At 40.2% G+C, this 72089-nt stretch overlaps 1 long non-coding RNA gene across 1 annotated transcript; it reads left to right on the forward strand.

Annotated features, from left to right (window-relative positions):
• Nucleotides 1-32693: 32693 nt before the first annotated feature.
• Nucleotides 32694-57383, forward strand: LOC125322328. The gene is made up of 3 exons (XR_007201955.1): nt 32694-32780; nt 41291-41379; nt 56616-57383. It is a non-coding gene; the product is annotated as an uncharacterized LOC125322328 (long non-coding RNA).
• The last annotated feature ends 14706 nt before the right edge of the window (nt 57384-72089 follow it).

Consider the following 72089-nt stretch of genomic DNA (forward strand, 5'->3'; position numbering starts at 1 on the left):
ATACCGATCAGGGATGGTGCTTCATAATCTAAGCAATTGCTTCAAACAGTTCCACAAAGTTCCAAGATCTACTGTACTGAAGGCAGCAGAAAGATCCATCAGCAGGAGTACTGTAATTTAACTTGAATCAGCAGCTGGTGATAAATCATTTGTGACCTTAAGTAAAGCAATCCTAGGACAGTGCTACTCCCTGGAGCCAGACTGAAAACTCTCATATAATCCATTCCCAGATAAAATTGCTGGTAGTAAAAGGGCAACCACTTGCTTCATCTTTCCTTTCCTCACATCCCAAAAAAGAGTGCTTGTCCAGGTGTCACTAGGTAGAACAGAAATCTGCAATGTAAGAGAGGGGAAGCTTTCCCCACTAACAAAGAGCAGCTGCAAATTTCAGCAGCTCAGGACTTGCAGAAAGCAAAGAGTCATTAACCACGTTAGCTATAAATGAAGCAAAGCACTGAAAGACTGTCCGCAAGCAGCCATATGGGCCAAGAATCAAACCCAGGAGTAATGGAGCATGATTGCTTTCCCAACTGTGTGATCTCAGCAAGAAGCAAATACAAATGTATAACACTTGCAGATACAGGCACTGGGAGCATAATTGCCAGCCCTAGTGCTGAACAGTCGCAGCTGATTAGAAATTCACTCTGTACTTGCTGAATTCCTCACAGGAGGCAGCTGAAGGATTGTGCACGAGGAGTGATTTGTGGGGCAAAATGTGATCAATAGCACAAAATAAGGCTTTAGGTCTGTTTTTTCTCATCAATAACAGGACAAAAAAAAGTAGATCTGGCTGGATCAAATGCAATGTGCTAAGAGTGCAACAGCTTGGTGCTTCAGGAGACTAATTTCTGGACTAAACAGTCATTGAAATAATTCCATGAGCTGCTGTCTTCACCTTAGTCAAGTCCTGTGATCACAAAGGCAGGTAAAGTAAAGCACAGAAGACTGAGAACAAATCAGGAGCTTCACAGACTTACTTAGTTTTTAAATGAAAGGAAATAGCAAGAGTAAAAAAAATAATGGTTTGCACAAGAAGGTAAGTAAATTTTATGGAATTAATAAAATAAATGTTGGATCTCTCATTTAGCCTGGTTGTCTCTGAAGGTTTTGGTGGGTTTTTCAGAACACATATTCAGAAATACGAGATATTTACAAATTACAGGACAAATTATACATTTTGATCACTGTCAAACATGTACAGATGATATCCATACAGGACTAACTAGACTCTGCCTTTAATGCAGGTCGTCTTCTAGGACAATCATTATAATATACTTTTGCTAGTTGGTTATCAAAATAGTTTCAGTAGTTCACTGTCAGACTAGTTGTTGAAGCAAAAAACCACCCACTTCTCATGTTAAATATCGTGGAAACACAGCAAAGAAACAGAGACAAAAAGAAAATACCACCACTCCTAAAGAATCACCAGTCTTATACAGACTGCATCTCAACTGTAACTTTTAATGATCTGGGCCTGGGACTCCATTAGTGTTTAATAAATAATGATGATTATACCTTACCTGCACAATGCACGCGAAGCTCCTATTGATGTTGATGTGAGCTCTTGGCACAGACTGATGGCAGGATACTTCTGTGACAGAGATGAATTTTCCATTAGAACAAAATGAGTAAGACCTGTCTCAGTCAGCAGAACTCACAGCAACAACAGATATTCCTCAGGGGCTCAGTGAAAGATGCCCATCCTGGGTGGTTGAAAGCAAATTGGGTGGGAAGCAGTGAGGCAGGCTTGGACAGCCACAAACCCCAATTTGGGCTGAGGTAAAATTGCCCTGATGTAAAAAAAAAAAAATATACATAACATGCAATTATATCCATATTTAATTTGTATCACATGGAAATCTTTGCTTTCTTTCTTATCACACCCCAGGAGAAATTTGTATTTTCTTTTCTATGAAGGCAAATGATAAAATTAATATTAGGGGAGGAAGAGAGAGGATGCAGATGCATTGAGCAATCTTTTGAAAATCAGCTTTTATTTACAGTAAATCAAGGAAAAATTAAATGCTGTTTTGGTAAACAACAGGAAACCATTACCCACACAGAAATTTGGACCATGAGTCAGACCATTCAGTTGCATTTTTTCTTTGACGATTTTGTAAAAAATTTAGAGATGGGGAAATTTTGTGAAACTAGCTGTGAGACAGGGAGAGAGCTAAGCACAACAGGGGCACAGAGAGAAAGCTCTTACAGTGTGGTCTTGAGAAAAAAAAATTAAGAAGGAAAGCTTTTGGCAAGGGGTTGGCTCAAAAGACCTGAATCTGTAAGTCAAGAAAAAGCCTCTGCTATTTTGGCATTAATTTTGTTGTGGAATAGGCATGGAATTTCTGTAAATAAAGACTAGTGCTCAATTTTGTTATCAGCTGTTCCTTTGGACATCTGCATATTTTGCTTGACCATTTGTGTAAAAAGAAGTAACACTTTCTACCAGTTTCTAAGGTGATCAGTGAAGAAAAAAAGGGAAATGGGAAAATATAAGAGACCAAAAGTAACTGAATTGCCTTTTTGAAGGATGTTTAATAATAATAGACTATTGCTAAGTGAGCAAGTTTATTTCAGGAGGATAACCATAATTTTTAGAACATATGCCTTAGCAGATCAGGTGGAAAGGCTTAATCTGGTAAGAAGAATACCTATGCTTCAATCTTTACATTCTACTAATGATCCCAGTAAAAAAAATCACAGCTTAGAATAGGTGATTAAAAGAGCATAGGAAACCATCATCTACTTCAGCGAAAAATAAAAGCTGAAAATAGTTATAAGCAAGAGGGATGACAAATTTTGTCTATCCGTGAAATAAATAAAATATATCAGAAAGATTTCATTTTTTCTACATTCAGGTGTTATGTGCAGATAATGCACAACATAGGGTTAGGATTATTGGCAGCTCCCAATATATATATTGTTTTATAATAATAATTTTCGGATGTGTAGAGCTATCTATTTAGTAAGTGTGCATTTGTAAAACCTGAAACCTACAGTTCATGTCTCATTAAAATTGTGCAAATTAGGTACCCAAAACGCAGACTGGCATTTCAAAACTCTGGTTCAGATTTCTGTGAGTGCTACTAGAAAATCGTGCTTTTATTTAGTAATATTTTCAGGTTTTATTGCTCTAAAAAGTGATCCCAACAATTTGTTTTACTCTCATAACAGCTTTTACATGGCATAGTGCAAAGAATGTAAATATTTCTTGAGCTACTTAGTGGTGCAAATGGAAATGTGAAAATATTTATTGCTGAAACAAAAGTACAATCTCTAGTGCTTAATTATGATAATCTAGGGAAATTGTTCTTGCATAATTCCATATAAAGTAGTAAGAGAAAAAATAGCTAGCTGTTCTTTTCTATTGCTTGCCCTTAGTAGGTCCAGGTAAGATTCTATAAACTCATATTTTCATGTCAAATTTCTTGCTTAATCTGGATTTTGGAAAAAGTATAGTACTTTAAAATGCAATCACTATTATTTGTGCTGGGAGAACCACTGCTGAAGTTCTGGGAGAAGTTATAGATTTCAATGTAATGTCATTTAAACTAATCTCTGAAACTGCAAGTATTTTTGTTTATGTATTTGTACTTTTAATTTTTTTTTTTTTTTACTTTAGGATCATGAATCTGTTTTCTAGAAGGTAGAAAAATTTTGAACAGAAGTTATTTCTAGTCCTTCTGGCTCTGAAGATATCTTCTTAATATAAATAATTACTGCAACTAAGTTTATAGAATATGCAACCCTTGGGGCTGCGGAACTCATTATGTTTTGTGTAAATACATATAGATTAGGCTTGCCTAATGTGAAATTTTGAAATGTGTGCATTTAATTTCAATTCCTGCTCTGGAAAAACCAACTGGAGAAAATAAATTATTATGGCCTGTGGGAATCTGTTAATCCATTGCTTTTCCTATTTCACATGTTCCCCCTGTTCCCTCCCTAGCCCTGGACACTCCCTCAGTTTCTCCCTATTTGCTCCTGTACCCCAACCCCACCCAGGGACCGCCCCTGGGCCCCTGACAAAACCACCCTGCACCCAGACCACGTTGTCTCTCTACCTCTGAACATCGCGGGGACAAGATGTGATTAAAGCCATCTCAAACCCTCATGAGAGACCCTTCTCTACCTTCTTTACCATCCACTGTGTTGTAACACTGCTGGCTGCCAGAGCCAGGTCGCGGGGCTGTCCAAAATGGACTCCAGGATGGGACTGGTCGCACGGCCCTAGGAAACCCTCGCTGAGCTCTCAGGGAGCAGCAGCCTGCTAGGCAGAGTCTAGCGGTTACAACAATGGCCTATAGAATATGCAAGGTGTTTCATTAGGTTCACATGGCAGGAGGACTGCCAACTCAAAGGCTTCAAAGGACTTTCTGGGAAAAACAACCACACTTTAGGAATAGCAAAAAAATATATAGCTTGGTTTTCTGTGGTGCTCTGTTTGGTTTTGTGTTGCAGTGAACCATGACCGACCCCAGGGCCAGCCGGATCGAAGGGACCAGAGAGTCCACTGGTTTGATTCTTCCACAGCCCAAAACCCCTGAAATTACAGGGAGCACGCCAGAGGCTGTGATCCGTGCCTTACCTTCAGCTGCAGCTCTCCCTTCCCCATATTTCTCATATCTGGCCACTTTTCAGAGAGATCTAGGTTCTTCGGCAGCTAATTGGTCTCTGTTACTCCTCCCCACCTACCCCTTCCCCCATTTGTTGTAATCCCTTCTCCCCTCCTCTGTAACACCCCCTGGTTGATGTATCATTGGTTACTGTGCATTTTCCACACCCCTTTGTCAGGGGTACAAAATGCTCCCGCAAGCCGCATGGCTTGAGCTTCTCTGTGGATTTCTGCTCTCCAAATAAACCTTTTTCCCCCAAGAGAGTCCCTCTGCTTCCATCCTACCTCCTTCGCGTGCCCTCAACACTGGGAGGCAAGGTGAACCCATGCAGGTGCTCTGCCTGCCCCACCAGGCTGCGTTTGGTCTCCATCTGTCCCCGCTTGGGGCAGGCAGAAGTTTGCTCAGTGCCAGGACATTGCGCTAGCCCAGGACGGCACCGTAGTAGTTTTGCCTTGTTGGATATCTTTGCTATGGCTGGAGCATTCCTGTGAGCTCCTGAGAATGACACCTGAGCTCCTGCCAGTCCCTGTTGTGGGCACACAGACTTGTGTCTTTCTCCTCCACCTGGCTGTGTTCTTTTGTGATGTTTGAAGGAATTTACATCCTTCATACCTCTAACAGAAGTTAGAGGTAGCTTAAGCAGGCAAAACAATTCACAAGTGTTGGGGTTTTTAGGAGCTCTCCTGGTTTTTTGGTTGGTTTTTTTTTTCTGTTAAAGGAATTTCCCCCCATACATGTTGCTAGGGGAACAAATGGCCGAGTATTTAAGAAAAACAAAGGACCTGACTGTTTTTTTTGTTACACCTGGGTGTGTGGTCAGTCAGTCTCGGGGTTCGGGGAGAGAGGGAAGCTGCTTGTTCTTTCGGCCGTTTTTCTTTCTGCCGGAGAAGCCCCGGGATCCCAAGCCCGCCTTCCCTGCCCTGCTAGGAGCCGGGCTGTGGCCGCCCTGCCCTGCCACTGTTTCAAGCCTTCGCTACGTTGTAGGCCTGCTTGCCCTGCCTGCCCCGACCCCCGGGGGGGGCGGTTCTCTGTTTGCATACACCTCGTCTGCCATCTGGGATTTGTGCTCGTCCCTGCTGTTCCAGCCTGCCGCTCCAGCCTGCTGTTCACAAGGGTCTGGCCGGACACTGGGATCGGCTGCCCAGGGCTTTGTGAAGCCTTTGTTCCATCCTTCCCGGGATCCCAGGGCACCGGTGCCGCGCGCTCCCCGAGCTCGCCCCGGAGCGCCCCCTGCAGCCGCGGGGGAACCATCGCACCTGCCCTGCTCACCGGGAGCCGCCAGCGCCCCTGCCGGCTGCGAGCGGAACTGCACCCGAGGGGAACGGGCCCGACAGCCGAGAAGGCTGGCACTGGGTTTGTGTTTGCTGTTACTGCCAGAGTTATTGTTGTTTGTTTGACTGGTTATACACATATAGATATATAATAGTAAAGAACTTTTATTCCTATTTCCCCACATCTTTGCCTAAAAGCCCTTGATTTCAAAATTATAATAACTCGGAGGGAAGGGGGTTGCATCTTCCATTCCAAGGGAGGCTTCTGCCTTCCTTAGCAGACACCTGTCTTTCAAACCAAGACAACAAGTTACTGAGGGGAAGTGGAACTAGGACATACAAACCAGGTAAACTTTATTTCCTTAGAAGGGTCTGGAACACAAATCTTGAGGAGCAGCTGGGGCAGCTGGGATTCTTTAGCCTGGAGAAAAGGAAGCTTGGCAGGAACCCTATCACTCTCCAACTACCTGAAAGGCGGCTGTAGCAAGGGGTGGTCTCCTCTCCAAGGTTACAGAACAAGGGCAGAGGGCCTCCAGTTGCACCAGGGGAGATTTAAGTTGGATATTGGGAAATTTTTTTCACCAAGAAGGTTGTTAAGTACCAGAACAGTCTGCCCGGGGAAGTGGAGGAGTTGTCGTCCCCAGAGATATTTAAAGTACATGTAGATGTGACATTTGGGGATGTGGTTTAGTGGTGGATTTGGCAGTGCTGGGTTAATGGTTGAAGTCGATGATCTTAGAAGACTTTTCCAAGCTAAATTATTCTATGATTTTAAAACCAGTTGAATCAAGTACTTTTTCAGTCCCAAACAAAAATTCTGGGTATAAGCTCCCTAAAGATTATTAACATTCCCTCTTCCCAGCCTATTGTCTGTCCTGGTGCTGTCTCACAGTCATTTCAAGCCAGGTTGAAACCAGGATGCTTCAGAGAACCCTTTCTTACCCCAGCTGCTTTCCTTGCCTCCGGTCTACAAACCTTTCTTTTGGGGTGTGATGTTAGAACAGCCCATCACCACACTGCAGATTAAGAATGAGCTGATGATGACTTCTTGCTCTACAAGCTATTTTACTTTATTTTAAAAACATCTTCTTTTATTTCATTAGTTACTCTGGTGATGGAAGTGAGAGTCTGGATAAAGATGAGACAGTTTTCAGTGCTGTGTATCTCACTGAACACTGAATTCACTGGCTGCTGACAATTGATGGTGCCTCTCCCCAAGTCCTTACTCCCTCCTCCAGAGTGAGCAAGTGGATTTTGGTGAATTTGATACAAAATACAGCCTAAGTACAGCCTTTCTGCAGATCCTTGTGTAATGCATTTCTTCCCTGTAATAGGTGTGCAGCTTCAATGTGACACCATTTAGTTATGCCACAGCTCTGTGTGTATGTGATTTGGATACCGTTTTTATTTAAAACTACAGTACTGTACCATCATTATGCTTTTACCTCAAGACAACTATCATGGATTCATTACATGAGATAAAAACAAGAGCTTTTTCAGTGAAGATACATTCAGAGTTGAGTGACCTTTCATGTTTTGTTTGCCCAGAAAGTTTGTGTTATCCCAGAACACTTGTGTTTTCTGTCTGTTTTTCTGTCTGTGCTGGACAAAAGAGAAAGGTAATTCAGCTTTGCTCTTGTTTTTGTTCTTTTTTTAAGCTAAATAAAACAGCTAAGCTCTGTTTCCAGGCCTTTGCTTTTGTTTCACTGACTGTCCTTTCACACCTGCTCTGTCATCCCATCTTTCCTTTCTTCTTGCTTCCCTTCTCTCTGGACGATCTCTGTTCCTCCAGTGGCAGTTTCCTGCAGCCACAGCTCTCCCCCATGGCTCTGTCTGCAGGTCTGGGGGTGTATGTGTCTCTGCTGCAGCACAGGGACAGCGGGAACATTTTGGGCTGTGTCACAGAGCTGCAGGTGGGTTTCCTCTACAAGCAGAGGTCTTGCCTAAAATCATGAGATAAATTACATTTCTCTGAAAGGAAGCACAATCTTTCAGATGTACCATCTGATTTCAGTCACTTTTCATAGCTTGCAATGAAACTATAAATAACATTTACAATTTCTTTTGCTTCATTTGTATTTAAGAAACATATTTATTACATGAACTCTTGTTACTTTCTAGCAGTATTTCTACAGCTATGTTTGCCATAGCAGCTCCCGTTACATTACAGCAATTATAATAAATTATTGAAGCAGAAGCCTAAATATGCATCTAGCCTACTCTTTCAATTTTAATTCCAATTTAAATATTTTATATAGTTTTCCTATAGATTCTTCATTGATGGCTAGTAATCGTACCAACACAGAAAATATAGTTTTGTTTTGAAAGATGCTTTTGGAAATTGTACTAGCATTGTTAATTATTCAAGGCAAAGAAACAAGTTAAGACTCTCTTTCTTCAACATGTAAACAGGATAAAAGAGAAACATCGTTCGTATCTAGGTGGGCATATTAAGCCCAGTCATAAATTTGGTAGAGCAAGGAGGGAAAAGTTAGAGGCATGCCTAAGACACACTATGAACATCTGGTCTTCAATGCAGAGATGGGTTTCTGCAGTTAGAGCTATTTTATTAACTGGCAGAATTTAAAGTTGGAATAGGAAAAGAAAAATAATTGATGCCACCCATACTCCCAGTCCTACCTCCACCTCTCCCGATTTTCTGGTCAAAACATATTTCTGCTTTCCTTTGATACGCTTTGTCCTTTTATGTAAGGAGCTGGACTTGATCATCCTCATGGGTCCCTTCCAACTCAGTAATTTTTAATAACATTAATCATAATTTACTAATCATATGGTGAAGGGCAATGATCGTAATGTATCAGCAGATTATGTAACTCAAAGAGAAGGCATTTTTTGTGTCAATATGGTACTAGTTTTCTTTTTTTTTCTTTTTGATTTTTTTTGTGTTTTTTCATTTTAAGAACCTGTACCTGCTGAGTAATACATTTTGTTAGCAGTTATCCAGCACAGAGGGTCACTTTCCGTTGTAAGCTTCAGATGGGAAATGGCAGGTTTCTGCTTGCCTCTTCTCTCCAAGCTTCTATTGTTTTATTAGCAGCAAACTCCCAGTAAGTTTGAAAAAGAAAAATAATCTTTTTTTAATTGCCTTGTACTGAAGTATAGAATTAAGCTTTATATTAAAATAATTAAAACATGTAATGAAGAACGCAATTTTTATGAAGACATGAATTCAGAAAGTTGTCGTGAATTTTCTAGATGCAGCCTAATGAAGAAAAAGAATAATTTTGCTTAAATTCTGTTATCTGTCACAGGAATAACACATCTTAATAATATGAGTTTTCTTTTTAATTAGCTAATGTTTTGTGTATAAATTAATGTTGGCCAAGTAACAAACATAAGAATTATAGCACCTCTCTTCATAGAAAGCTGGGCACAAGAGTTCAGCATGTATTGAAGAATGCATGGCTATGATAGATCATTATCTGACAACTAAACTGCTATTTTAATAACTGGCTACCTAATTGCATACATGAAACTATTTCTAGTTGAACTCCTTACTGGTATCAGGTCTCTTCATTTTACAACGCTTCCTTTACAAAATGCTATGGAAACTATAGGATTCAATTCCCATTTGGAGAGTGGGAAACAACTTTGCATTTTGGTGAAACTTCAAAACTTTTCTTATTTCACAAGATAAAGCCACAACTTTTTGAAGAAGAGAGAGAGGATACAAGATTAGAGTGTTCCAGTGAGGAACCTGGACTGCAAGAGAACCAGTGTTTTGACATGGGTCTTTTTAAGGGGACTTCAGTTTCTGTGGCTGTTATAAGGACAAGGCTGTTCTCTTTCCCGTCTGTCTGTCTGCCTCTTTCACTCTCTCGTCTTGATCAGGAATTCTGTCCTGGAGCAAATAAACCTTTCTCAATGAAAGTTTCATCTGAACTTCTGTGAAGAGTTGCAATTTCAATATACTGGCGTTTTTGGCAGAGTTGGCTAGCTCTGCCTATGATTACATATATATAAAATCAAGTATCCCCTGCAGTAAGGAGCTGAGTAATCACATAGTTGTTAGCTAAGACTTCATTTTATTATATTTTGATGTATTACTTCTTAATAAATTGGAACTTAAGTGATGTATTGCTTAATAAAACTCAAACCTGAAATTCAACACATTTGTGGGAAACAGGCTATGGGTAATCCTCAAGCTAAAGCTACTTAAATTTGTGCTATACTGGATCTAACTCATTTTCACACAGAGTGTTATTCCCCCTGACTGAGTTGGTGAGTTAACGAAGAAAAAATTCTGTGACAAAGGCAGCCAGCAATACTGTGATGGCAGTGTAACTTCTGTTCCTTTTCCGTCAGCACTCTGTATACAGTGGTCCTTTAATGTTCAGTTTCAAAATTGGATAGCACATTTTCTGGGAGGATTTTCATGCTCATCAATCATAAAGTTGACCTTACCAACTGAAGGTGCCCAGTCATTTGTTTATAGACAAGCTCACAAAGGTATTATAATGCTTAGCTGTGAAAGCTAAACCTCAGCTAGTGTGATATGTAAAATCCAAGATAAAGTGGTTAAGATGACATTAAGGAAAGGCTTTGATGGAACCAAAGAGAAGTGTTTCACCTCATTTGGGTATGTACTTTCGTTGAAATGATGATGACAGAATCAAACTGTATCTTGTTCATTAATACTGTTATTTGTAATAAACCCTTTAATCCTGGAAAATAGCTTTTTAAATTATTTTGATAAGGGATGATATGAAAACTAAGCAAATGCTGCTCTTTCTCTACATATTGTACATATCCTAGTTCAGAGGATGCTTAGGCCAATACCACAGGAGGCTTTTTGAAAAATAGTTGCTCAGAGAGTCAATCTGGCTGCAGTCTTATGCCAAAAAGATATTTAATACACTCTGTTTTTGTTTTACCCCTTCTCTTTGTGTTTTATTTTCCCTATAAAATATCAGTCCTGAGCAAGTAAATGACATGGGGAAATCCTGTATCAGTACCATCTGCTTAAAGATATACTGTACATTACTTTTAGAAGTACATGCAAATGGAGGCAACTTTTTGAAAGAAAGAGCTTTCCCTCTCACTGCACATTTCTTTCACCACTACTGTGATTGCAGTGCAAAGACTGGATTTGCAAGAGAGCTGTACCTTTATATAAATGAAATTTTTCAGTTCATCAAGAAGAGAGATCACTGTGAAAATAAGTGAACACTGGAGTGGGTTTACATTTCATTGTTCATAGATCTTAAAAGTCATCCCCAGTGCAACGACCTTTGTCTAATAATTGTATAGCTATGCAGTTTGCTTAATCTTTTGTGCATCATAATATATTGGAGCATATACTGCAACCACAAGCATAATAAACATCAGCAGCAAAATAAATTTCTCACAGCTTTCCCTAAAGTACCATTCACCTTTTTCCCTCATACCCAAAAAAAGCACCTTCCCATCTCAACCAATCTTTCCAAACACAGAAGCTGTCAACAGAGAACTCTCGCTGCCAACTTTGCTGGAAGTTTCCTGGTGCCCCAGTTGCAATGGGTGATAGACCTCCACAGGCTTCCCAGGGAAATGTGATCATTTCTTGCCCATCCTTGTGTTCTCAGCACCATCCAATTAAGAGTGGACCCCGACCAGCAGTGATATCCAGCAGTGAATATTATTGGGAACCCAACTGAGCACCTGCTGATAAGGTTTCCCTGTTTCCCTCTGCACTCTAAATACTCTCATTGTTTATTCATAGAGTCAAAGATTAAAGCCAGAGAGGGCCGCTGTGATCATCTAACCTCTAATCAGAAGCTTTTCCAGTTTTTCAACCTTCTCCCTCACTTGCCAACATTAGACGTGGATGCAGAATGCAGTTTACAGTGACCCATTTAGAATTCCACCACACCTCAGTCCTGGGCTTGCTCAGGTATCCTGGTTTCTTGTTCAGTAATATCTACAATAAGTTTTGCAGGACTAGTGTCTGCTCTCCAGTCCAACTTTGAGCTCTGTCCCAACACACTGCCTCAGCTTTATCTCAGAGGAAAACTCAGCTGTTTAAAAGATGTAGAGATCCTTGTGCCAGAACTCAGAATCAATGAAATCCATTGACATTTGTGTAAATTGTTCAGACTAACATCTGAAAACTCACAAAAACTGGCATCGTGAGTTTTTCAGACAGCCTTTGCTCTCTCTCTCCTCCTTTCCTTTTTGACTGTCGTTCTTTTTAAGTTTGTTTTTTGGGTTTTAGGGGCGTTTTTTTGCAATAGAACAATGTCACTGTCAGTGTCAAAAGTAAAATGTATTTCAGAGCAGTCTAGGTTTTCATAGTGGTAGGTATCCACAGTAGGTCAAGAGACAAAGCTTGAGGAGAAAACCAGTGCAGAATAATTAAATGGGTTAAAAATGAGCACTCTGCAGACCGAATGCTGGCAAATCATTTTTTAATTTGGCTAATTACTACTGGAACAATGTGCTTTTAGCACACATCTGGCACTTTGACGTGAACTGGTTTGTATCTGGATGATTCTGAAATGGGAGTGTTGGTAGTCCCTTACGTAGATGTATGTCGAACTGCTTTATTTTATGCTTAATTCTGGCAGGTCAAAGCCTATCCTGAATTATTCCATATATCTGTATAGATAGACAGGAGTTACTGATATGAGTACAGCATCTTAAAAAAAAGACACAGAATATCCTTCATACCTGACTTTCATTTGTGGGTCGAGGTATCTGAAGGATAGAAAAATCTTAACAGTTGATAGCAATCAATCAAAGAAGTTCAGGAGTCAAAAGGGGCCTTTACGGACAGGCCACGGGAAATCCATGGTGGAACAGATACCCACCTGTGGTCCTTGGAAGACCCTATGCCAGAGCAGATGGATGTTCCCTGAAAGAAGCGACAGCCCATGGAGAGCCCGCACTGGAGTAGGCTCTTGGCAGGAACTGCAGCCTGTGAAGAGGAGCTCACACAGCAGCAGGTTTCCTGTCAGAATCTGTGGCCCATGGGGAGCCTACAGTGGGGCAATCCATTCCTGACAGATTATACCCAATGGAAACCACACACACTGGAACAGTTCTTGAAGAACTGCAGCCCATGGGAAGGACCCATGTTGGAGATGTTCATGAAGAGCTGCCTCCCATGGGAAGGACCCCACACTGGAGCAGGGGAAGAGTGCAAGGAGGAAGGATCTCAGAGGCGAGTGTGAGGAACTGACCAAAGCTCTTGTTCTCCATCCTTCCTCCGTGGAGGAGGTAGGAGAGCTATGAGTGAAGCTGAGCCTGTTGAGGGAAGGGATAGAGTGGCTTGATGGGTACCAGGAGGCCAGCCAAGGTCAACCCACCACAATCAAAAAGGTGTTTTGAATGTAAAGAGAGCTACATGAGCAAACCAAAATGGCAAAATCATCTTTCTTTATCAAAGCACCCCAAATGAGTAGCTGTGCCGCTCTCTTCCAGGTTGCAGCTCCAGGTGGTGTAGCTTCAGGGGTGTGACTCTGTTTGACACAGCAATGCCACAGAAGTCAGGCCTTAACAGGTGACATTTCTTCTAAACTCATGGCTCTCACTGCCTTTCTGAATCTCCTGGCAGAATTTTGCCTAGTTATTAGCATATATAACTGGGAACCAGGTTACCTAGGGCTTTTATTTCTAGCTAGAGCACTGGCTTGGTGGATAAGGTGACCTTTAGTGAGATATCCCATGTTGTTCTGCCTCTTTGCTGTAAAATAGAAAAAAAAATAAGTAGGGATGTGAGACGTAATTCATTATTATTAGTAAAGTATTTGCTGATCTGTAGAATACAAGTGTTCTACTTTTGAATAATTCTTATCCTTGCCTTACATTAAAAGTGTGTTATTCTTGCCTTTATAATAAAAATGGAGATAAAACAAATAATACAGCAAGTGATAGTGAAAAATAACTTGGTTCTTGCCCAATGCTGCATTGCAATTTGTATGCACCTACTAAAACAATGAGAAACCTTAAGAAGAGAAGGATGCTACTTTTCTCCCTGTCTTGACTTTCAAAAGATTTTTAAAGCTGTAATATAAAGGCATGCTATGTAATATCTTACCAAATCTTATCCCCGAATTAAATACACAAAGGCTAATTGAAGCATATTAGCAATCTAAGAGGCTTCAAATATGAGGCTCTCTTAGAATATTGAAGCAGAATTTTCAGTTCAGCAATTATCTAGTAGTATATGTTTTTTCTTTTCCACTGTATCCCAGTGTATGGATATTTTATTCAGTGATTTGGTAATTTCACCATGACTGTGTATAATTTCAAATATTATTAAAAACAATATCAAAACCAAGGTCCAACCAGGAAGCAGATGAACATTCTAGTGTCGGCCTATTTTTGAGGTCAAGGTGTTTTTAAATCTTTTCTCACACAGAAATACTTTTTGCTTTTTATGGGCAGGTATTTGAGGCATAACACAAAGTTCTTACCCTTCTGCCACCTGGGAGTCAGAGGCTGAATCCATCTGAGTCTAGGGCTGCTTCTTTCCTTCGGTAAGTCCTGAAGAATGACTTGTCAGCAAAAATGTTTTCTTCTGACATCATATATTCTAGTTACAGTGTTATTTCTTTTCTCTCTACAGATTTTGCACTGCTTGGTGTGTAGTGGATCTTTTTGTCATCAGCAGATGGATAACGAATGGAGAAGTTGCTGTGAATAGTACTGGCAGAATTAAGCATATGAGTATCACATAACTCTGATAAGGCACAAGGAGAACTTATAAGTGGTAAAGGGATAAATCGAGAGATTTATTTCCTAACTCTCCCTCCTTTTTCCTGGAACAGTGAATAGAAAGATTAGTGTATTAGCACTTGAACTATTTTGTAGGTCAGATACAGCAAAAAGCTTATTCTTACGTACTCGTGGATAACCCACATGCAGTGTACTGTGGCATTAGTGTGGAGAACTCAAGAAGAAGAATGTAGGACCTTGGACAGATGTTAGGTTCTTCTTTTATATAAGATGGAAATTCACATGCTTTTTAAAAAAAACTTTGTAGTAAAATATGTAGGTACCTGTTCATAAACTAGGCAAAACCTGCTGAGTGACAAGCAGCATCGGTCTTTAATTTTAAACTGGCATTATAACACTAGTAAAATAAGTTTGTAAAAGCCAGTTTAAATACAAGACTTCAGTAAATGTTCTGCCTTTTCTGTGATTTTATAGTCTTGAGTTTCTTGTGGTGCATTTATATTCATACATCTTTCACTTTATTAATGAGTTTTCTTCTATAAATTGACCCTGACTGCTACTGTAAAATATAGCTTAAATGAAGTGTGGCTTTGAGACCAGCAAGATTATTAAAATATTGAAGTACATACATTGAATCATATGAATATCTTTCTTGCTAATATTTCAAGACTAAATACTTTATGTCTGAAAGACAACCTTTAATGAACAAACTTATGGTCCAAAATGTACGAAGCTCCCTCTGGATCTTATCTTTCATTGCCTTACATCTTTTAGTCACTTCTACATCTGCAAAATAGATATAAAATGACATCACTTAACCTAGTAGCCTTTGACACTCATTTTACTTAAATACAGACAAGTGGTTAAAGTACAAAACATGGGAAAGCTGCATCCCTTGCCTTTTCTGTGAAATATAAACATGAGATGGTGGTAGAAATTAATATATTCTGTGTGTAACCAGCAAGCTCAATTCTTGAAAGTTTAAGAAAGCAAAATAAATTCCTTGTAAAATTCTAAAAAAGAATGTCTCTGACTAAGCATTTACATACTCAAAAGAAACACCCACATAAAGTGTTGGAGATACTTGCAAAAATATCCACATGCCTGACTAGGGGGTCACAGTGACTTTGTTAGGATTTTACCTTAGGTCCTTGTGTTTTTCATACTAATTGTCACTCCAATACAAAACTAGTAAAATAATTCTTTTATTGCACACTAGTGAATGGAAAATCAGTGTCTTAGTATTTATATTGACGAGAGAAAATTCTTAATTATATTTAGATATGTACATGTACACCCATAGACAAATTCTGGTTTTTACCATACAAGTCTCAGTAAGCTACTCAGTGACTAAGAACCATATAAGTTGCTTGAGATATTGTGACCAGATGGTTCACGGGACTAGTAATGGATTATAGTGCTTTCTAGCTCCAGATTGCCAGTTCAAATCTGGGTCAGGTTGACATTGTCTGAAAATTATTACTGTTTGGTGGCTTATGTGAAATAAGTTGGAGACCTCAATACACTTCCTAAAGGCTGGGTTAATATAACACAAATGTCACCAGATGATTGTTGGTTTCAGGGCTCAGGCTGAAGCACACTGAAGTCAGCGGAAAAACTTCCATTGATTTCAGTGGGTATTGAATTAGGTCTTAATTATGGAGAATGACTCCTCTGTGCTCTCAGAAGTGGTTATTTACAAGTGGGTGAAGGACGCCCATGAACTGCTCCTGGGAGATGTGTAGTGCTGCCAGCTAGGATAAAGCAAAGAGATGCTTATCTGTCCTTGTACTCATGGAGGATGAGTATATAAGGATGGGCCAAGTCTTGACTGAAACACACTAATCTTTCTGAATTTAGATAAGAGTGGGCTTATTCTGGCAGATAGTGGTAGAGTCAAAACCTCTCTGAAAGTTTACATTATCATTATCTTGTTAGGCGTGGTGCCTGGTCAACAGGTCACATAAATGGCTCCTATATTTTTTGCAGATCACTTGCTCTCACCTAAGGATATTTTTGGTTTTGTTTGAAGAGCAGAACTCCTTTGAACTCCACAGAAGATGACCTGGCTTCAGTCTAAAGTGCCTTTTGTCACCATCCAGGCTCCATTAGTGCAGCAATGAATGAGAAGTGACTTGATCTTTGGGGATAAGTGCCATCATAGGGAAGAAATATTAGCTATTAAAAACTCCTCAGTTTAACTGGCTGGAAATTTAAACCAGACAGGTTAAAGTGGGAAATGAGACACAGTATTATCACAGTAGTTGATTTGCCAGTGGATCAAACCAGTAGGAAAAACGGAGGAATTGCCATTTCTATCACATCAAGTTCAGATACATGTTTAGAAGACATGCTTTAATCAGATATGCCACTGGACTATGTCCAATAACACTGTTTGCACTGTGATAGTAATGTAGTATTATTGCCATGGGTACCACAAAAAGAAATCAAACTCAGCTGCTAGTCTTGTAAACTACATGTATTTACCCCTTCTGCTCTCTTTTGAGCTTGGTTTCCAATCCTACTCCAGAAACACTCAAGTACAACTCTGGTTGAATACTTCCTGTACCCCTTAAATTAAATGAATTCAAATTTCAAAATCAGCTCTTGGCTATCCATCTGAGAACCAAATATCTAACTCATTTGATGTCCTTCTATGATAAGATCACCTGTCTAGTGAATGAAGGAAGCTGTTGGATGTAGTTTTTCTGGGTTTTGCTAAGGCTTTTGATACTGTCCCTCATAGAATCCTTTTGCACAAGTTATCCAGTTGTAAAACAGGCAGGTACATGGTGCTCTGGGTAGAGAACTGGCTGTAGAGCAGGGCTTAAAGAGTTGCAATGTACACCCAGATGGTGACTGGAAACCAACAGTGCCCCTCAGGGTTCAATTCCAGAGCCAGTTCTGTTCCATACTTTTATTATGATCTCAGTTGAATGAACAATTAGCAAATTTGCTGATGGTACCAAACTGTGAGATATTGTTGACTCTCTCAAGGAATGAGAAGCCTTGTAGAGGGATCTAAAGAGACTGGAGCATTGTGGAATCGTTAATGGAATGCCATTTGACAAGAAAAAATGCCAGATTCTCCAGCTGGTATGGAATAATGCCAGGCACAAGTATATTCTGAGGGAGGAGTGCCTGGAGAGCAGCCCTGCAGACAGGGATCTGGGGGTGCTGGGTGACAGCAGGCTCCACATGAGTCAGCAGTGCCCCGGCAGTCAGGAGGGCAAAGCCCATCACAGGATCACCAAACACAGCATTGCCAGTTGGTCAAAACAGGCGATTGTCCCACTGTTCAGTTGGTGCAGCCTCACCTTCAGCACTGGGTGGAGTTCTGGGCTTCACCATTTAAGAAGGATGTGAAGGTCCTTGGATACATCTCCAGAGGACAACAAAGCTGGTGAAAAGGCTGGAAGGAGTGTCCTTTTTTTTCTAGTTTTTTTTCTAGTTTGGAGAGAAGGCAGCTGAGAGGAGATCCCATTCCCTCTACAGCTTCCTGGGGAAAGAGAGTAGAGAGGGATGTGCTGAGCTCTTCTGGTATCCAGTGACAGGACGTGTGGGATTGGTTCAAAGATGCATTGGGGAGGTTCAGACTTGACATTAAGAGGCATTTCTTTACAGCAAGGGTGGGAAAACACTGGAACCAACTTCCTAGAGAGGAGCCTGTCAGTGTTTAAAAGGCGTTTGGACTATGCCCTTAATAACACGTTTTTTACTATTAGCCCTGATCAGCCCTGAAGTGGAATTACAGTTGGACTAATAGGTCCCCTCCAACTGGACCTATCCTATCCTATCCTATCCTATCCTATCCTATCCTATCCTATCCTATCCTATCCTATCCTATCCCATGGTATGCTATCTCTCCTAGTCAATAAAACTGTAATTTCTTCTAAAATCATCCCTTTTGTTTCTTCTTTATCAAAGCTTTTATGCTTTTATATTTAGTCAGATGCTGGTGACTTGGGGATTTTACATTCTAGGTACATATTCTGACTGAAGTTTCAGTTTTGCTGTTGAATTGCTGTGTTTTAGAACACCTCATTTGTTTATCTGTATAATTTTTACCTTTGAGAAAAATAAAAAATCTTACCTGTTGACTGCTGATAACAAATGGTAATAATTGATACTTTCAGGAGGCACCCTTCCAGCAGGAGAACAAACAAACCAGATTTTGGGACTAGGCCATGAACAGAGTGAGTAAAGAGAAGAGACAAAAGTATTTTCATTGTAGATGAGGCAGTATGGGTGTTCAATTTAGTCTTGAGATTAAGAGCAAGATAATCTCCAAACACAATTTGGAGCAAAAATCCTGAAAGAAATAAATCAAGGAAAATTTATGGGTTTGTCCAGCTCTTTACTGTCTTAAATAGGAAAGCAGAAGTGTTTTAAATGTAGAACTTACTGCTATATTATGTTGTATGTTCATGAAGAGATAAAATCACAAACCAGAAAATTCACATCTTCCCTGGGATATCATCAAGCAGGTGAAGAAGGCTGAGAGGCAGTTCCAAATTCAACACCTAACATCTGGATGAAAGACTATGTTCCTATTACCAGAAGACGTAAGACATCCAGTCTGCACTTGAGCTGTGATATCAGCTTGGATACCATTTAAAACATGCATAATTTTAAATTTTGTCTGTATTTATTTAGCAGTGGATAAGTGATGATAGTGTTTAACGAGAATCATACAATCATAGAATGATCTGAGTTGGAAGAGACCTTAGAGAGAGATCATCTAGCTATGGACAGGGACAGCTTTCATTAAACAGGTTGGTCAGAGCCCCATGCAACCTGGCTTTAAGCAATTTCAGAGTCTGGGCATCCACAGCTTTTCTAGACATATGATTATGTCTTTTCTATCAAACATAACTAGATTTTAATGAAGATAATTTATATCACTTTAGCCACATTTTTAGCATGTGTATAAATATAGTGTTGCCCACTAAAAAGTTTAGAGTGTCTGAATTATGCATAAAAGGAGTCTGTAAGAGTTGTTTAGATTTACACACGAGCTTAGGGAAGCCTGTTGTTCAGATTCCTAAAATGTTTCAGTGTCCTGTATTTAACTTCAGATGTAAATGTATTGTTTTTGTGTGCATGTGTGTATATATATATAAAATATGCAATGTGAAATGCCATTTTCTTTGGGAAGCAATTACGTTCTCATTTAGCCATATAATTTAGAATAGATTTACATAAGAAAATAATTTAAATGTAATATTGTTTTATGAAATCTCACAAAAAATCCTTCTCCTTTGCATTAATTATCTTTTCTGTGGTACTCTCCCTCCTCCCTCCTTCAACCATGCCAGTAATTTTTAAGTTTGTTAATTGGCAGGTGTTATGAGTGAGAACACAGAATCTGTGTTGAGTGATCACACATCCTGGGTACTTCCCTTGAAGATACACCTTTTCCCATATGCCTGTGTCATTTCTGTTTACATGACCAACAGATGACAAAGTCTAATTGCTTACTGAGAGATACTAAAAGTCTTGGTGATGTCATGGATTTATACTGTTTTTTTCAGAATTTGCCTGATCTAAAAAGAAGGAGGAGAAGAGATTTCATAATGTCTTCCTGAGGTGAACCAAGGTACCAACAAGGAGTGGTTGCCAATACACACCCACCGAATGGATTATTTTGGGTTGGACAAACACTATAGCTGGGTGATAAATAGAATGTTATGCTACAGTAGAAGTTTTTTGCTTATAATATGAGAAATATAAGATAGCTAATAATTTGCAGACATATATTTGTGGGGGTTAAATAATTTGATGAGGTTTGCTTCTAATTATTGATTCACCTTATCTGGCCATAAGTCTTCTTTTCCCAACAGCCTGTCCATTTATTTTTTCTTATTTTTTCCATTGCTTTTTGTAGGATTTCTCTTAACATGGAATTATGGTTAGAGCCATGATGAATAAGCATATATGTGGGTAATTTAAAGCAGGAGGGTCATGTGAATCAAAGACTAACCTATACTGGACATATATTTTTGCTATGTTTGTATATATTCATGCAGACAGTGAAAACCTGATCAAACTAAAACTTCCATCAAGGTGAAACCTCTTTGAGCATCAAGTGAGCACAAGTAAAATGAGAAGACAACCGTAGACTGTAGCAATCAGTGCTCTGCATCAGTGCTCTGGATTATAATGATGTAAGACCTTGCTCTCCATTCTGTGTGGTAGCTAACTCTCTTCTTTATGCAAAGTGAGCACAGAACAAGAGAAAAGCAGCTCAGAATTCTTTTGTTTTAACTCATGGAAGGACAAATAAAGAGTCAATCATGGATATCTCCATGAAGACAGTACAACTTCTGCAAACATTGTTTTGCCATAATTATTCTCTGTCTGGGCTTTCTGCTTCAGTTTTAGACACCAGCCTATATTAGAAGTGAATTATATTTCTGGTGTTTCATAAAGCTCTGTTTCACAGTTTTGTGTGAAAAATTACCTGTGTGTGGATGTTAGAATTCCCTAACAATTCAGACATATTCAAAATTTCATGTATTCTAAATTTAGCTAAAGAAAAATTACTGTCAAAAAGTCTTATTCAGTGGAATAGCCCCACATGTAATATAGCCTTACCCTGTAAATGCTGATTTCCAGAAAAACAAGACCTATCAGTGAATGAAAAAAGATCTTTCTGGTTTTCATTCCTGTTTAAGGAAGATAAGAATTAAAAGAAAAACAGTCATTTGGAGAGTGAAAACAGAATTTTGTAAACAGACATGTCAGCTTAACATTGCTGCTACCTAAATGGGAAAAGTACGTGATATACCTACACAAAAATTTGCAGGTAAACATTGGCTTTTTCTGGCAGTCCTAGAAAATGGTTGAAAGCCACGTAAGTGCAGATGGGATGATGCTAAGCCAAACTTAATCAGCCCTGTCATTGACTGTATTTTTACTGTTTCTGGTTGTTTGAATATGAGCCGTGCCACATTGTGCCATGCATAGTCAAGTGCTCCCAAGTTCTATCTCAAGAGGATGAATTTTGTCTACAGCCTCAGATTTATGTGCTTAATTTCTCTCTGGAATTGCCTAAGTTTATTTTGAAGATACAGGCTCTGGTTTTGATGATGGAAGTGTTTTGGGGAAACTGACAGTGTCTAAGACCTTGAACTGAATAAACCAGAATTTATTATATGCAATGATCAGAAATTTGCTAACTCCTTCTGAAAGTACAACATTCATTACTCTGGCTTTATGAAACTCCACAGGCAGCTAGTAATTAACACCCTCACCCTCAAGATCAGGTCTGATATGTGGGTTGAAGACAAGGCCAGCTTCTAGAAAGACCCTCGTGTATCTGTTTTTATTGACGTGTAAGGGGAAGAGATATTAACAGATGTGCGGGAAGCAGCTGGATGATGACTATGAGGAAGGCTAATAGAAAGTCTCATGGAGCTCCCCTTTGCCTCTTGTCTTATTGCTGGGTACCACTGAGCAGAGCCTGGCTCCCTTCTCTGACACCTCCCTTCAGATACTGACAGACATGGATCATATCCCCTCAGTCACCTCTTCTTGAGGCTGAACAGGCCCAGCTCCCTCAGCCTGTCCTCATAAGACAGATGCTCCCGTCCCTTAATCATCTTTGTAGCCCTCCATTGGACCTGCTCCAGGAGCTCCATATCTCTTGTCCTCAGGAGGCCAGAACTGGACAGTCCAGATGTGGCCTCACTAGGGATGGGTAGAGTGGCAGGATCACCTTCCTCAACCTTCTGACAATGCTCTTCCTAGAACCCCTATTATTATAACCCCTGTTATTTCAGGCAAATATTTGCTTCTCAGTAACTCAGTTCCACCTCTGTAAAACAAGGATGGAAATATCAATCTGACCCATGTAGATTTGCACAAAGTCTCAGAGATGCTGCAGTCCTAGGACAACAGGAGAGAAAGCATGACCCACCTTGGAAATGTCCATAAAAGACAGGGTGGTTATAGTTTATGAGAGCTCCACAATACCTAACTTCAGCAACCTTATTTAGGCTCCCTGGGTAGATATTGGAACCCCCAGATTCTATACCCAGATAGTGGAGAAAAAAGCTGCCTCCAAAAGGCAGTTAAGAACATAACATTAGTGAAGCTCACACCCTGAATTGTCATAGGAGAAGTTGTTAATTACACATAAATGCTATTGAAATAACTTCCTAAGATGTGTGCACTTTGCATTATATACATCAATATGCTACAAGTTATACCTACCCCAGGGTTTCCTTACAATGTGGCTACTACACTAGTCTTCCCTCTTCCCCAAAGACTGCCTTTTATTTGACACTAATAAGAGATTTGTACAGCTGTGGAAAAAACAGGAACATTTTTAACTACAGAGTTTTCCCCAGCCATTTGGATTGGTCATGAAATTTTACATTGCTTCAGTTGAGAACATCAAAAATATTCAAACTAACCTAAATAAAATAAATATCAGGAAAACACAAGGAACTGGATAAAATGTTTTTAGCATAGCAGCATTTTGGGGCTCTCTGAATTCTATTGTCTGTTTTCTGAAGTATGGCGTCTATATTTCTTGCACTTTTTCAGGGCTTTCAGAAGGCCCTTGGTGATACGTGAGGGATTTCTGTACACAGCTAACATGAACACTGAAGGAAGAATAGAGCCCTTTAGTTCCCTTCTCTCTGTGTAAATCTTCAGATGTTCTGAGCTGCCTTTTGATATTCTTCAGAAATGTAACTGGAGTATGGTTGAGAATTTCAGTGTGATAATCCCATGTTGCTAGTGATATTATAAGTAATATTAAATGTCAAAAATAACAAAAGACAGACTGCCTTTTTTTTTTTCCATTCCAGTCAAAGAAATAGTTATTCAAGTTATTCAAAGCAGTAGCACATCTCACAGGTTGTGGTAGAAATCTAACATCAGTGCTTTTTAAATTTTTTTTTTTTTTTTTTTTTTTTTGCATGCAGTCAGACTTAGCTGATTTGTACTTATTTTATACATATGTCAGGGCCACCAAAGGAAGTAAGTGCTAACCTATCTCATAGCATGTGCCTTGACAGAAAATATTACAGGTCACAGAATCCAAAGCTACAGGCACCCACTGTGTTGCATTTATTACTGGGAAACCTCATATGAAAGCTGCCATTCTCACCAAGTCTGTGCACAGAGACCCAGTAGTAGCTGTCACTCTTGGAGAAGTCAATTTGTATTGAAACTACAGAAAATACAAATAACAAACAAGTTTCTGGACTGCCAAATAATGGCCTAGTTAGGGCACTTGATAAACTATTCTTATCCACATTGAGTTGGAACAAAATTCTGTGATGTGACAAAGGGCTTGTGAGCCATGTGGGACTTTTTTTTTTTTTTTTTTTTTTTGGTGATGAATGCAGTCTTATTTCAATTGTTAGTGGGTGAGAAGGTTGGAACAAGAGTTAAAGCTAGCCAAAAAGGTATCAGCAAGGCAGCTGAGCAATGATGGCTGAAGTTATGGCTGTTTCGAACTTTGCACTTTTGGGAGGCATTCAACTGCCTTCTGAATTAAAAATCTAGCAAAATGTAGGCAGAGGATAGACAAGGAGCTGCATATAAGAGGAAGCTGATGAAATAAAGATCAGATCTTATTTACGTTGTGTATAGAACTGAGTTCTTAGTACAGTGTTTTCTTATTTCCTAGTCTACTTTGATATGTAATAAAACCCATGTCTTTTCAGAATGCTGCTAAAAGCATCCTGGCATGGCTTTCTGGTAGATTTTTTTTTCAGGGCTGTGCAAACCTTCATTTTGGATACAAATGCAGGGGCCTGTCAAGTACTAAGATCTAAAGTAAAACCAAGCATCCCTCTTCCATCAAAAATATTATTGACCAGAAAATGGTTTAAACCAAAAATATTAATTAATTCTTCTGGATTTGGCAAGCCTTCATAGATAATCAAAACAACATAAAACGGAAGAATTCTCTTCAGAAAAATCTGCATTATTTCAGTCTCTGCAAAAGAAAACATCTTAGTTTTGCCAAATAAGAGATTTGAATGTTGTCCTAAGAAACAGATTTTTAGAAAGGGTTTTACAAAATATCACACAAAACAAAATATTTTGGCTGACCCACTTTCTCCTCTGGTCTCTTGAGCAAATTGAGAATGTTTATTTCAAGCAGATCCAAGGTGGGTTCTTTTCTTTTTTCTTTTCTTTTCTTTTTTCTTTTCTCTTTTCTCTTTTTTCTTTTCTTTTTTCTTTTCTTTTCTTTTCTTTTCTTTTCTTTTCTTTTCTTTTCTTTTCTTTTCTTTTCTTTTCTTTTCTTTTCTTTTCTTTTCTTTTCTTTTCTTTTCTTTTCTTTTCTTTTCTTTTCTTTTCTTTTTTCTCCTTCCCAACCTTTAAGTTTTGAGCAGTATTAAATCAACTTCAATATATGTAGCTCTGCACTAAGATACCTCATAAACACTTTCTACTCTCAGTGTTTTATAATGGTTTTCTTGTTTTAGTGCTGGTGCTTTGACCCCTTGCAGTTTGCAGTAACAGGGTTAATTTTTTAGTTCAGGGCAGCAGGGACTTGTGTGACGTGGCTTAAGCTGTAATCACATCTACCAACAAGGCTCCAGGTCTGCAACAGCACATTTGTCTAGGGCTGACTGGATGCAAGATGCAAATATGTAGAGCACAAATATACTGTTACTATGAAGACCCTAACCCAAATCCCAAAGCAGTGGGATTTCTCCACTTGCCACTTTTTGGTATCTAACTGAAATATTTTCTAGATGCTTATTTGCTGTTTTCCACCACTATATCTATTCACCTCGAGTGGCTGCACAGATTCATTTTTCCACTTCAGACAAAGGCCTAGTCTAGTCAACAATTTTGTATATGCTTTTTGAATTAATGAAGTATAGCAAGCACTGTTGGCTTTTCTTGCTGAGCATGTGGATGTCAGGACTATGGAAGCAGGCTGGCTAGCAGGTGCTCTGGGACTAGGAGTGACAGGGATGCCGGTGAAGTATTCATGCTTGGGGCTGCCATCAAGAATGGATCAATGAATCACTCCAGAATCTGAAATCCTAGTCAACCTGACCCAGAGGAACTCTTATCTTGAGTTTCACTATATCTCTTAACGATATTGGGAGAGGTTTGATCTTCTTGGTGGCCTTGTGTGAGGTCTCCCTTACAAGTTATTAGACTAGTTGGCAAGTCCTTCCAGGGAAACTGGGACACAACATCTGTAGCATTTTTTTCCTGCTAATAGAGATTACCCTGCAGGTGGCAAAATTTTGTACTTTAAATGGTTGAGCTGGTTTAGGTCATGGGTTGCTTCTGGGTAGAGACTTTCAACAAATCTGTTTAATTCAGTATAGGCACTATATGTTCCCATGGTAGGGACAAAACTGTCCATCTCTCTCTCTCTCAAACAGTGGTGATCTAAACATAGTCAATTTTAAACACCTGTCTTCTTTATGTAAGAAGTGTGTTTCAAAACTCCACTGTGTGTACGGGTTGGACAGGACATAAAGGATTTTACTGGTATATGAGACTGAATTTCTGAATTGTATTCCTGGTGACTTTGTGCTGATATCATTAGGAATTTGGCTGGGCTATTCCCTGGCATTGTGCATGGGCATAGAAACAGACCTGAAGTACAAAGTTATAATGTTTTATGTTAAATTTACATGTGATTAACATGCCAACCAATAAGAATGCTATTAACTTTATTTGAGTGTACTCAAGAAAGGATACAGATGTAAAATTTTGTAAAATTTGTGTTCCAGAGGTCACTTGATCCGTCCAACTTTTTTTTTCCTGTATTTATGGGATTCAGACTTTTCTGGCTCCCTCCTCTGCTCATCCTGCATCTCAGAGAGGTCATAGTTATAGCAAAATCTGCTGGAGTGAAGAGCAGTTGAGAGAGATTCCTGGCCTGCAGTGCTGTTGAGAGGAAGCTCTGTACTGCCATCAATAGATTTTCATGTGTGGAAAATCTGATTTGGAGCTAGCTTAGGTGTTCTTGCACTGTGTTGGCCATTGCTCAGGCACAACTATGAACTGGACATCAAGGTTTAGCATTCCTACCACCTTGCTTTGCCAGGACTGAATTTGAGTACTTGAAGATATTGGCTTCTTTTGGTATAGTCACAAATGCAAGCAGGATGTCCACTAAGTACACAAAATACTTAGTGATAGTAACCTGAAAGGGATGGGTGGCTTATGCAACAAACCTCCCCCAAATAAATGTTGTATAATGAATCTTGTATAACGAGTCTCCTCTTCTGCTTTTCTCTCCAACTAAGCTATGAATATCTTGAATTTCTAGAAAAAAAAATTAAAAATCCCTGGTCACTCCTGCAGTGCTAAAAAAATCTTTCCTTGTCCCTTAAGCTATCAAGTTCCAGCTGTTCCCAGAGTTCACTGATGTGTCAGGAAGGAATTGCTTTAATACTTTCATGAAGAAATATTTGCTCACACAGACTGTTAAGCTTTGACTGTTGTTCAGGTGACACTGTCTCTTTACCACCACTGGCTGTTTCTCTAGCTCTTAAGCAGTACACTTTGCTGCCCACCGTGAGCCATCCTTACCCAGCCAAAATGGACACGTGTGATTTTCACATTCAGAACCCTGACTGCCAAAGTCAGATCATACCCTCATGACCCATATAAAATCTGTTATCAATTTCCTCTTGCTATGAAATATAAATTATTAACAGACCTTAAGAGTCTGTTACACCAACTATTTAAAGTAATGATTTTTTTTCCCTTAAACAGTAGAAGCAAAGACATTACAGCGATTACTTTTATTCTCCAACAGAACTGGATTAGATTTACCACTGTTGGTTCAGGTTCCACAATAATGTAGATTTATTTACTATTATCTTGGGTTAAAAAAGGGAAAGAGGTGTCCAAAATCCTTCCACACACATCTGTTAGATTAGAACACGAGAGCTCTGGTGCTTGCTTTTTACTCCTTTGCCTGCTTCATTGCACTCAGGCTGGAGAGTCAGAATAGTGCCGGTGGGAGACTACAGCCACTGCTCACAGAGTGAATCATGTCAGGCAAGCACACAACTGACTGTGTAGTTACATCCTAACATAAAAATAAATGTGAGTATAGATGCTACAGAGACATTTACCGAAGCCTTTTTTACAGAGATGCAAATATGTATGTCCTGTTCCTTGTAAGAAAAATGTGTTGGGCTCTTTAACAGTTTAACCAAAATTTTTTTTCTTTTTTTAGGATGGTGGATTGGGCGTCAGTGTCTGCTGCCATGGGAGAAGGAGAGGTGGAGGGACAAGACTGAGCTGGGATGCTGGGGAAGACACTGAAGGATCGGACTTGCTGTCCCTGCTGCTGACAAATGCTTTGGGGTAATAATTGCTGTTTCTGTTCCTCCTTCTCCTCCTTGTAGCAATAACTTGTACCCTGATCCCTCCCCAGGACCATCAGTGAGATCTGGTTGTCCATGGGCCTGGCCTGAGCAGCAGAGAGAAGATCCTTGGACTGCTCTGCTGCCCCAGCAACTCCTCACGCCTCAAGCTGCTAAATGGTGACCTATTCACCTGGCTTGAGGATGGTCCAATGGGTGCTGGCAGGTTCAGAAAGACTGGGGAGATGGCAGCTGGAAGCAGTAGGATGTGCTGTTTCTACCTCTGTGCTCTACCAATGGGGATCCCAGAAGTCAACACAGGTCTCCAAGACTAAGGTGTGCATATCATGAAGGAGCTGAATGGCTGAACTGAAATGGTGTGTTTGCATTTTATTTTGTTAATCAAACACTTTTTCTCAAAAGAAATAGGATTTTCTCTGGAAGCCAGAGCAAAGCTTGATTGAGTAGTGCATTTATATGAAGTTTAACTGGTTAGTCTTAGCAGCCTCATAGGATGTATTTTTAATTTCCTGCCCGAAATGTCTGTGTGATATGTGGCATGTTTTTAAGCAGAAGATATTTTCACAGAAGATGCACTGGTGCTTCTACAATGAGCATACATCTGATTTGCAAAGTACCCTGAGATCCTCTACATTCCTCACGGGAAATATGGTCTCTGGGTTGCATTTCTCTAAGGTTGGTGGATTCATTAAAAATCCTGGGAAGTTCTACATAATGATTTTGGTGTAATGACTGCTGGTTTTCATAAATTTTTAGTATGTCAGTTAATTCTTGCCTCATGACAGGTCAGTTCTTTCACACCAGAGTTCTCCATCACTGGCATAACATCCAAGCATTGACACTGCTATTTAAAAAGTGTCTAAAACATCATACATAATTATTTTCAAAGTCATGTGGTCATTTTTCTGCTATCAAGAGATCCTATGAATTTGGCCTACTATAGGCATGAGACATAATGATCAGAACAAAATTTTCTGGGGTTTTGTATAATAACTTCTTTGTTCTTCTTTTTTTTTTTTTTTGTAAACAGGAAAAAACTCCCACAGCAGCATCAATTTAAAAATTATCCACTTTCAACTTTGAACTGCAATTCATGGATCAGCGGGAACACGTTATGGTGAAGTGTTGATAAACATTGTTCATTATCTGCTGGCTGCATTTAGCACTACAGCTGATTTTTCTTAAATTTGGGGGGAAAACTTAATGTTTTACAACTATATTTCTATGGAAAATGATTTGTCCTTTCAGTATTATGCACTTTCATTGGAACTGCAGTGAACACTTTACAAACCTGTGGGGTACATGGTAATTTTACTGAGTACATTTACATGGAGACACTGAGCCACACCACCCCCAAATTTAAACCTGGATGTGAAAGGGTCTCTGATGGAGCTCTGAACAGAGTCCTGGAGCTCTCATTTCTCTTTGACAACACACTATACTGGACTACAATCAGTTTTGCTGCCTTTAGTACGCATTCCACATCTTCAGGATGGCATGGCATCTCTGATGCGATAGCTTAAATCTTCCAAGCAAATATTTATGTAACAAACATTAGCAATTTAACTGCAATACTAAGAGGAATATTAGTTTGGGTTTCTATTTCCTTACAAAAAGACAAGGACCAAACTCTTACCAGGTTAAATAAAAACCCACTTTCTTTTTTGGGTTTATGCTGTTGTCTGGAAAGAATTCATACAGGGATTTGGCCTGTTTTCTGAATCATGAACTTCTTTGAGGTTTACGTACTGTTCCTGTTCCACCCTCCTCTCGGCTAAGTTGAAACTTGATTTCCATGATGCCTTTCATCTTCCTGAACAAATAGCAGTTGCTTCTGTTGTCCTCTGTAGTTTTCCCACCTGATTTCTCTCTGTCTTGAGCAGCTGAGAAAACTGGATATGCCATTTCTGATTCAGCAGTGGTCTCATTTTAACAGTATTCACCCATTTCCCTTAGTTGTTTTGTAAACAAAAACTTCCTTTGCCCTATCTTCCTTTATGGCATTCTGTATTAAATACTCTAATTCTTTCATTTACAATATGATATATGCTCCATATTTGCAGTACTTTCATAGTTTCTCCAATATCTGGAGGCATCTTCAATACAACCTTTGTAGCTGGCACATCTCTTTGCTGTGCTGCTGTTTAATTTCCCGTTGTCTTCTGGGACACATAGAGGCCTCTTTCTGCAGTCACTCCATTGTCACACCCTTCTCTCTGTGACTTTGCAGCAAGAATTCCCATTTATTCTGCTGGAAGAATGGGTTCCTTACTACAATGGATATTGCAACGGCTGCTCTTTCAGCACAAAATTCCACAAACCCATGAGAAAAGCAAACTGGTTTATGTTTATGCTAAACAACTACTGCAACAAGTACCACATATGTCATGAAATGTGATGTAGAAGTGCATAAGGGCTTTCAGAGGTGGATGTTTACTAGTGCTGGAGGCTGGAGAGCCCAAGCTGCAGGTTTGCTTCTATCAGTGTTTCTTCTTCCTGTACCAAGTGCTCTGCACTGAAGCTGAATGCACTCAAAGAGCCAGCATTAGTGCCTGTGGCCTTATCGGTTCTGCTTGGGGGAAACTAGGACATTACACTAGTTTAGCCTCTCTTAGCTAAGCCTAACCTCCAAAATCACAAATCAAATGTATTAGAAAACTAACAAGGTATTTATTCCATTTGTGATACTCACTTGGCCCTGTGGGTTCTTCTCTCTCCCTAACATACTGCATAGTGCCTGGTTTTGGAAAGTAAACTCCACTGGGAAGAGTATCCTGGTATCCAGAAGAGGGTCAAGATGAGAGAAAAAGGGTCCCAATCCTATCTGTTTCTTTGACACCACTACCAACCATCCAATAATAGTTTTTAGACCACTCCTTTACCATGCAAGAGTCCAAAGCTTTTAAAGATAAATGTTATCCTGAGATGAAGTGCTATAGTCAGTTGTCTTGTGTTTAAGGATCTTATAATTATCAAAAATATTGTAAAATATTATTTTTCTGTTAGTCTTTTGGATTGTTAATAGGATAAAATTTTAACAGGATGGATTCTTCCACCTTTTAGAGGTCTGAAAAGCTCTACAAAAAACATACAGGAATTGCTTCATTCTGTGCAGAGTTGCGGTCATCTCCAGACTAAAATACAGCAAAGATTTACCATTTCTATATAAAATTTTAGAAAGAATATTATGACAAATGTCATTTGCAGTAGAACTGCAAGGGGGACTTTGATCTGCAGGATGTAAATTTCTAGTTGGAAAGTGATGAGGATAGCTGAGCAGTCTCCTACCACTGCAGCATGGGATTGTCTGTGCTTCTGAGCTCATTGCATCTTGTCCAGGAGCAGTGTTCTCCAGCATCATGCTGCTGTTTCTACTCAGCTCTGACTCAGAAAGCAGAATATCATCTTCTGAGTCACAGGTGTCCTCTGTCATCTTGGGTTTCACTGGAAATTTTTAATGCATGCAGAGGGACCACAGTTAGTCCCAATTGCTCTGTGAATGAGCCTAATGCACAATTTATCAGGCAGAAGCAGGACAGGATTGTGTCTGCAAGGCTCCCCTTTCAAAGCAGACCTCTCTACAGCCTGAGCCCCTGTCCCCACACTCTTCAACTTTTCTCTTAAGGACTTGAGCTACTAGCTTTAATTTAGGTGGTGTGGAACATATTGTTGCTCGTCAATTCACTGAAAGCTGTGATCTACTGTCATTATTTCATTTCAGTGCCTCATCAGCTCCTGATGTGCTGGCTGATACATTAATAATGATTTTCACGTGCATTTATCGCTCCCAGGCTTCATGCAAATGTTATGGGGACTACAGCTGGTTTGAAAACCAGGTAGAAAGGCTGAGGCTGGGCTTCACAAGCAGAGACAGCTGCAAAGGATTTAATCTCAGCCACAGGCTGAAAGCATGACTGCTAGGTTAGATATATAAAAGGCCAGTGCTTTTGAGATGAAGGTTGCGGCCAAATGACAGAGGTGTATATGTGCAGAGAGGGATCCTAGGGAACTTAGGGACTTGTATACACTGGCTGCTTAAACCCAAGGCCACTATTGATTGTTAATGTAAATTCACTCATCTTACAGCTTTGAACAGGAAGTGTTGTTTTATAAAATACTAAATTTTAATCATTTGACCTAAAATCTCTCTCACTGTCAATGAATGCTAGACTCAATGGATAATTCCACTAATTTATTTCCAATAAATTTCAAATTTAAATTATATACTGTGGAGAGACTTGATTGAAAATCTTGCTGTTTTGTCCCTCATTTGAAAACTTGTTTGCAATTAGTCAAGCTGTCAGATACTGAGGGAACATATTTGTTTATTTATTTATTTTTACTGAGGAGTCAGGGGGAAGGAAAGCTATTTCTGTAAGCATGTGGAAAAGCCTGTGGTAATCCTTTTGTGCAGAATATTTCTGATCATAGTTCAGCATGAGATAGCTCTTACTTTTTGCTTTAGTATGTTGTTTTCCAGTGGTACTAGTGTTAACCACAGACTATTTAGTAGGTGCAAATACTAAAAAAAGAAATCAGGTGCCTGAAAGTAGATGCCATCTTTAAATCCTTCCTCCCATTCTTCCCTCCCCAGACCTGTGAGCATGGACTTTACTTCTTCATTTCCTCAGGACTCAGCTGGCTCTGGTGCTGAGCAGGGGCTGTGTGTTGTGTCAGGGCCAGAGCAGAAAAGCAAGGTGTGATGCTGTGGTTCTTGTCTAATAAGCCTCTTGGCCACAGAATTTACCCTGATAGTTAGAAGATGAGATTAACTCTCTTATTTTCCAGGAAAGCACTCCAGGTACCTGGAAGGAAGCACTGTTCCTGCTCGTTAGGGCTGCACCAGCAGCAGGGATTGGAGCAGGAAGATTCTAAGGGTAAGCAAGACTTACCTCATAAGCAAGAAAGTCACTTGTCTTGCACATGGGGTCATGTTGTATTTCATTGCTTGTTGATATCAAACTTCCAATGTAATTCACTTCATGCAAAACTACAGAAGTCATTCTGGGAAGGGCACAGCAATCTCCCCCACCAGTGGCTTAACTATAGAGGTACTGAATTTTTTTCTCTGCCCCAGTTCCTTCCTTGTTGTTACCAGAATTGGTTTTTCTCCTTTTCTAACCCCCTGTTCCTTTTAATGTTATATCTGCCCCTGGTCTTGCTGAGGGATCACTTTATAGAACGCTTTTGTATAGCAGTTTGGAGAAAAATTAAGCTATAAATTTTCAAAAGCACAAAAATCAGAGGGATGTCCTAGGCTATGGTCAAATAATCACTGCCCACAGTGTTTGAATTGTTATTGCCCTGTGTTATCTGCTGCTGCCCCTAAAAATCAGAAAAGCTGAGTTTAGTTTCAGGTGGTTCCCAATTCATCTGAAGCCAGCAGGGTTAAACTGGACCAGGAATGCAAACTGTTCAAGCAGAAGCCTCTTAGGGTCAGGACTGCCTTCTAGAACACCAGATCCTGTATGAAGTTATGAAAGGGTTATCAATTAATACATGAATCTTCCATTCCGGAAAAGAGATGAAAATGTGTAAATAAACCAACAGTCTAGAAAGTAGCAAATAGCAGAAAAATCATGATCTTTCGCTGTCCTTATAACATTAATGAGAAAATGCTGATAGCAGTTGCAATGGTTTTAAATTTGTGGGCAGACACTAATATCTAAGAAGAGGGCTATGTAAGTATAGTCTTAGTCTTAGTGCCAGAAATTGCTTTTTCTTACTGCATATCAACAGAAAAGGAGCTATAGATATATTCCCTGGCAAAATCATCCCATTGTAGTCAAGATACCTTTTCGAATTGCAGAATGGCCTCCTTAAAGTAAATGGGCCATTAGTGATTGAATTCAATCATCCGGATGACAGCTCTAGCTGGCATCGAGGCTGAGTGCAGAGTGACAGATTTTACTCTGTGTCATGGGCAGTCATCAAGAGCTCTCCAGAGACAAAAGAAGGAGGTGCTTGCTGGGTCAGCCTGAGAGATGGCTGCATCATGCCTGAGTACGTGCTAGCTGGGGTGTTAGCGGGTGTGATGCTGCAGCATGTTGGCTTTCCTGACATCACAGCAGCCATGTGGGACCTGTGTACACATGGGCAGTGGGGAGGAGAGAAGCCATCTCCCATGTTACTGCACTTTTGCTGTTAACTCAGCCCTCTGAGAGTCAGTCACCTCTGTATGGGCAGTGACTGCAGCACAGTACTGGGGTCATGATGACCTGAGCTTCTCCCTCACGTCCTTGGTGCTTTGTCAATGTGTACCTAGAGCATCACTCACAGCAGACCCACGTGTCTGCTCTTGTGACCACTTTCTGGGAGACAGCTGCCTGTTTATTTCTATTGCTTTGTTTGCCTCCACGGTCTGGATTTATTGACCCAGGTGAAAAACATCCCAAACCACATCTTTTCATATTATGCTCATTTTGACTTTAAGCCAGGCACTTAGCCAGTGCAGGCAGGCAGGTCTGGAAGGACAGGAGGTACTGAGAGCAGCAATCAAGGGGACCCATGGGGAAACAAAGCAGCTCCAGGCAGTGCCCACCTACCTCCAGGTTGTTTCATCAGCCCTAGATTAGCAGCAGAGAAGTTATTTTGTCTACCTGGAGACATGGATTGATGTGCCTCAAGGGATGTGCTGCAGGAGAGAAGTTCGAGATTACTTACCTCTGACTGTTTCTGTGATAAAGTGCTGCAGAATCAGGGTGGTGGCTGACTAAAAAACATGGCAATTCAAGAGATCTTCTGGACAGTTGCAAAAATTCACATGGTTATCTGTGTCTGAAGAGGGGCAACTTACTTTACAAGGAAAGCATTGAATTAAAAGCTGCTAGGAACCAAATCCACTTGCTACCTACATAGTAGACAGACAGAAATGCAGAGATACTTGTTCTGCCTAAAGGGTAAACACAAGGCTCTCATCTCTGGAAGGTGCAAATCTTAAAAGTAGTTAGTTGGTGGAGGAGATGCTGGGAAACCCACATGTAAATACTGCTATTGGCATCCTAAATACACATTTTATACCTGTGATATTAACATTGACATAAGTGAGCTACAAACAAAATCAGAGCCTGCCTTACTGTGATACTGACAGTTTCATATTATCTGTTTTCTTCAATTTGAACACACAGGTCAGCTGGACTTCCCAGTCCATTCCTATGTACTTTCTAATTTGACAAGAAAATTATTCAGTTGAATAAAAATATATGATTTTATGTAAAATATATTATTTTATCTCTCTTGCTTGACAGTGCTTATTTAGATAGCTATAGACTTTTGGATCCAGCAGATTTGGAAAAAGAAGAGCTGACCATGAAAAGCTACCATTTCACCACAAAAATCTTCAGGTTTTCTTTGTAGGCAACAAGCGACCCTGTGTGGACGATAACTGTTCTACAGATGTAGCTCTGCATTGTCCTCTTACGCAGCCTCCCTTCCTAGGTGTGATTGTAGGTTAACATGCTTCTGTAAAGTCTGGCTTGGGCTGCCAGGTCTTTGATTAGAAAGAACTTGAAGGATTGAACTGGATCAATAGAGTCAGTTTTAATTAGGATGTAACAGTGAGTGTCAAAAGCTGCCAGACTCTGACTCAAACAGAATAAGAAAGGATCAGGAACCAGCCTCAAAGGTGAGTAAAGAAATGAGTCTGTAGTAGATGGTGATTTTGAGGGAAATGAGAACATCACTGCTAAGGTTTAGGAAGAGCCAAAGAGCAGGAAAGTAGGCAGCATGCAGTCTGGGATCTTGGCATAAAAATGGCAATAAACATTTTTCCCAAGTTGTTGTGTAGATGCTGAGTGTATTACTGGTGAAATCAGTTGCACCTCAGCCTGGATCCTTTTCTTGGAGCAGAGTGGCTGCCTTCAAGTTATATTAATCTAAAAAGACAGAAACATTAGATAGTGCCAGAACATGAACTGAATTTTGATAAGTGTTTGCTTTTAAAAGGTTATACAGAATTTGATTGCAATCAGCAGCTCAGGGCATGCTAGTCATTTTCAGACTCCTTCCATATGCTTTGATATTTGGCTATAGGTACCTGCACAGTCAGAATTTTAGTAAGTAATTCAGATGTTCATACACAACTTTTCAGAGCCTGATTTCAGTCCTTGATATCAATCTCCTTGATTAAAGTTCAGGTATTTCACTAGTCATTAACCCAGTTCTCTAGTAATGCCAAAGCTTTGCCTTTTGGCATATTTCTCTGGCTGTGATGTGGCTTTTCTGAGAGAAAATTCTTGCAACCCTTCGTAAAATGTATGTTCCAATATTAACCCATGCTTCATTTTTGTTATGTTGAAACAGAATCTGTCAGAAGTGTACTTGGAATATTATTTCTTTTAACAAATATTTTAATTTCTTTTAATGATAAAGCTTTTAGTCTACATGGCAGTATTGGGATCTTATTTACCTAATGTTCTGTTATCCATTAAAGTTCTGCCAGAATAAACCACATCTTTATTTGCCATTATTAGTAAGTATTGAAAATTAGATCAGCGTTTAGGTGCTTGCCCCAATAAGAAAATAAATAAACGAGTATTATAATTAATCAAAAGGCAAATACCTTCAAGAGGTTGGGAATTTTGTTATCTTACTTTACAAAATATAAGAGAAATCAAGTAACCTGATGGGCTCCCAGCCAAATGGTTATCATATTATAACCACATGGGTCAGATTGTTTGCCTAATCACTTTATATTCAAACATACATACACAGAATAAAAATGTTCAGTTTAGAGGAAAATGTAGTATCTTAAATGTCTCAGAATAGTCTTTATTTATCCATTTTAATGTAGGTGGTATTTTATGATATAGTTTTATATTTGACTGTGGACATGTGTCTTTTCATTAGCTGCAACTATGTTGCCTTGAGGAAGTTCTTGATCTTTAGCTTATTCTCAAACACTTATCGCTGCCACTCTTGGTGACTGCAACTTCCAATCTGCTGGCAGAGCTACTTGTGAAACTCTACCCATTTCAGTCAAACTAGGTTAGCAAAGACCTAATATTTAAACTCTGACAAGCCTAATGAATTAGATTACCTTGAAGGGAGAAGCAAAGTAACTATTGAAAATATCCATCTGTCCCTGTCTTGCCAAAAATTTCTGAATCCCTCAACCAGACCAGACAGAGAGCCTGAAGAGACAAGCTTTGTGAAATTCTTTGGCCAGATACTAGTTCGTTTATAATCTCACGGTTTTTCTCTGCTGACTTGCAAGAAAAGGAAAAGTTTAACAGTATGGTTAAGTGAAATATGAAGAACACTTTTTCACATTTACAGGGTGGAGGGGAACAGTAGTGAACCATGTAATGGAATAACAGCAAATGGAAAAAGCTTCACATAAACTTAACTCCATCCAGTTAGTCTCTGGTAACAACAGTGAGCCAGATACAATAGTAGCAGGTATAAGAACAAAGTTATCTCCAGAACAGGAGGAGCAGAAAGAGAATTATCATCCATTTAGCAGAAGAAAAAAAAAAAGGTTTTCTTCTTGGAAAAAAAAAATATAGCGAAGGAAAAGCCAATAGGAGGAAAAGTAGCATCAGTATGAATGCTTGAAGCAAGAGCTCTACCCAGGAAGTTAACAATGTGCAATGCCTGGTATCATAGGCTTAAACTTTTCAGAAGGCTGCAGGAGCCTGCCTATGGGAGCTCACCTCTGCACAAGCCCTTGGGGGTTTTTCCAGCAATAACACGTTCTGAGTTTTCCCTCTAAATTTTCAAACAATAAGCATAGCAGGGGAAAAAGGCAGCAAACAGCTGTTGTAGCATGGCAGATTTTTTTTTTTTTATTATTCCGAATGATAATGGCAAACGGCTAAATCCTGCCCCTTTTCACACCATTGTCTGTATCCCATTGGAATCATCTCAGTACTATGAATGAAACTTAATTCTTTTCCAAATTAGCAGAATTTATTTTGTGGTGTTAGCAAAACAGAAGAGAGGTAAACAGGGTTTATGAGAGGAAGGGAAGAGTAGGCTGAGAAACCACAGGGCAGGGACTGGCAAAAAGAGCAAGCAAGCAAGCACGCAAGCAAATTGGACTAGGACCAACAGTATCCTCAGTGCTATGCAAATTGGAGAAACTCAGCACTAACAAAATGGACAAAGTACAAGAAATCTGGTGCTCTGTGACAGGCCATTTAGCTGACTGAATATAGCACATTTTAGGTTAGTTCCCTGTAATTATAATTATTATTTCATAAGAGGAACTGTAACTTTGATGCTGCATTAAGCATTTTATATAATGTTATACTGTTACAGCAACATACATGTGCTTGATAAAGTTTTATACATTCACCAAGATCTCACCCAGGTGAGGGGTCAGATGAGGTGTGGACCAGATGCTGGCTGAGGTCAGAATTTTGCAGTCAGGATGGGAGCTGTTGAGCTGGAAGAAGGGAGCAGGGAAGAAGCAAGCAAAGGGTGAAACCTGGGCTAGTTGGTGGAGGCCACCATGATTGTGCAAGAACCATAAGTATAGGAAATGTATGGAGAAGGGGAAATGTATGCACAAACTGCTGCAGTAGAGCCCACCACTGCAGGACTCCTTGGGTGAAATTGTGGCTCTTTTGAAGACATGGAGTTTACCCTTGAATTCAAAGTAGCAAGAATGTCCCCCTTTCCTATTGACACTACTTTGTTTGCCTGCTAAAAGAGAAGTGCTGTTAGGTTTTGCTAAATTTTGTATTTCTATTTTTCAAATCTTCAGTGAATTATAAAAACAGACAATAATTTTTTAATTGAAAGCACATGAAATTATTGACTGATTATGTATGGATCACACCCTTTATGAAAGCTAAGAACTGAAAAGCAAAGAAATGAGTATAATAAATCCTTACACTTTGCCCATTTTAAACAAATGCATTACTTCTATAAAGTGGAAAAGCATTAATTCTCCATTGCAAAAAAAATTCTCTGTCTTGTGAACAGTAGGCTTTTAGTATACAATTTTCATTTTTCCATCTGATATTTTTAAGTAAAAACATTGATAAAGAAGCCTCCATTAGTAAGCTTTGTTTAAATAATTTCATTCTTTCAGAATTATTTTTGATCTTAAACTAACAGAAAGACCATGATAACAGAATGAGTCAGGTCATTAGCAAGAATAGGTAGAAACAGATGTTTCATCTGAGAATCAGTTTTTGTCACTTATACTGTCCTTTTTAAACTAGAAGTTTTTCAGAAATAAAGAAGCTAATCTTGAAGTATTAGACAGTTTGTTTCAAGAGATTATTTGAATTGGCTTTTTACTTTTGTCTGAGCTAAGAATTTTGATACCCAAGGTTACATCAAAACATAGCTGTCTTAAGTATGAATGTATGTCTGTAATGCTGTGATTACCTGTAAGACCCCCCACATTTTTGTCTTGTCTGACAAATCCCTCTCCTAACCCAGGAAAAAGAAAATTTTGCAAAATCTTAACTGTCGCTTAAATCTAAATTTTTCATTTTTGTGATTACTAATGGGAACAAAATGTTGTGTTGTTTAAACAAATCCCTGGGGACTGAGATAAAATCCTTCCAAAAGGATACGAATTGTTCCTGTTAATCTCAATGGCATCTTAACTGTGATATAAAGTAAACTGAGTACTACTGTTTAGCCTTTCTTACATAAGAAGAAAGTTAAAAAGTGTCTATCAACCAAATTGATATGGATAAAGTGAAAAATGAACAAAATGAACAATTATGCTACTACCTGTGGAATTTGTCTACACATGGTTTCAGCATACAAGACAACAATAAAGAACAAAAGAGGATTAAAAATTGAGATACACTTATATAAAAAAGAAAAGTTGCCACTGACACAAATGTGAGACAGAAAAATACAAATCACATAGTTATCCAGCAGAAGGACTTTACATTTCTTTTTCAAGTTCTTTTGATTCTTGAAGTATTAGCCAAGATCAATACAGGTTGCATAGGTGAGTACACCTGTAAGTGAAAATTCAGACTATACCTCTAAAAAGTAAGAGACTAAAGGAAATGGAGGTTAACCTATCCCAGTATTTAAATCCCAAAAAATTCTGATGACAGCCTTTAACTACCAGAATTTCTCAACTGAAAGGTGAACAAGTATCTTCACAGAACCTAAGAAGCTACTCTGTCTTTAGGGTGGAATTTGCTTAGTAAGCTTGACTACATAAGTGTTGCCCAGAATGATTTCCTATTTGTAATCTTTGCCAAGAGTTTTTGATTAAAATCCTGTGGACCTCATTAGCAATAGAAAAACATATCAGCTTTTGCAATATAGAAAATTATAAAACTTTCGTGTAAACTAATGCGAAATCTTTCCAGATTAAAGAAAGGATCTTCTTGATGTGTATAAATTCTTTAGGCTGTATATTAGGAAAACGTTCTTCATCCAGAGGGTGGTTGGGCACTGGAACAGGCTCCCCAGGAAAGTGGTCACAGCACCAAGCCTGACAGAGCTCAAGAAGCATTTGGACAATGCTCGTAGGCACATGGTATGACTCTTGGGGCTGTCCTGTGCAGGGCCAGGAGTTGGACTTCAATGATCCTGGTGGGTCCTTTCCAACTGAGGATATTCTATGATTCTAAGATTTTATGATTCATTCAAACCTGATGACATAACAAAATTATCAAGGCAATGACTCTTTCCTGCAGTTAAGAACTCAAGGTCTGAATCCAGATTCTCTGTTTGGTACTGCTATTACGGTAATAAGGTATTTTAAAAACTTACTAAAAATAAAATTAACAATACAGTGAAGTAATTTATTGAAATACTGTCCTGCAGGCCCCACCTCCTTGTACATGGAGGATAGATCTTTTCAGATTGTGTACCTACTTGTGTCACAATATACATTAAGGTGAATAAAAACAGTCTTGAGACTACAGGAAGCCCATGGTATCTCCAGGTTTCCAGAGCATTTAGAAGTTACAGCCCTTTGTACTTTACCTCTGCCCTTGTGATTGACATTTCATTAATGCAACAGGACTTATATTGTGGTGTATTTTATGTTAAAAGAGTATCATTTTGCATCATTTCAAATGAAAGGATACGTCTTTGTGTCACATGTATTGAAATTTAGAGGACTTCTTAATTTTGGAAAGACCTCAGAGATAACCTAGAAGTAGGGAGATGGATGTCAACACTGAGCTTGCTCACTGATAACTTCTGAGCATCCACCTCTAATCATGAAATTCAACATGCTGAATTAAGTGCCCAGCTCCCCAAGGCTGAGACATTTCTGTTCTCTGGGAGTTGATATGAAACAGCTGAATATAAAGAGTTCCTTCAGTTCAATGAAAGCCAGCTCTACACCCAGTGGGAGCAGCAAAGAAAAGGTCTCTGAATCTGGTTCCTAAATTAGGTTTTGGATGCAAACATCTGTGATGGACCAGTGATCTCCTGTTTGTCTCACATTCAGGTTACCACAGGTGGAAAATCAGAGACTCCAGTTACATTATGTTACTGCATATGATTTGGAAAGCAGCCTCAGAATCTGCAAAATTCAAGGTAACTGTATAAGACTGAAACCATTTGTAACGAAAAAAATGATTGGTTTTGAGGATCTGCCACAGAAGCAATATATTTCACCCCACAGATCCATATACTGCATATAGATATACTGAATACTAGTGCCTCATGTTGATAATTTCTCCAGATGCTTTGACAACCCCCAGGGTGCTAATAATTCCACCCTAGGATTCAAAGAACTGGGATGAGATTTAATATTCCACCTTGCTCCTTTGAAATTGTTACTCTGCTATTTCCTAGATTTGGTTGCCTTTTCTTTTCCTCATTAACCCTTGGTCTGTGCTGGTGTATCACTTCCACTGGCAATTCAATGCCAGAGGATTCCCCATTGTCAAAACTACTCATCTAAAGTAAATGGAAATCATTTCCCTCATACAGAATGTGTTTAAATGTAGAGATATTGATTATCACGGTTTCAAGATCGATGGACTAAGACAGAAGAACAGAGACTGAGAGAAAATAGTTGGAAAAAAGGCATTTAATGCTCTACACATTTATTTTCAAAATATTCTGATCACCCCATATATATCAATAATTTTGAGAAATTGATTTCATTGCTTCTGAACTTTCCATTGTCAGTTCTTCAGTGGATAGAACATAGAGGTCTAGAAACAAATGTGATTTTCAATGCAATCACAATATATAACCAACATCTCTTTGTTTTCAGATTGAATTGTGTTCCAAGGACAATTAGGAGTTCTCTGGGCCTCAAAGCATCATGCCTATATTGGCAATTAACTCACCTTCCTTTTAGAGGATCAAGCACTTTATCTATTTTCGTGGCCTTGAGAGAATACAGTCTGTATGTCAGAGTCATTGAGAAGAAGTATAAAACATGCTCTTTCCTTCACTCCTTAAAAATCTCTTGTATCTCCACAAATCAGCTTCTTTTGAGGCCTTTTACACTAAACAAACAATTGCTGTCCATCTTTTGGACTTGCGGTATCCATCTGGAGGTGTGGGTAATTCTAGATGGATTCGGTGTCTTCAGATAAAAAAAAAAGTTTCCACATCTTTTAGATTACATGCATCTAAAAAACCTCCTTTGCTAAGGATCCAAAACCTTCCCAGTACTTCTAATCTTCAATCATTTTAAAACTGGAAAAGCTCCTTCCTAGATCGGAAGTGCTGAATACATCACAGTGCTTGTTGCTGCACAGTTATTTTGCCCATTAGACTGGCAGCACAGCATGGCACAGAAAATCGGGTGCTAATCTTTCCCACAGGGGTGAGACTGTAAGCATATAACTGAACTGGGTGAACATTTCAGCTCTAGATCCTCTTTGTTGAGCAGAACCATGTCCTGTGAACAATATTCTGATAATCTGGTGCTGCTTTTGCAATTTTGTGCCACAACCTTATAGATAAATTTACTCTAGCCCTAGCAATTTTAGTACTGAAGGCAATTCAAGCTGGTTTGGTAATGTCAGCTGCTAAAAATCACAGGTACTCTCTGAACTACTTCATAAAACTCTGGTCTCTTTTCAGGAGGTTGTGCCACCAGTGTTCAACTTGGCACAGCAGTGGGAATTCAGATCTGCTTGAGCTTGGCGCCAGAGGCAAGGCGGCTTTGTGTCTTGGAGCAAAAGCGATGTCAAGGCAGGTGTCCTAGCTCTGCCTGTGGATGAGGTTGAAATCCCTTTTCCAGCAAGTAATTGTAGGTGTAATTGCAAGGGGGGGTTGTAAAAATACAATCCCCCCTTGCCTTAGCAAGAGATATATAACCATGTGCTGCTGAAGAAAGGAACATGTCAAATGACAATGTGCTATGAGACAGATTGATCTATCCACGTATCTGTACATGATTGATTTATCCATATGTATTTTTTCCCCCTCTGTGACCATTATGCTCCAGGCAGCCATGGCACCTTTCTTTTCTAGGAGTGCTAACTATCCAGTTTTCTCTCCATCAGGATTAACAGCCTGCCTGTGAGCAGTTTTTGATCTTTCACAGGTGCTAACTACCCTTTACCTCTCAAGTTGCTCAGCTGATCAGCATTTTTGTGAGACCTTCCGAAGTCACTGCATTCTTGAGAGCTCCTGTATTTTCCCTAGCTGGTTTTAAATTTAAAAAAAAAAAAAAGAAAACCACGTTCCTTCTCTTCCCCTCGACTCTCAGATGGGCAGGGTGTATGGATCAGAGAGGCAGCCAGGTGGGGATGGAATGCACTGGAGGATGTGCTGGGGATGTGCTGAGGATGTGCTGGGAATGCGCTGGGGATGCCCCAGGCATGCTCTGGGGACGCGCTGAGGGATGCGCTGGGGATGCGCTGGGAATGCGCTGGGGATATGCTGGGGATGCGCTGGGAATGCGCTGGGGATATGCTGGGGATGCGCTGGGAATGCGCTGGGGGTGCACTGGCGATGCACAGGGGATGCAGATCCGGCTGCGCAGCTCTGGGCTGGGGCTCTGCCCTCCAGCGCCGGGCTACCTGTCACTTCCAATGACTTCTTGTGCAGCTGTTTCCGTGCCGGAGCAGCATGGCCTGCAGGTGGCCTGGTAGCTATCTCCCGAGCTGCCGGGGAGCTGCCGCTGTGTGTGACCTGAATGGCAGCGCTGGCTGCGGGTCCTGCTTTGCATGCAGCGTGCGTGAGCAGCAGGCTCAGAGCAGCCCTGCTGATATGGCTGTTGTATAGCTGTTATTGCTTCAACACATTTAGACACAGCACCTCTGTAATTTGTCTCGACGTGATATCATCTTTTGTCTCAGCAAACTGACCCTTTTATCTGTCTTAGTTCTGCTTTCTCCAGCTCTTTCCATTCCGTGCCAGCAGTGACAACGGGCAACAGCAGAGGAGGGAAGAAATAGCATATTCAGGTGGTGATAGCAGATATAATAACTGAATTCAAAGTTATTCACTGTCTTGAGGTGTTTGTGGATTTCTTGTTGTTTTGTTTGGTTTGGGGTTTTTTTTGTGGGTGTTTTTTTTTTTTTTTTTTTTTTTTTTAGTTGAAGCGTATATCCATGTGTGAGGAATTCTGCCAGTATTACATTACTCTTCTTGCTTAATTCAGCTACTTGAAAATTACAGTGAATCTCAGTTAGGAGATGCCATATAGGGGCTAGATTATAGTTCCTTTTCTAAAGCAGCACTTTGCAAAATAGTTGCTCTTTTAAAAATTTGGGTTTAGTTCTCATTGTTGCTTTGCACTTATAGCTAAAAATGCTGGGACTGATACAAGCGGTGTCTGTTCCTGAATAGGATTTTCTATCCCCTTCTGCTCATGCCCTGCTCAAGTACATCCTACTCTTCCCCAAAACAGAAGTCAATGGAGAGCAGCAGAGACTGACTGTCATGCTGAGGAATTTCCTTTTGCAGTAAGGATAGTTTATTGTGTCCATGTCAATGCAAAGATTGCAAAGATGCAACAACTTCAGTCGTCTCTGCTTCCCTCTCCTGTTGGCCCTGACGATACTATGTGGGAAATGAGAAGAGTTCAAGAAACCAAAAGAGGCTTTCATAATAGCAATTGAAAGGAGTTTTATTTAGCAACTAAATCATGTAACACAGTAGATAAATAAAGTGTAATGCAATACAGGTTTGATATAAAGAATTAATATGCAACAGTGCTAAAAAAATAAATACCAATAATGATAATGTGAAAACAATAGAGAAAAAAAATTAAAAAACAGAGGCAGATACTGAAGAACGAAATTAAGATTATTTCAAAAAAACTAAGAAAGAAATTGCTCATTTGCATGGTCACCTAACTTGTGTTCAGAAAGAAAATTTCAAGGAAAGGTTGAACATGGAACGCTAATACCCTTTTCAGTTATCTTGGTCAATAAACAGAACTTTTCAATCTATACAAATTAGTTGGACATAATCAATCCATGTTATCTCAGATGAGGAATGACAAAAAAATTCTTTGTTGGCCACTTGCCAACCAAGCTGCTTCTTTTTTGCCCAAAGTTCCACTTCATCTCTGTCTTGCACCTCTGACATTTTCTAATCCTATAACTTAGCTTAATGCTAAATTGACCTAAACTGCCTTTAATATCAGCTCATGTGTATTAAACCACTATTCATATACTTACCCTGTTATATCTCGTGGTTATCATACGTGATGTCCTATATTATCGGAGATTAAATACTATACCTAGACCAACTAAAAGAGTTAGGATTAAATGATAAGTCTTTACTGTTCCACAAAGATGGTTTTAGGATTTAGGTTGGAAGTAGTATAATAATAATAATAATAATAATAATAATATCACAGATTTTTATCACTTCGGTTTTGGGGTTTTTCCTTTCCACTATAAATTGGTAGTTTGCAGACAGAATCTTAAAAGCAGTACCACAGGTTCTTGTGGCACATTCTTCCTCCTTTTTTAATGAGGGTCTACAAGACGTGTCAAAGCAGTTATCAGAAGGTTACAATTGTGTCAAGGGAGTGGTCTTGAACAGTTTAATGGACCTTATTTCTTTCAACCATTCCCCAATACAGTAGGGGCTGAAATTAATATGAAAATGGCTCAAATAAACAGGATTACTGTGATAAAAAGAATTATGAATATTATACATAAAACTGTTAAGGGCTAATATGTCCAAATATTCATTTCAGGGGCTTGGAGGGGGAAGCCTTTTTTCCCCCCACCTTTCTTCTCTCACTTTCTCTGTCTCTACCTGTTTATTTCCACTGTATCAGAGAAATCTGAATTTCCATAGTTAAGCTTAAGTAGTGTTTTTCAGCCCATTTTCTAATCAGGGGATGAAATTCTGATTGTCTCTAGGCAATGTTGTGCTGGGGTGTGTGATTGCCAGAGTCTAAAGCCAAACTGGAAATTGTGGAAAAATAATATAAACTGGAAAAAAACCCACCTAATTCCTAGCCCCCAAAAGCTGCATAACCACAGGAAAAAAAAAATTATTGACATTTGCAGATCTAAATGTAACTGAATCTTATGCATTCATTTTATGTATTAATTTTAAATATTGCATGCACTTGGAAAATTTGAGGCTGATAGAGGAAAAATACCGTGCTGGTATTTCGGGATGAGAAAGCGTGTCTGAGTGGCAGCAGCAAGTGGGTCACGGGCAGGCAGAGTTCAATAAACAAAAGCATATGTGCCCTGCAGTGCCTCTTGCCTTTCCCCGGAGCAGAGTCTGGGTAGCGAACCTTGGCGGCGCAGCGCCGGGCCGGGGGTGAGCACTCCTGACCTTTATCAGAGCAGAAAGCTGCTGGCATCGGGCACCTCCGAGGCTGCGAGATGCCCTCTTGCACCTACTTCTGGCGGTGCTGGAAGGGGGAGGCGGTGGGGACCAAGAGTGTCATCCCAGCCCCTGCTCTGCAGGATGATGGGGAAGAGGCTGCAGTTTCCCCCTTCTCTTCGGGTCTGCTTCAGCTCTTCAGTGCCTTTTGGAAGGATTTGCCTGAATTTGTTTAAACAGCGACTCTCCTAAGGGAACCCCAGCTGGGGAGGAGCAAAGGTGCTGGCATCACCTGTCTCCAGGCTCCTGTCCTGGATGTGACAAGTATTTCTATACCTCTCCTGCGGCTATATTGCTAAAAGCTTTAAGACTGATGCATAAAACTATGTTCTGCCACCACATATTATGGCACATATTACATATATGGATTTGTAGTGTGGACAGGATCATGGCGGAGATTTTTTAATGAACAAAATACTGCGGTAAGGTGCATGATAAATGCAATTTCTTCTGTATCTGCAATTTTTCACAAAAATATGTAAGCATACTGGTGCATATACATTTAGTTAAACAAATAATAATTTGTTAATAATAATATGCCTTTATGGGCATATTTAAATTAATTAATGATCACATTTTTCCCCCTAATTCAATTATGAACAAGTATCAGTTTTTAAAGGTAGAGAAATCATTGGGTCCTCTGGTTTTCCATACAGCATGACTCTAGAGGCTTCAGCCAAAAATTCCCATACCCAGGCTAAACCTAGAGCATCCTTTTGAGGAGAGAGCTTTTCAGAATTTTCAAACAGTATAGATCCAGTATGTCCCTTGCTTATTTTCACTGTTGCTGGGGTAGTCACATTTTCATTCTGGCATTACCCAGTTTGCTTTCAGGCATTCGTTATGCCAAGTGTGGTGGAAAACGCTTCTCCCCCGCCTCCTAAAGTTTTCCATTAAATCTCTGTAAACCATATGTAAACCAGTTTAATCTAATTGGCATAACCATTTTAGCAGAAATCGGACTAATGGGTCTACCCAAGGAGTGTAGCTGAATCCAAACAGTCTGCATTACCAGGCGTGTCATTGTGCTGGCTTTTTGGTGGTTCAGCAAGGTGCTGAGGAGTCAGAGCTCAGCCTCTCGGTGCCCATCTGGCAGTGTCCGGTGCCCTCCTGGTCTGTCTGCCTCCTCCTAGCCCAGCTGTGCAGGGGTTTTACCAGGGATCGAGGAGAGACACAGGGGTTGAGGGGAGACGTGTCCTTCCCTGCAGGAGAATATGCAGAGAAAGAGTTACTGGAGCTGAAGTGCTGTAACTCATTAGCTGCCATAATTCAATTTAGTTTCTGAACTCTGCTACAGTCTCCCCTGAGAAAGGTGTGTTTTTAACCATGCTGCCATTCTTTTGTAGACACACAAATTGTAAATTAATATCCATCAATTGTCTGGTGTTAGATTCTCCACTTACAATTACTTAACTGGATGAAATGAGTCCATATGAGGCGTACCTCATCTCTACTGAGATGGTAATACATTAAAAACATTGTTTATTTTGGGAAGGCAAAGGTTAACTTTAATTTATAAAATACTCTATTTTAACAAAATGTGTTTATAGAAAAGACTTGTGCAGAGGAATTTCTTGCCTATATAGACAAGAATGTAAATGGTTTTTTATGAATGAAAAAACCCCCAAACACCTAAAATTAAAAAACACCTACAAATCAATGAATGAGCAAGTGTTAAAAACAAATGTCCATGAACTGCGGAACTGGTTTTTATGGCTCAGTCCCCGACTATCTTTAATTTTCTCCCTGCTGGGAATCACATCACCATAACAGAGCTGGCAGAAGAGATCACGTGTCAACGCTTCAGCTGCTGCGGGGAAAGTCTGGTGTGGGAGCTGAGATTCCCTGTCTCTCCCCATGCAAGCTGGGCTGGCCAAGGCACTCATGTCCTCCTTTCCTGCTTGTTCTGCTGCCAGAGAGGTAACCTCTGCAAAAGGTGAAACACACAGCTGGGGGAATAACCATAGGAACCATCAGAGTTCTTCTGTGGAAACCTTTCTTTCTCCCATGCTGAAAATCATTTTCAGCAAGAAAAGGATATTTTTAAACTTCATATTTACATTAGATATTGTCCTGGCATATAAAGCTAGGGAAATTACTAAATTAATTAACAAAAGTTGGACTACTAACAAGCAGAACTGCTTTTAGTTCCTGAACTCAAAACTCTTAAACTATAGTCAATATTTATATGTCAGCTAACATTTTGGTCACAGAGATCTCTGTTAAAGGTTCTCCTAAGACACAGCTTTAAAAATGTAGCTGAGACGTAAGTTGTCACTGCCTCTATCACAAGTCGAATATATAGGTTTTTTTAATCTGAACTCAATTAAACACCATCATCTTCTATATGATGATTAACGGTCGAGGATCTATCCTTTTCTGCATTCTTTGAAGAAACAGATGGGCATCATTTAATTCATGCTTTTTCTGGCATTTTTCTTCAAACTTTATCTAGTGCTTCATTTTAATGCTGTGTAAAAAAACCTCAGTCTCCCTTCAGAGCACTGTTATTCTGACCATGGTATTTGTACTATGACAAAAGCTTTTTCCATCCTCTCATATTCCCTCTATACTCTCTTCCTCCTTCCTCCCCATTAGCCCTGAGCTGCTTCACCCCCCTCTGCCCCATTCCAGATCCCTGAGCTTTTATAGACATGCTGCTAGTATTTCTCTCATACTTTTGAATCCTCTCAACATGTGGTCCTCAACATCCAGCTTGTCCTGTGTTCAATGTCTCCCATCTTAGGCCAAACCTTGCTGCTCTTTCTCATTTAGGGCCTGTGGAGGAGACCAGCACAATCTAACATGGCAAAGTTCGTAATTCCTACCTCTCAGCTGTCCTGAGCTGTGCCGTCCTGCCCACCTCACCTGGCAGCATTGCACTGTGTTGTCACTGCTCACTGCCACGCAGCACCGGGATCGCTGCCCTCCAGCCAGAGCTGCCTGCAGTGGCTCTGCCCAGGGCAGCGCCAGTGGGATGTGGGAGCGGTGCCTTCATGAGCAGCCTGGGCAGTGGCAGCCCTGGGAACCCCGTACTTTCTCATGCCGAGGACAAGATAGAGGCATTAGGAAGCTCAGTGGAGAGTGAGGGGGTACTTTGCTCTCTGATAGATAGTATATGCTTTCAGAATATTTATAAGCTTTTGGGGGGCTTTGTTTTGTTATTTTGACAATAAATGAATATCTGTGTATTTTTTTTTTTTAAATTTTCCAATTCATATGTAGATGTACATACAGTAGCTGGGTCGAGTGCTGATAAAATCCACAAAAGTGGGGGTACTTGTGTTTTGACTATTTTATTCACTGTAAGCTCAAGGTATTTATTAATGCTGTCAGCCCTTTGACATTTTTCTCTTTCCACGGTGTGATTCAGATTTTAATAAATAGGTAGGAATGTGGCAGGTAATGGAGGGATGGAGGTTTCCCACCTCAGGGGATGCAGGGGCTGGATTTTCAAAGATGCTGAGCACTCCCCTTCTATAACTATAACCCTCTTCAGGTGTCTCAAATCAAAGGACCACCAAAAGAACTATAGACTATTAATTTGTCTCAGTTTTTAATTAGGAGAAAATGCACATTAGCCTTTTCCAGCCTGTGCGATTTTGACTGTTTCCCTTTCACATCTCTCAATCTAAATGGCACAAGTCTAGTACTGCTGCTACCAGCTGGTTTGAGAACTACTTCTGGCAGCAATTTGCTGGTCCCTGAGGACTTGGGACATTTCCATGTCATCCTCCTAATCGGAGGAATGTGGCATTAATGGCATAGCTTTTCCCTCTGAGTCAGTGCAGTGGCTGACACTAGTTAATACAGGAGAAGGTATCAAAGTCACCTGATAGAATAATGTATTCAAAAAGAAAATTTCTTCTTAACTCCCATCAGTAAGCCTGAAGCAGTGACACCCATATTCCTCTGTAGCTAAGGTACACAAAGGGGTGGCCCACGCACTTGCTCTGCAGCAGGGAAAGCCCCCCTTGCTTCCTCCAGGCTTGTGATCCTCGTGCCCTTTCATGGGAAACCCATATACCACAGATGGGGTGGCCTCTGGGTCCCTGCAGGACTCACAGATGAGAGCCAGGCTGTGGATGGCAGTGAAGAGTGCTGTGATTCCCGTCTTTGAGACAGCTATAAATAACATTTGATGCAGTGAATCCCTTGAGGCGTCATGATGGTTTGGGGATCAGATTTTATCTGCCACTGTGTTTCCCATTTGTCTACTGGTGGGATTCTTTACAGGCACTTCCAGTCTTTATTATCCTCAGAGCTTTGTGTCAAATGCAAATATTGTTGTTAATTGCTATTTGCATTACAAGAGCAATTACATCTTGCTGTTTTTTAATTCCTGATTTATTGATGAATATTTCCAACACTAGTTTAGCATAGAGGCTTTGCCGAGGTGGAAATTGATTATCTGTTTTGGTACTTTGCCAGTGTCTAATCCAGAGAAATTCTTTGCCTCTTACCCAGTGACTAGAATTTTCTTCTTCGTGTCTGTGAGGGGTGTATCAAAGGCTTGAAATTCCCAGTACTAGAAAAGAAACTACATTACTTCATCCAGTCCCTTGTTCATACATCCAAAACTTGGCTCTGTGAAGATGTTTTAGGTAGCCTAATTCATTTCATCACATCATTCATCAGGGTTTGCCCTCGCTAAGTTTGCTCAGTGTCTCCTTCTTGGAACCACAGTCCACAATACCTCACTTCCTTCATGATGTGTGAAAGAGTAAAATATCTACAAATGTCCACATCCATAAGCACTTGCATATTGACTGAAATTGCTATTCTGGGTGTTTTGGTTTTGCACGGCCCGGTTCTTGGTAGTGGGAGGGGCCACAGAAGTGGCATCTGTGAGAAGCTTCCAGAAGCTTCCACCATGTCCAGCAGAGCCAGTCCCTGATGGCTTTGAGGATGGACATGCCTGTGGCCAAGGCTGGGCCAATTAGAGATGATGATAACGGCTCTGTGGTAGCATAGTTAAGAAATCAAAACAAAGTTTGTAGCACAGCTTTCATTCCTGCCAAAGAGGAGTAGGTGAGAACATGTGAGCAGAACAGCTCTGCAGACACCAAGGTCAGTGCAGAAGGAGGGGCAGGAGGTGCTCCAGGCACAAGAGCTGAAATTCCTTTGCAGGCTGTGGTGCAGCCCATGGTGAGGCAGCTGTGCCCCTGCAGCCCCTGGAGATCCATAGGAATGCAGAGATCCACCCGCAGCACATGGGGGAGGTGCTGGAGCGGGTGGATGCCTGGAGGAGGCTGTGACCTTGTGGGACACCCATGGAGAGAGGGGCCCTGCTGGAGCAGCCTGTCCTTGGAGGACTGCCCTCTGTGGGAGAGTGACCCATGCTGCAGCAGTTTGGGGAGGACAGTTTGCCCGTGGGATGGACTCACATTGAGGCAGTTTTGGGAGGGCTGCTGGTCATGAGATAGAGCCACATCAGAGAAGTTCACAGAGAAGTCTCCCGTGGGAGGGACCCCACGGTGCAGCGGGGGAACAATTCCTCTCCCTGAGCAGAGAGAAACCACAGGTGACGAACTGACCAAAACCCCCACTCCCTGTCTCCCTGCATTGTTGGGGGGAAGGAGAGAGGGGTTTGGGGGGCAGGAAGGTGTTTTTAAGGGTTTATTTTGCTTCTCATTATCCTTCTCTGATTTTGTTAGTAATAAATTCACTTAGTATCTCTAATTTGAGCCTGTTTTGCCCATGATGGTATTTAATGAGTGATCTTTCTCCGGGTCCTTATCTCATTTAATGAACTTTTCATTATACTTTTTGTCCTCTGTCCAGCTGTAGAGGAGTCAGCGAGAGGCTTTTGTGGGTGCCTGGCATCCAGCCAGGGCCAAACCACAAAATCCTCATGTGGACACTTTTACCATTTAGGAATAATTATACTGAAGTAAGTATTATGGAATAGATTTTAAAGCACCTTTGTCCCAGGGGCTTTTCTACATGAGAAAGTCATATAAATAGGACAAGAGTTTAAAATTAGTTTGTTCTATGGGCACAGGTCTGCCTCCAATTCCCTTTGCCACTTGGGAAGCAATTTTCAGGCCATCTGAAAAGGTTTAAAATACTCATATTCCAGGTAACTCTGCCGACACAGGAGAGTTAGGCCAGAAGAGCTGACAGTTAACTGTATCAGTATAATTAACTACACTGGCACTGAGAAAGCTTCCTGTACAACCAAATCCTAAACTTTCTGCTACCAAAAAAAACCCCTTAAGACTTCTCTGTGTCTAGGTTTATATTGTTAACTGGTATTTAAGATAAAAGAAACTTTCAGACTAAAATCTCCAAATATTTTAAAGGGAGCATTTTGCTGAAACAGGCTTGCCTTCATATTTGGGTGAAGACAGATATTGACTTTTGTCTCGTACCAGTATTACTTCCTCAAGATGGTAAAGGCTACTAAAATGGGAACTTCGTGCATCCATCCTTTCCTAGTATTAAGCAATTCTTATGACATTTATAGTTTGCTGATAGACTGCAGAGAAGCCAGATGCTTTGTGGCTTTTCTACATTGCTATTGTCAGATTCTTACAACTGAGTGAATACAGCATGAGAGCATAAAAATGAAAGTCTGTGTTATGCATTCGCCTGTGCTAAATTAGATCTAGGTCTCCAGAAAGAGACAGAAACTCTAGATGTTGCATGTCTGGGCCGAGACCATGTGTTTCATTCAAAATTCACTGATAAAAATGGTAATGACGTGCTTTGAATTTTGTAGGGATGTTTCTTCATTTTCCGTGGTATTTTCAGCCAGTGCCATGGCGAGGCCATTTATACCACCCTCTCCCATAAAGATGCAGTGCTACAGCAACTGTGATCTTTCTGTACTTTCTGAGGGAGAAAGCAACAGCAGAAGATGGGGATTTGCTTTGCAATGGTTTTCATGGCTGTGAAACTGAGGGAACTTGAATTTAAACCTTCTGTGAATGACTTTCCCAGAGGTATTGTATTCCAGTAAAATCCACTGCCCTCTTTTTTCGTAGAATATGTAATCAAATATAATAGCATCTAATATAATTTAAAAGTTATGACTTGCTCAAAAGTGGGGAGAAAGCATATTGGAGCTCCTTAGCATGTCAATGAGTGACCCCACCACCAAACAGCTGTTATTTGATGATGTGCTGTGGAGAAGCCAGATAATTTATGTTCTTTCTACATTGTTACACTCCTTTACACACCTTCTGTGTCTTTCTCAAGTCTCCCAATGGCATACAGAGCCCACAGAAATTACAGTAAAATCAGCCATGCATCCATCAGATCGGGGGGGAATAAATTTACTTGTTTAGTCTTCGTTTGCTTTTGCCTTTTATTTTTTTTTTTTAATAGAGGAACTGTTAAGGTCATTGCTCTGTGGTAATTTAATCCCACTGTAGTGACGAGCTGTGGTATCCCACCTACGTACACTCTTTTCAATCTTAAGTCTCATACACACTCCTTCATGTAATTCCGAGTGTGAGGGAGAAGATAGATTATACATAGGCCTCCTTCCTAAAGCTCTTCCTCCTTACCAGTTTTCTTCCACTCTTACTTCTCCCTCAAGGGTCTGATGATATGACAAGTTTTTCCAGTACACTAAGTCCTTTCCAAAGACCAACTTCTCTGTCCCAATATTTACTTCTGTCATTGTACAGGCCTTCAGGTGTCTGATATCCCTGGGAATGACACCTTCTGTTGCTGCATAAAAGAAAAAAAAAAAAAAAAAGTGGTGTTCTGGTGGCTTAGATGTCCTTATGACTTTGACAAAGAAAACTAGAAATGAAACAGATTTCAGTACTTGGGTTGCCTTTGTTAGGGGTTAAACAGGCATTGGGACACTGTATTTGGGTAGCAACTTGGACTCATCACTATTTGTTATAAGTAGAGTGAAGGAAGAGCATGAAACTATGTTTGATTGCCCACTTGCTTGTCCACTTGCATGGGATACGCCTGCCAAAGCAGATGGAATGCTGCCATTTCCCTTTTGCACCATTAAGGTGTAGGGGATATGTGGGGCTACAGCTAATTAAGAAATTCTTGCAGAAAAGATTTTCTGAGAGGCAGTGCTGAGTCAACAAAGTTGGAAGGTTTCACAAGGGATATTTGTGAATGTAGTCTCTAATCCAGTCTCCCAGGAAGCTATTAAAATGTTTAGTTTTAAAAGGTCAGTGCATTCTGTGTTTGATATAATTTATTATATGGAAATTGAAATAGTAAAGCAGAAGCAAATATTCTTATCTTTTATGAAGAACCTTCTTTGAATACTATTTTTTACAAAACATTGCCTTTTTGTGCTTATTTTCCAATCTCAGAACATTCAGGCTTTGTAAAAATCCAGAGAGGTCAGTTTCAGAAAGGTCTTTTGGTGGCACTATCCAACCATCCAATTTCTCTGCAAGCTTCTATTGCCTTTGTAGGAATAGAAATGGAAAGATAATACCAAGTTTGTCTGTACAGACATGTACATACAGAAGAAGTAATGGCCATAGGATAATACACAAGAAGTTCCATTACTCAACATGAGGAAGAACCTCCTTACATTGAGGGTAGCAGAGCTGCCCAGGAAGGTAGGTGTGCTGCCCAGGTGGAGTGGCCCTCTCTGGAGACATTCAAAGCACACCTGGATGCGTTCCTGTGTCACCTGCGCCAGGTGATCCTGCCTTGGCAGGGAGGGACTTGGACTGAATGATCTCTAGAGGTCCCTCCCAACCTTAAGGATTCTGTGAATCTGTGATTATGTGTGTCTTTAAGTCTACTGTTGGAAACATTACTCCAGTTTATAAAATCTATTATTTTACAGCTTTCTTTACTTCTCTAGGTACATACCTTCCTTGGAAACTGTGTCTTTCTTGCCCACGAGTTCTTTCCATTCTTTATTATTTTGCATCTCTTCAAGATGTTCAACTACTATTTTACAGAATCACAGAATATTCTGGGTTGGAAGGGCCACACAAGGATCATCAAGTCCAGCTCTTAAGTTAATGGCCCATACAGGGATTGATCCCCCAACCTTGGTGTTTTCAGTACCAGGCTGTAACCAACTGAGCTAATCTCAGGGTATTTGTCAGAAAAAGTTGTAAACCTTTCTGAAGTGTGGGGTATGCCCAGCCCCCGCCCTGGAGGGATGTCTGCTGAGATAAGGAGAGTGCCTAAACCTCCCAGCAGAACTCCCCTGGAAAGGCAGCCACTTTTCAGTTACAGTGGGAAGAAGACAAACCCAGAATCCTCTGGGAGACCCTGTGCAGATCCTTTGTAACCCATTGGCCCTTACCCTCTGATACCCACCCCCTGTATCCCTATAAAGCTAGCCCCCTGCCCCTGCGAGGGCAGAGAGATGCTCGTCCCTGGCTTTCCCCTTCGCCGAGCTCATAAAGCTGCCTCGTGCGGAACAGCTACACGAGCCTCTCGTCTCTCTCCCTGGTCTGGCCTGGAGGCTGCCCTGCAGAGCTGAGCTGAAATCACGAGCTGACAATCACTAAAGAGCTGACAGCTTCTGCACAGGCCCTCCTGCCAGCAGCTGAGGGAAGACACCGGGCCTTGGGAAGACAATCTCTTTTGGGACCATCTCTCCGGACCAGTCACAGCTTCCTCGGTCAGAGCTACTGACCCCACACCAGCTGCCATACTGAAGTATTAAAAAAGACTAAAACTTGACAAAGTTTCCATCACAACTTGCAAGACTGATTGACTATGCAGAAAATTATTAACTTAGAACATTTTATTCAAACTATATTATATTTAATTTACAAAAAATAGTCTCATAAACACATAGTTACCAGAAAAACAAAATAGATTACATTCATTTCCTTTGACAAAAGCACTCATAAATTGAATGTATTGAAATTGTTGACACTTCAAACAATTTTTAAAGTGATAATTTCTTTAATGCTTTGTATGAAGCCACTTGCAGAATATAGTGACTGAATACGTGCATTTATGGCTGATTTCATCCAAGTCACTGTTATTCCTGAAGTGGAAGCTATTTTCTAAATAAAATCCGTATTTTCTGTGCATCACAGGTCCTTCCAGAAGTTTGAAGCCAGAAGGAAACAATAAGATCTGCATTATACAAGTCCTACAATGTCTCAGATGAACTTTTGCATCTGTGTGACACACCAATACTGCTTGTCCAGTGTCCCAAGCTGCCCCATTACTGCATTTCACTAAAGGAACCTCAAGTGGGAATAAGGCCAGGACACAATGCTAATTTTGTAGGCTTGTTTCCAAACAGTCTTCTCCCAGCAGCACCTTGCCTGTTTTTCTGTGCCACAGGGGGAAGTGTGTGTCTGCTGGTGGGTGCAGGCTGGTGTGTGACTGGCACGTGCCGGGGCACTGAGGCACATGGCTGGGCTGGCATCAAGCCCACTTCTCTACAGCAGGACTGACTTGAGAAATAGGCAGTTAAAAATGAGTTTGTGAATCCTGGCATTGGTAAATGACCCAAATTTGTCCATTCATCTTTTAACAGATATGTATTTTACTGTCCTGTAGGAAAACTCCGTCAGGCAACGGAAAGATTTTCCCCAAAGAAATGCAGCCTGCTGTATATTTTTTCTTTTATCCTTGGAATTCAGCTGGCATTAAATAACAGCATATTTATATTACTCTGCTTTTATTTCTTTGTTTCTAGTTCTGGAAAGTGTCCTTACCTAGCAAACTATTTGAGAAAAGGCTTCTTACAGCTCTTTGTTAGGACAAAGCTGCTGGTATATCTGCACAATTGCAGTGAGATTTGGATGCGTGTGAGCTGCACAATTAGCAAAGCCACATCCTATAAAAGAAATTAGTTGTATCAGTGGATGTATGTCAATACTGGGAGTAACTGCCAGCATTGCTGCTTCAGTCAAATACCTCAGCTCTGCCAGTACACTTTTCTCACTGAGCAGACTCTTCTCACTGACCGCCGCCAATAATGGAAGGCATGTGGTGAAAAGCCTTCCCTATTTTACAGTAAAAAGGTACTTAAGAATATGTATGGTGCTTTCCTGAATTGTAGTCTCTGCTTTTAAAAATATATAAATGAGCAGTTTAACAAGTGAATTTACATTCTACAGCCCTCAGCTGCAGCCCTGTCCTTAAATTCAAGGTGCTGTCCCTAAAACAGCAACATTTTTCTTCCTTGATTGCACCTACCTGATGTTCCTGCAGGCATGTTTAGGAATACTATCATTGCAATTTGCATATCTATTTTAACTCTTTTAAACTGTGTATTTACAACAATATGATGACAGAATTTGTCATCCCAAATGACATTCTGTTTCTGGAGGGTCATTGCTTTGTGTTTTTTGTTTGAAATAACACAAGAGGTACAGCCAAGGGCAGGGGATGAAAAATTACTAGATCTTACAATCGGCATCAGGAGCATCCACAAAGGAACAATAGCAATAATAGCAAACACGTTCATCTGTGAACTCCATAGGATATCACTAAAATCTGCTTTCCTTTCTCTTTAAGTAAATACTTAATATTCTGTATTCATTTTTGCAAAAACAACATTTAGGAATCACCACATTACTCTGGATCGGTATGAATTTGCCTAATAGATTATTCTGTCCCTGACAGCAGCCAATACTGACTGTTCAGAAGCAGGTACAAGAACCACATTAATGATCAATTATGGAAGAATCTGCCTTTTGGGCATCAATTCACAATTTTTATATGCTAGTCACCTTTTGCAAAAAGGATACTGGGTGCACCAAACCACTACATGAAGATATGAATAATGGGTTTGCTGCCTTCTCTTATAAATGTTCTTTGAGTAGTCTAATAGTTTAAAAGTCAGTGTGGTCCACTACTAAATAAATTATGATCCATTGTGTTTTTCTTGTACTTTTCAGGGAGTGGGAAAATGAAGGGGGCCTCATGGCTATTGCATAAATGATGCATCAGGGTTCCCTTCCTCTAACAAGAGAGAACCTGAAACAAACATTCTGGCACTATGCTGTTTAGAACCCTGAAGAATAACTCAAGAGATGTGTGTCTTGTTCCCATCTTTGCCAGCCTCAGTTCATTTCTATCGCCTTTGCAGAAGGCTGCATTCCTCACTTTTAGAAATCATGCAGAATTAGGTGGTACTCCCAGACACTGACTTCTGTGTTTTGTGGGTTTACCTCCATGCATTGTGCATGATAAAACAGAAATCTTGCAACTGAAGAAGTGCGAGTTATTCTTTCATAATTTCTATTTGAAACAATGGCCTTGTGTCTGAACCTAACAAAACCTTTTATCCTCTTGACTTTTGATCATGTTACGATTAGGGCATTTTTTTAACCTGCTGATTAAAAGGCTATGTCTAATTTTGTTTTGTAGGGTTTTTCAAATTCTATTTTTTCCAGATTTTTGAGCTGACTCTGATGTTTCTGGGCATTGGTAGAGAGACGATGTAGCAAATTTTTCAGATTTAAACAGATTTTAAGATGGAAAGAATGTAGACAAAATAATATTTTTCAATGGTTTTCATGTGTCCCCTGTTGGAGTATCTTGCTGAGAAATCACTAGGAGCTCAGTTGCTCTGAGGGGTTTTACACATCTGAAAAATCTTGAACTCTGAAAGGGAAAAGAGAGAAGAGGAATACAGTTAGACTTTCCATTCTCTAGGTATGGTGTCCGACATGAGTTAGACCTACTTAAATTTTAGATCACATAACCTTTACTCATTTGCCTCTAGTTTCAGGACATTTTTTATTGTCATATGGTCTTAGTGCTGTTCTTTTGTGTTGAAAAAGCTGTTCTGAGTCATTGCATCTACTAATGAAAGTCAAACCAAAAAAGAGTCCCATTCAAGCACTAAATTCAGCACAGTTTGCTGTGGCGGCACAGCTGGCTGGGTAGTCCTGTGCAGCTGGGGACAAGGCTGTGAGTCAGAGATCTGCAGGATTTAACCTCAGGGGCAATGGAGCAGCTCATCTGCCATTCAGGAAGGCCCATGTGAGACAGGGAGAGACCAAGGAGGGATCTGATGTGCAGCTAACCCAGTAAGGGTGACAGCACTGAAAAAGCAAATCTGATTATTATAATCTTTGTGTCTCTTCTGAATACTACCGAAGTTGCTAGTCTACATATAAAAAAGCCAAATGGCATGCAAGTCCCCTGTGTATTGTTCTTTTCCCTATTGTGCTTAATGACTGATCAGTTATATAAAATAGGTACAACTCTCTGATAATGCTTATGTAAGTACCTGTTTAGTAATCCTTCTCTGAACATCAAGTTTTAGCTGACAGAATTTATTAACATTTATATTGCTGTAGAGCTGAGAGACATCAGCTAGGTTACAGATATGTTGTGCTAGGTACTGTAAAAAGAGAGACTATCAGCATGCTGCATGAATCCTTGCTCCATATATTTATTTTATGAAATATATCTTCTATATTTGCATTAATGTGAGGTGACAAAACATTGTAAAATTGACCAGCAATTTATAGCCTCTTTATTTTTTAATTAAAAACATAAATATGCTTCTATGTAGCAAAAGAGAAGTCTTCTAAAATGAATTCAGAATTACTTAACCAGCTTCATTCCTTCCACCCACAACTATAGAGGAATTTTCTGTAAAGATATGGAAATAATTTGACTTTTAAAAAATATCAATGAATAAATGAAGAAATAATCACAAGCTTTCATCAATTTAGGCTAATGTAGCAGTAGGTGAAAGATTAACTTTCAGTAATGCACAAATAATGACTCAAAACTCACAAACAATGCTTTTGTCAGTTATCAAGGAGTAAAACATCATTTTAACAACCAAATGTAGACTGAAACCTTGGAACTGTCATCTGCTCGGGAACTAAGTTGGGAATTTGGGAGGAGACACAGCCAGGACAGGTGATCCAGACTGACCAGAGGAATATCCAGACCATACAACATCATGCTCAGTATACAAAGTGGATTAGGCAGAAGGAGGAAGTGGGGGTGTGGGGATGTTTGTAGTAATGGTGTTTGTCTTCACAAGTCACCATTTCATGTGATGGGGCCCTGCTCTGCTGGAGATGGCTGAACACCTGCCTGTCCTTGTGAAGCAGTGATTTAATTCCTTGTTTTGCTTTGGTTGTGTGTGTGGCTTTTGGTTTTCCTGCTGTACTGACTTTATCTCAACACACAAGTTTTCTACCTTTTACACTTTCAGTTCTCTTCCCAATCCCAGCAGTGGGGGAGTGAGTGAGTGGCTGCAAGGGGCTTGGCTGAGAAAGGCTGAGAGAATTGGGTTTGTTCAGCCTGGAAAAGAGAAGGCTTCGGGGTGACCAAATTGTGGCCTTCCAGTACCTGAAGGTGTTGCGGTGAGCCATGGCCAACGCCCTGGCCAGCCGGGTCAAGTGGACCAAAGGGTCCATTGGTTTGAGGCCTCCATAGCCCAAAAGCATTAAATTCAAGAGAGTGCCCAAAAGGCTGTGTGAAATACGTTAATCTACACCTTACCATTGGCTGTGGCCCTCCCCTCCCCTTATTTCTCATATTTGGCTGTCTCTCCATAAAGTTCTATGTTCCTTGGTAGTCAATCTGCCCTTGCTGCTCCTCCCCGCCTACCCCTTCTTTCGATTGCTCTAATGCCTTTTCCTTGGCTTTGTAACACCCCCTAACTGATATATCATTAGCTGCCGCGTGTTTTCCACGCCCACCCTGTAGGGCTATAAAACTCCTTGTCAGTCCCATTTTCCCGGCTTCTCCATGGTTTTTCTGTATTCTATAAACCATCTGCCTTCAGGAAGAAGTCCCTCCGCCTCTTTCCTACCTCCTTCGCACACCCTCGTCATCAGTGGGCAAGCAGGGGCTTCTTCGCCCGTCCTCCTGTGCCGTGATCAGCTTCCATCCTCCCCTTGGGGACAGGCAGAAGATTGCCCGGTGCTCGGGACAGTGTGCTAGCCGGCATTAGCACTGTGGCATGAAGGGGCCTCCAAGAAAGATGGAGTCTATTTACAAGAGCATGTAGTGGCAGGACAAGGGGAAGTGGCTTAAAACTGAAAGAGAGTAGATTTACATTAGATATTAGGAAGAAATTGTTTATTGTGAGAGTGGTGAGGCACTGGAACAGGTTGTCCAGAGAAGCTGTGGGTGCCCCACCCCTGGGAGCATTCAAGGCCAGTTTGGATGGGGCTCTGAGCAACCTCGTCTGGCAAAAGGTATCCCTGTGCATGGCAGGAAGGTTGGAACTAGATGATCTTTAAGGTCCCTTCAACCCAAGCCATTCTGTGATTCTATTCTATGATAATCTTGAATTTTTTCTTTAATTAGCAACTGTTTATGACTAACACTTCTAGATGTTCTAGGGTATAATGCTAGGGTGTATAAACTTCAGTCTTTGCCACAAGTCTGTCATTTCAGTACTAACCCTAATGAAACACAAATAGTTTATCTGTAATCTGAAAATAAACAATCTTGCAACAATGGAAGGGGTTCCTGGTGATAACAGTCAAAACTCAATTCTGCATTAAAACAAACCAAAACAACTAAACATTGCATTCTCCTGTGCCTCACTCCTGCAGTCCATGAGACAGCTTTCAAATCAGTCAGCTGATTTCAGTCACATTTGGAAGCAGAATAGAACACTCAAAGATAATTGGCTGAATAAAATGGAAGAGCCCTGTTACTACTCCAAATCTGCAACATGAGTTCAGCACCTACTAGACAACAGAAAATGACCACGGGATCTTAACCCTGGGCTTCACAAAGCAATAGGAGACCAGGATTCAGTAGTTCTGCTGCTAGAGCTAATTATCAATAAGGATGAAATTGAAGTTACTATATGTGTAGTGGGAGGAAAACTCAAAGAGCTGGATTCGCTCAGTGTCCTGAAAGAGCCGATGCACAGTCAGAAGAAGGATTGTTCATGATCCAGCCTGTAAGAGATTTTTAAGCAGGGTATGGTATAAGGGGTTTGAAGAATAGCACTTATATTTAACCAAACACAAAAAGTGAGCTAACAGGGACAGGCACTTTTGTCTGAGTTCAAGGAAGGAAAAATTGAAGACATGGCGGTAAGCGGAAGGTAAAAGGTTTTCTGAAGAGAAATTTGGCCAGACGAGTCTGCTATCTATTCCTGGCAAAGGCACTTTTTAGACACAGAAAACACAGCTGATCTAATCTACCACACATCATCTGAAGGATTCCTTGATACAGGATGTTGATGCTTGAAGTTTACGTAAATTAATATAGCAATGAGAAAAAATCATTGAAGAAAAGTCCCTTAAGGCTACTACATATATAGACACCTATTCTGATTAGGAAGTCTGTGAACCATAGAGGTAAGGAGACATTTTGAGGGAAGTAAAGATACATACTCAGCCCATTTTTATTCTCTTTTATACATGTGGGCTATTGACAGAGAGACTTTTAGTCTGATCAGTATGGCCATCCTCATTCTCCTGTGTTCTTGTCTGAACTGCACTGCAGTATGTGACAGGAAGTTATTAATTAAGCTGGAGAACATGTAGGAATTATTCCAGAATTTTAGAATAATAATTTTAAAATTATAAAATAATTTTAAAGTGATAAAACTAGGGCTGTATCAGCTATCACAACAGTGATTCTTCCCCTCAGCACTGATGAGGCCATTCCCGGCACCATTCTAGGCTCCTTAGAACAAAAGAGATATGGAATTCTTCCAGAGAGTCCAGTGAAGGACTACAAAGATGATTAAGGAACTGGAGCACCTTACATATGAAGAAATGCTAGGAGAGCTGGAAATGCTTAGTTCAGAGAATAGAAGACTATAGGGCATGTTACTAATATATATAAACACCCGGAGAGAGGGTGCAAAGCCAGGCTCTTATCGATGGTACCCAGTGACAGAACAATAGAAACACAAACCAACAGGCACAAAGTGAAACAGAGGAGGTGCTGTCTGCAACTGGGAAACACTTTCTTGATGTGAGGGGGACCCAGCTCTGGCAGAGATTGCCCAGATACTCAAAAGCATTGTGGATTTCTCCAACCTAAACCTAAGGGTAACCCTAATCCTGGGCGGAGCAGTAAAAGCCGCATGCAGGAGAGGCTGGTGCCAAGAAGAAAAGCATGGAGGAAGCAATGTTGGGGCAGGGCAGCATTGGCATTGAAAAGCCTCTTGCAGCTGCAGACGTCCTGGAGCTTTGGACATCATTCTTTTCCCAATACTAACTCTTAAGAGTAATGCTAACCTTAGCTGGATCATTAAAAGCCACATCAAGGTAGAAATTGGGGCAAAGGAGAAAAGTAAGGATGAAGCAATATTGGGGCAGCTGTGCGGTGACCTACACATACCTTTGCAGATGAAATGGCCCTGGAGATCTAGGCTTTCTGGTTTTCTAAAACCTAGACCACAACCAATCCGAAAGAAAAACCTAAAAAATAAATACTAAATAAAAAATACAAACATAAACATAACCGCAACCGTAATTCAAGCCCTAACCCTAATGCAACTGAAACCATAACCATAAAACTAACCCAAAACCTAACACCAAACATTAAACCAAAACCTAAATCTAACCCTAAACCAAATCCAACACTAAAACTAAATCCAAACCTAGCCCTAACCCTAAGCACTAACCCTAACTGTAACCCTGAACCATAACCCTAACCCTAAAATGATCCTAACCCTAAACCGAGCCCAAACCCTAAACATATCATGACTCTAACCCTAACCCTAACCCTAGTCCTAACCATAACCCTAACCCTACCCGAGCCCTAACCCTAAACTAATCCTAAATCTAACCCTAACACCAACCCTAAAACAATGCTAACCCAAACCCTAACCAAACCCTAATCCTAACCCTAACACTACCCCTAACCCTAACCTAACCATAACCCTGAGACACCAACCCATACGGGCAGAGAATTTCAAACATTTATTTTAAAAAACAAGCTGGTTTTATACGCTTTTTCAAGGCACAGAAATTCTCACTACGTGAACTATCCCATGTTGCCACGTCAGCAACACGCTTTCAAAATGTCCATCTAAGGGGCGATCAAGCGCTGTTCACCCGTCTGTCAGCTTGCAGCTGGCACCTCTCGGTAGGGGTCTGCAATGTGAAACATCCTCCCTCCAGGGTCTGGCGATCACCAGACTCTCTGTGCCACCACGTGCTCCTTTGTGCTGCCAAGTGCTTCTGCAGATACATCCCATAGCCTGTAAACCAATACTAATTTATCTCACCCCACATAACGCTAAGAGTAAATCTAAAACCTAAACCTAATCCTACCCCTAATCCTACTCCTACTACTAAACCTAACCAAACCCAAACCCTAAACCAAACCGTAACCCAACTCTAACCTAAAACCTAAGCCTAAACCTGACCCTAACCCTAAAACTAACTCTAACCCGAAATGGAATCATAAACCAAACCCTAACCCTAACCGTAAACATACACCTAACTCTAACCCCAAACCTAAACCAAACGCTAATTGTAACGCAAAATCAATCCTAGCCCAAGATCATACTGAAACCCTAACCCTAAACGAAAAACCCAACTCAAACCATAACCATAAAAATAACCCAAGCCCTAAGACATAACCCTAACCCTAACCCTAAATAAAACCCTAAACCTAACCCAACACTAAACCTAACCTTAACCCTAACCCTAACCCTAACCCTAACCCTAAATAAAACCCTAAACCTAACCCAACACTAAACCTAACCTTAACCCTAACCCTAACACTTAGGCTAAACCTGAAAAGAAATGCTAAACATAAGTAACCCTTAAATAAAACCCTAAACCCTAACCCTAACTTTAATCCTAAATCTAACATGAACCCAAACCTGAACCCTAGCCCTAGCCCAAGACATAACCCTAACATAACCCTAACCATAACACTAACCCTACTGCTAAACCAATCCTAACCTTAGTTCTAACCCTAAACCTAACCCAAACACTAACCCTAAACCTAAGCCTAGACCTAAACCTAAGCGCAACCCTAAACCTAAACCAATCCTAACCCTAACCCAAAACCAAACCCTAACCGTAACCGTAATCCTAAACCTAAACCAATCCTAAACCTAACCCTAACGCTAACCCCTAAACGTAACCCTAAGCCTTACAAAAACCAAATACTAACTGTAACCCATAACCCTAACTGAAAACCTAACCCTTACCCTACCCCTGAAATGTAATCCTAAACATAAGATTAACCCTTAAATTAAATCCTAAACCCTAACCCTAAACATTAACTGAAGAATAACCCTAAGCCTAACCCTAACCCTAACCCTAACCCTAACACTAAGTGTAATGCTGACCCTTGGCAGAGCAGTAAAAGCCACATGGGGGTAGAGTCTGGAGCCAAGGTGCTGGACTTGGCATTCCCATGACAGTTCCAGTGACCTTGGAAATCTGGGCTTTCTGGTTTTCTAAACACTTACACTAACCCTAAAACTAACCAAAGCAAAACCCGAAGTCCGAATATTAACCCTAAGAATAAACAAAAATCTAACCGAACCCTTAACACTAATACTAACCGTAGCCCTAACCCCAAGCCTAACGCTAACCGTAACCCTAAATCCTAACCCTAGCACTAACCCAAACCCTAACCCTACATGGTAAACCTAATCCTAACCCTAACCTAACCCTAAACCTAAGCCTAACTCTAACTCTAACCCTAAACCAAACCCTAACCCGAACTCTAACCCTAAACCATAATCCTAACCCTAAGCGTAACCCTAACCTTCGGTGGAGCAGTAAAAGCCACATGGAGGTGAGGCTGGTGCCAAGGAGAAAAGAGTGGAAGGAGCAATGCTGGGGCAGCGCAGTGCTGGCCTTGGCATGCCTTTTGCAGCTGCAGTGGCCCTGGAGCTCTGAGCTTTGTGGGTTTCTTCCTCTTGAACTGAGGGGCCCAGAACTGGTGAATCTTCCTGGGGAAAATATTTAGTGGAAACATTTGTCTCAGATGCATTTCTGAACTGATTTGCAAAAGCATACACCAATATTTTCATAGGAACTAGGATTTTCTTAGCTGTGTTCCACAGGGGTAGAAAATACCTGACAGGAAATATGTTTTTTAGCATGTTCAGATAAGCTGTCCTCTGGTTGTTTAAGCTTTAAGTTCTTATCACCTTAATAGTTATTCTTGTCAAAGCAGATACGTGAGCAGCTGAGGTCTGTATTTATAGAGACCTATGTTGAATCCTAGTATTTTATTTAGGGAAAGGTGATATTGGTAAGTTGTCCCAAGGGTCAAAATTTACCACTGGCACAAATCCAAATAGATTTTAAAAAACTGTCAACACAGAGGCTGATCTTGATGGTTAGTGGCCTCAGTATTGTTTCTTTATGGGGCACTGCTTAACATAAGGCCTGTAGATGTCTCCAGGAGAAGAGGGAAGATAAGGGAAGAAGCTAGTTAGGCTCAGCTTACCAGGCTGTAAGGACCAATGTGGAACAGTAAATGTTTTTAGGAGGAGTATGGGGAGGAATAAGATAGAATTACGTTGTGGGCTGTGAGACGTGCTGCAGAGGCACATGGCAGCACAAAGGAGCACATGACAGCACAGAGAGGCTGGTCTCTGCTGGACCCTGGGGGGAGAAGATGTCACACGGCAGAGCCCTACGGAGAGGAGGCTGCCAGGAGCTGACGGACGAGTGAACAGCGCGTGATCACCCCATAAAAGGACATTTGGAAAGCGTGTTGCTGATGTGGCAACACGGGATAGATCACGTAGTGAGAATTACCATGTAAGGAAAATACTGTGCCTTGGAAAAGTGTATAAAACCAGCTCATTCCTTTGAATAAACGATTCAGATTCCCTGCCAGTCTGGGTCCGTGCCTCAATCACCAACAAGGAGGGAAAAAAGGAAGCTGGAGGAAAGGATGCTGGAGGTCCTGAAGGTGGCTGTAGGAGCAAGGAAGGAGCAGCCTGATGCAGACAGAACAGGGGCAGTAGTGCCCTGCTCTCGACTGTGGATGAGTGTTGGGGCACTGTGCTCTGTTTCTGGAAGTAAGGTGGTGAGTTTAAAACTTGTACTGGTGGTGCAAGTGGAACATGCAAAGTCTGTGAACTACTGTCTGGTGAGTTGAGGTGGGAGTTGGTGGTACGCTCCTTCACACAGGATTTAAAGCATTTATATCTATGGTAGTTCCACTGTCTGAGTGTGGAAAACTGTGTGTTATTTGTCAGCATACAGCTATTTATATGAGCCCATGGAAGGCTCAGGTTGAGGGAGGCTAGTGTTCAGACACACATTTTGGCCCTGCTCTGACTTTTGAGTTTTCTTTGCACATATCTGCAAATCAGTGTCCTCATGTTCACACTGACACAGCCCGAAGAGGGATCAGTTGCACTATTATCTAAATCCCAACAGTGTGCTTGGATCCAATGATGACATGAATATACACTATTTCTGTACAAAGAGAATTGCGCCGAGAAAAGCAAGGAGGATGGCAGATGGGAGCTGCAGCTTACCAGGTGTGGAGGTTTATAGGAACTACTTGTCTGGAGTTTTTACTCGTTATCTTTTCACATGGTACTTTCTCAAAAAAAGCCAGTGTAGTTCTTTCAATTACCTATTTGTGTGATTGTACACATGTACATAACTGTCTGTAAACTTTCTCTGTAATATTGCCAGCATGATTTTTCAAAAATCAGAACGGTTGCCAGTAGCTCTGTCTCTGCCTGTTTTCTTTTTCAATGAAGGTACAATTTCACAGAGCGGATCTAACCGTTCTTATTTCCCAGAATGTACCAAAGTTTGATCTTTTTAAAAGGTAAGATAGGAAAGGCACCTTGAGTATTACTGCTACTGCTGCTTCTCTTTAATGGTTATATGGTGACACTGCTTCGCATAGGATTACTGTCACTGGCACGGAGGGGATGGGAGATTGGCTGCCTTGAGGAATGAGATGAGACGATAAAGGAAAGAGGATGTCACCTCTGTGGCATCTGGCTCTGTCTCTCAATTTTCATTCCATGTGTTCTGTGTGGAAGCAAAGTAGGGTTTGTAGTAGTTTCTTGCCTTTGCATCCCTGCCATTGTTAGGCAACAGAAAAGAGAGTGAGAGAATTGTGACAAATCTATCTTACCTAAAATAGCTGTATGGTGTAATTATTCAAGAGAGCTTAGCAGGCAAATGAGATGAAGCCAAAATTTAGGCAGATCACTAAAGGTACATAATACAGTGACAGAGTGATGCATAAAATTCTTTGGAAAGCATTGACATAATTATGTTATTTATGTGTTCGTATTGTAGTGAACATGATTTTCAGAGTGCTGCATTTCTGCTTAACTGAAATGAAAGCCCTAAATTTCTTAACTAAATTTTGCTTTGTGCAGCAAAGGCTGAAACTTTCTCTGCAAAAATCAGATTCCAGTGCACTGACTTTGGAGTACACTACTTTGGAGTACAGCAGTTAGAGCCAATCTGAGACATTTTTTCTTCATGTGCATCCAAAGTGTCACAATTAAAACTGTCATTGTAGGAGAGAAAAGTGTAAAAGGAGAGGCCCAACTGTGCATTGAGAAGAGGAAATGTTTTAGTTGACCTCCACTTGTCAGAGCACATTTCCCTCTGCAGGCAGGGCCATTTGTTTGTCTTGAGTTTGCACCTGATATCAAACAAGCAGCTGCTCTGCCAGCGGTTTTACCTTTCCACTCTCCAAAGCTGTGTCTATCCCAGATACTTTTAAGCAAAAATGTTGTCCCATAAAAATCTAGTAATGAGAGATTTGAGTTTTCTATTGAAACTTTCCCGTAACAGTCTATTACTCGATGCCTGTTTGTTTCAGGGAAGGGTAATTAAAGAGCCAGAAGAGAAAAGAAGGGAAAAAATGTATCTCACCTTTCTGGCATATTTTCAAAGGATTTAATTAGGGACACACAAACCAAAATTTTTTAAAAAACATGATTGATGTTGGAGCTTTAACAAGGCGCTGTCATTGGATACAGGGGCTTTTTATTAATGCATGTGGCGTGATAGAAATGTGTGGGACAGGATGCCAGGCTGTTGACAGTGTTTGTGTGTTGTATATGTTTTACATGAAGAGATGGGCTGTGTAAAGATGCATTTTGTTTCTTCTTTCATTGGTTCATTTCTTTAATCTGAACTGAAATGGAACTGAAACTGAAAGATCTTACTGCGAGGCAAGCCGTTTTGAGTGAAAAGGGCTGTTAAGAAAATCTACCTTCAAGGAGAATATTTTATATACAGATTGTTATTTTCTCTAGAATTTAAATACTTCAAAGCTGGTGGTTGTACTCTATACCATGCATACTGCAGAGGACTGAAAAAGCACTCATGATCACGTGATGTTCCTGAATTTCTGTATATATATGCACATATATGAAGATGTGTATGTACATATTTCATATACACATATTCATCTATATACATATACATCTAGATGATAAGTAAGTATGTATATATGATATATACATATATGTATATATATGGTAGCACCATCAATAAGAGTAGTAAAATGCTGTTAGCACTGCCTATCAACAGCTTTTAGAGGTAGAAGCTGTTTCTGATGGAGGGAGGGCTCTTTGTCACATGTAGAGAAGAAAAACAAACTGTGAAATCCTTATTATCTTTGAAAACACACTTCAAAACTGAGTAGTCTTCTTTTTTTTCTTACGGTCATTTAATCTGTCTATAAATAGACATATTCTTTTTTCCTCTCTCTTTGTATTTATTTATTAATTTAGTAGTGATTAGTTGCCTGTGCACAAAGCAACCTTGATGAAAGGAAAAATCTGATTGCTTTTATTAAGAGATTATAGCTACATCTTGCATACAGATACCAGTAGCTCTGGGGAAACCTAAGGTGGTCTTGCAGAGTCTTGGAAGAAGTTACAGTGGAGGTACTAGTCAATAGTTTAAAATACATTCTGGAAATACATACAAAGACATTTTTCACCAGGTTTCTAAGGAAGATTCAGGCAGTAGTTAATGGTTACAGAGAACAAGAAATTTTTTTCAGGAAACACCAAAGAAAATAGTTTCATAAATTGGCTAATGATAAATTGGTTAATGGTGATTTGTTTTAATGCAAAGAGAAGTTGGGATTTTTTGCTTTTCTTCCTAAAGATCTCTGAGACTTTTACTTAGAAATGTGGACGAGCATGGAAAATACTTTCACCAAGAATGGGATTTGAAACTGCAAACACTTACATACTTGAATGACATTACTGAGATTTGTGCTTGACCAAGTAGGTATACTTGTATAAGCACCATGACTTGATCTTTTACTTGTATCTGAGTGCTAAGGGCTGGCCGTGGATGGAACCCAGCATTAGTCAAAGTGGTTTTGTGCAGATCTTAATTCAGACGCCCCATTTTTTTGTGATGCTTTTACAAACTGCATTGAACACAGTCTGAGCAGCAAGTCCATTAACAAAAAATTGCACCCAGACAATAAATCTTTCAAAACTGCTAGTGTGATTGCTTTTGCTACAGTACCAGCTACTAAAAGCACTGAAGAATTGTCCAGTAAATAAAAGATACTGTTAGAAACTGCTAATAAAGTTTAGAGAACCACCCGGTGACAAATTTCAAAAGAGCAGTCTTTCGATAGAAATGACATTGCTTTAACACAAGTAGGAAAATTATCCAAGGGGTAGAAGATGAAAGGTTCAGAAAATCTAACTTTATAAAGTGACACACTCGGATACATTTCCTATAGGTCTAAAATGAAAATTGCCATTTAAGAATAAAGATTTTGAACAAATGGCAGAGTTGGCAGAATGAACTGCAGGACCTTGGATTTTGCAGAAAATACGTTAACACAAACATACTGTGTACATATTACCAGGAATAAGGAGAAAAAGGCAATAAAATAAAACATTTTCTGAATATATATCTCAAGACTTGCACTCAGACAATGGAGTTTTTTCATCTATTATATCAGGGCCATTAGACGAGCTCAGTAAATTTACCATTTGAAAACAACTGGGTAAAATATAGCCATTTCTTTCAATGAAAGAGCTGTTCATATTAGAGCCATTGCAGGTATGAAAAAAAATGTTTAGGACAAAATATCTGAAAAGGAAGAGACCAGGCAACACTGTTAGGAAACAACTTTTCTATTGAAGAATCTCCTTAATTTGGCCAAATGCCTTTGTAACAGATAATAAGCTATATTTCCTGACTACCGAGTCTGAGAAATTCTTAATTGCCCATAAATCCATGTACTGGAAAGTTTGGAAAATTTAATGAGTTGGCAACAGTCTTCAAAGAAAAGGATTTCATACCGACTGAATTACTAGAAACTAAAGGACAATGGATAAATAAGAAGGACTGGAGCTGAAGTCTTGGGGATTTAGGACAAACTAACCCATATATTTTGTAGATTAAATCTTTCCTTCATGGTCAAGGATGTCTGTCTTCTACAATGATGATGACTTCTACATGTAGTTTGAGGCATGAATTTCAAACAGTAATACATATCTTGCCTTATTGAAAATTATCTTGAACTGTTCATTTTCTTCACTTGTGTCTTTAGTTGCTTGAAACAGAGGGAGTCACATAAAGGACAGTACTGTAAACTTGTAAGAGTGATGAAAGGTAGTCAGGTCTTGCATGGGCTCATCCTCCCATGCAGTC

This window comes from Corvus hawaiiensis, chromosome 3 (assembly GCF_020740725.1).
Source record: "Corvus hawaiiensis isolate bCorHaw1 chromosome 3, bCorHaw1.pri.cur, whole genome shotgun sequence".
Classification (NCBI taxonomy): Eukaryota; Metazoa; Chordata; class Aves; order Passeriformes; family Corvidae; genus Corvus; species Corvus hawaiiensis.